The sequence below is a fragment of the Aythya marila genome (genome assembly GCF_965140915.1).
Source record: "Aythya marila genome assembly, chromosome: 1".
In the NCBI taxonomy this organism is placed as follows: Eukaryota; Metazoa; Chordata; class Aves; order Anseriformes; family Anatidae; genus Aythya; species Aythya marila.
The window spans coordinates 175,075,754-175,147,842 of NC_139042.1; the positions used below are offsets into that span (position 1 = coordinate 175,075,754).

The following is a 72,089-nucleotide window of genomic DNA, read 5'->3' on the forward strand; positions in this document are numbered from 1 at the left end:
CATGGTTGTTTACTGTTCAGAACTGTTTATGCATTTTAATCAGGCTTATTCAGCAGCCCTTAATAAATCACTACTAACTGAATGTACCAAAACAAGAACTATTACACAGGATTTGTTCTCCCTATGCAGCATTTGCTGCCCTCAGGTTCCACTGGATATAAAAATAAAGCGTAAATGGGTAATTGAGTCAAAAGAATAAGTATTAGACATATGATTTTAGTGCCTTTTGCTGAGCCGTTGCCTGCAGCAACTTCCGTTAGCTACAGGAGCCTGCCTTTAAATTCAGCCCAGGCCAGAATGACTTAACAATTGGAACCTGCCTTCAGCTCATGGCACTGAAAGTCTTTTTGATGGGATGAAGCTGACAGCCCAGTTCCTGCCTGGCAGAGGTTCACATGAGACAAGACTGAATTCATATATATAAGTGCTTGAACATTCAGGTATCTGAGGCTCTGGAAACAACGGAGGAGAGGAGCACTGTTGGTGAGAAGTTGGTATACACAAGTAAATACGTCTTTGCTGTTATTCCTACGAGTAACAACCAAAATCATTTTTTTTTTTCCGTATAGTCTGGTGAATAAAAAAATCCGGAGGAATTTTATGGTTTTCTGTGAAAGCTCTACTTCATTAAAAAAACTCCAGAAATAAAGCTACTTAATTTTAAATAAAGGAGTATTTAGTCCTGAAAGATTTTTCCAATCCCACTTTTACTGATTTTTACTGGATTACTCTTCATGTGAAAAGCAGGGGAATTTTGTAGATCCATGGATGATGTGCAGGAAAGATGAGATATATATGGCATGGTGCCCTATGTATATCATAGAGTTATGTCTGGGAAAAATAAAGTAAAACACAACAACAAAAAGAGTTCGTAACACATAAAGCAGCCTTTCCTGGAAACCACTACTGAAATGCAAAATATCTTTCTGGAAATTATTTAGCAAGATCCTTGTCTCACCCTGTCAGTTTGCCCCACGGAAGAAAAGGGGAGAAAATAGGTATATTGGAGCCATATTATCTTTGCCTGCAGAAATCCTGTTTTCTTTTGGGTCAGTGTGCTTGCTCAGGCTGCCTGGTCTCTACATCGCTCGCAGCAATAAAAGCTTTGTGCAGGCGTCAGCTGCTCTGCAAGACTCCCCACTTACTCTCCTGCTGGACCATAACCCACGCATGCAGCTTCGCAGTCCTTTTCTTCTCTCCCCACCCCCTAAATTGTTTGCGAAGCATTTATGCTTGTTTCCCAAGAAGCAGGATATTTGGGGGATTGCTTCAATCTGCTATTGTTTACCTGGATAATGAAAGGTTCCTTTGTGAAGAGAAAAATTGTCCCAACGCAGCAAAATGCTCATAGTTAAATAGTAAGATTTCCTTCAGAAATTATAAGGCCCAGTTCTCCAAAAGCCCAACGAATATGAACAGTCATCTTGACTTTAGTGGTGCTCAGCTACCATGATCAGTGTGGCACGCAACCTTTCAGCTAGCTGGGTCAGGTAGGCTCGAACCTTTCAAGAATCCGGTGCTGAAATACTGCTATTTTCTTCAGTGACACCTTGGTTAGACTTACACAAAAGATGGTCCCTGAATTGTGCCGGCAAACTGCTCAATTACTAATATCAAACTGGCAATTGCACCATTCTTCTTTTGAAAATGGATTGCAGTCATTCCGCTTGCAGAAAGAGAAAAGATGGATAAATGAATAGCTACATTCAACAACGAATGCTATTGTATTTAATTGTTTATTACTAAGCAAAATGCGGGCAAACCTCTGTTTCTTGTACACCATTTGCAAAGCGTGTCCAGCTCAGAGCATATTGTTCTCTTGGCTCTTTGCTCTGAGTTTAGGTATCTTTTCTCTTTTCTTATGCTGGTAACAAGCTTGCTTCAAACACTGAAAAAAATAATAAGATAAATCTCCTTAATGTTATGATGGTGAGTGGTAAAGAAAAACTGCCACAGGGAACCAGTCCAGTTATGCAACGGTACCTGAGTGAGCCATTTGCTTGACTAACGGACCACATAATTGTATTGTAAATGTCGGGTTGAGACCCGGCTGTCTGTCAAGATTTTATGTCTTTCACAACTGCAGAAGCTATTTGTGTTTTTCTTCACCTTGAAATTTCATTATGCTACCTAACACTTTACCTAGGAAGTGCCAGAGTCATCCACGCCAGCCATTTGGGACCTAACCAAATTGTGAACCTTCACCTCAGAGGTTAAAACACCTCTGAGTGCACTAACCAATGTCCATGTGCTCCCCTTCACTATGATACAAACCTAAAAAAAATTATATAATGTCAATGAAATTAAGTGGGTAAATGTTACACATTAATTCTCTGTCACTTTGGGGGTAATAATTATTTCTAAGGTTTAAGCAACAAAGTTAAAAACAAAACAAAACAAAACAAACAAACAAAAAAATCCAACACAAAACCAAACATCAAAACACTGCATTTGTTCTTTTCAAAGTAAGAATGAAGAGGATGCAGACCTCTTATGCTATCTTACATTATCAGAAACATCCTAATATGATCATATTTGATGTCTCTTTTAATGGCATTATCTGTCTGCATCTCGTTGTAGAGCCCTTTTAGGAACAGTAGAGAATCAAGTACATCAATTAAAACACAGGAAGAGAAGCCTGTCCATCTGTCCCAGTTACTTTGAAATATTCACCTGTGCTGAAGCAGTGGAGCAGCACACTGTATCTTTCTCTGACCTGAAGTTGTTCAAGCTTTGGAAACTGGAGCAGCAGCAGTAAAACAAGAAACTGGGGGAACACTGGCCATGGAGAGAATGGGCAGAGGAAGCCTCCTGGCAAGAGCTAAATAAAATGGTGACTTTCTTACCCTCTTTAAACTACTTAAACCCATACATTTTTAGAAGGGCATTTAAAAATTTTGTCTTTTGCTAACAATACAGCCTGAAACTATGATCTGTGAGAGGATGGCATTGGTCAGACAACAGAGATAGCTGGCACTTTTGAGCACTGTGTGGATTTCAGCTGGTTAAGCCAATACTGAAAAACATTCCCTAAAACAATTATGCAAGTCTCTAACAGCACCGCTTTCCCAAGATGACAAAGGTGCACAATAGAAGCTGTGTGAAATACTCAAGACATTCAGAAAACACCTTCCTCTGCTTTTCATATCATCAGATTTGTGAGGCATCAACACTGCTGTAAATCATACCAAGGTATAGAAGATGATGCTGGACAGACTATTGGATAAGCTCTGTATTTCACATCAGCAGAGTTGTAAATATGATTTATTCTTAGCAACATAAGTCATCTGCCAAAAACCCACTGTATGTTTTATATACTGTCTCCTGAATCCTTTGTATCAGACTGGGAGCAGGAGTGACTGCTAATGACTAATTAAACATTAATTACAATTTCTGTTGTATAAGCTCTCTTTCACATCCTCCGCTTTACTCCTGTTATGTCACAGAGGGAAAAAATAAATAAATATCCAAACCATGAAAATGAAATTTCCAAGTAAAATCCTTTAGGACCGAAGTTTTCCAAGTGTGGTTTCTGCAAAGAGAAGCAAGGCTTTAAAAAGTTTCAGCCACATCCACGGAGCTAGCTCTTAGCATGTGTTAAAATCATGCATGGAAGTCCGGGTGCATGCTGCAGGACGAATTTGTGCACATCTGCAACATAACTTGACAGCAATCAGTTCCTTTTCACACTTCAGCATTTCACTTCTGTGTATTTTTTTGCAGCTTGCTGAGATCTAATGCCAAGGCAGATTTGACGGAAATGACTTCAGTCATTTGAAACTGAGCTCTCGAAGCTTTTTATGGAACTGGATTGCAAGAATGCTAATTCCATCTGTGTTTGCTAAGGACGATGGTGATTCCTAAGCACAGCAGAGTTTCCTGGTGAACAGTTAAGTTCAGCTGGGAGTGCTGTGAAATGCTTTAGCTAAATCTAGGCTTCTCAAAAGCCTGACTAACCTGGCAAAGTTTATATTGCTTTCAGGATGTCGGGACTTTAAAAAAACAACAACAAAAAATCAACAAAGAACAGCAGGAGGTAGGAAGAGAAGTAAGTGTCAAGGAGAACTGCTTTCTTGGAAATGAAAATGGGCAACGCAGGGTGCCCCGAATCTTCTCATGTTGTGGGCTGGGTGCCAGTTTTGCTCCTCCCTCAAAAGGCAGCCGTCTCTTGAGAGCTTTGGGAGGCTTGCAAGTGGCTTGTGTGGGCAGCTAGAGCGGAAGCCTGTATCAAACACAAGCCCACCCAGGCTCTCTTCTAGGCTGCCCCTCATTGTTGCACTCAGAGCCAGACAGCAGCATGGTTTTTCTACTGTTTTCTGTCTCCCAGTGCAAATATTCTAAGACAGATGGAAAAAATAGTGACCTGTGACAGGACCAGAGCATGCAAATACAATTTTCCTCTCCCTCCAGACCCTGCCCTTTTCTGGGAAGAGATGCCAAAGGTTACCCTGGGCTGCATGTGGGAAAGCTCACCATAAAACAGTGCAGGTAACACTCATCCAGCAAAAGTCTGCACAGTGCAAGTCACTGCAAAATTTTTTTGGTCTAAGATGTGCTTAAGAAGTCAGCTTATACCAGGTTAATGCTTCACATCATGCACATGCTATACTTTGTGCTTGAATTTCATCCTAAATTTGATGGTACAAAGAGCAACAGGTGTAAGCCAGAACAGTTTAGTTTGCTTAGAAATAAACTTAGGGTCAAAACTTAAATCCCTCCTGCACAGCAGGACCTTTGCCCCTAGTTTGCTGAGTACCTGCACTACATCTCCCACTGCTGTTCTCAGCACTGTGGTTTCTTAGGGCTGGAGCTACCCAGAGCGATTTGCACCCAGGTTGGCATAACATGATAGTGAGTGGCTTTCCTAGGCCAGGACATCCAGCCTCACCATGTACCATTACTACTAAAATGTCAAGGGAGTGATTTTTGAGTATGGAGGGGAAATTCAGAGCATGAACTGGCTAAAAGCCTGTTGCAGCTCTGCATTGATGGCACTGCCTAGCCTGTGCATGGGAAGTTTGGTATTATTTTGCAGAATGCAAATAACAAAGTTTTAATTATATTTTGTTGGCTAACGTTGTATTAAAGAGTGCCTAACAGCACAACCTTTGCACAGTTGTCTACCATGCTCAGGTTAGACAAAACAATACAAGACACCTATTTCCAAGGGTATGGAAAACGCATCTCACTTAGAATAACTATGTAATTAGAAGCACATTTTGTTATTTAGAAGCACATGATGTTATTCAAAGCACAGCATGATGCCGAAGCCCTGGGCATTTAGTGAGAATTTGAGGATCAGTCCCAAGAAGCAAGTGTCATGCACTATCCTTCTGGCTTGAATATGCCACACCAAAGCTTAGGAGCAGGAAAGTGGAGAGGGTATGGCATTATTTTTGCTGGAAAAGCAAAGTTGGAAATCATCAATAACTGATTTAAAGTAGATGTCTCTAAAGTGTCATACACAGAATCCAGTAAAATTATGACTGTGTAGAGTTGCCTTTAGCACGGCAAAGCAAAGAGAGCATTAGAAAAGACCTGTATGAAATGACCTCATCTCTGTCTCCTGCAAGCACGCGTCTGTTTCTGTACCAAGATCCCCGTTCTTGGCTGTATGGCATAAAATGGCAGCCACACAGTACCTCAGGCTGCCCAAGAGGAACGTTGTTCGTAAGTGCGGAGGCAGACGGCTCACACCATGTGAGGTCTTCACGCCTAGAAGCGGCAGGTGTGCTAGAGCTTCTGTGTATCTGAACTGAATCGAATGTAAAGAGCATTTCAATGACTTATTTTACTTCTTAAATCAGTTTTTGATATTTTAACTACACTGACTGGAGATGCCTCATAGTCAGAAACAGCACAGTGTGAAATTACCCCAGTCTAGGTAGGACTTTTTCCCTTTTGTATGTTTCTTTTGAATTACAAACCTTTTCAGCTGCTGCTGTCATAGGGTCCTGGAAAGTACATCTGAGCCACCTATGCTACTGGTTTCCAACACAGCCTATGCAGTAAAATAAAAAGATCATCCCCGTGATCCTTTGAGTACCTTGGAGTAACTTACTGGCATGTGGACCTACACCTTGGCAGCTTAAGCCTTCAGCAGCTGTCTCAGCCAAGAAGGTTTTTCTTGTTAAAAATGGCTTGCAGGAAAATTAAATGTATGTAAATCTTGCAAATATTGTAGATGTTGATTGAATCTGGTAAAGCGTAAAATAAGTAAATGAATAAAGAATTGTTTCTTGTTTGGATTTTGTAGTTGACTGCTGCAGCTTATTGACTAGCCATATATTTGGCAGTTTTAGAAGTAAAAAAAGTAAGACAAATGTGAACAAGCTAGTAAGAAACTACTGGAAATTTTCAAAAGAAGCATGTGACAGCTAATATATATGCATCCAGTTAAGCAATGGGAAGGTTTATAAGAAAAGAATGAACTAAAGGCAGGACTCAATTTAACACGGCTTGCTACTGGGAAGGAGCTGCAAGGAAAAAATCCCCCAGTCCAAGGATGGAAATGCCATTTGAGAAGGGGCAGAGCTGATGTAGAAAAGGAATCATGGGGGAGACTTTGATTTGGTTGCACAGGTTTTATACGTGATATGTTAAATAAACTGTCTGCCTTGGCAGCAAGACTGTACCCTGGGCTGCCAGTTGGGAAGCCTAAAAGTGCAGGGCATTTAGTGTATGTTCATATACCCTTCTTTAAGCTCTGCAACCTAAGAAGTATATCGTAATGTTTTCCAAACACCCAAAAGCAAGTGAGGCTACCCAGTTAAGGCAAACTTCTTTTCTCCTTAAATCTGGATAAGACAAAAGTAAATTAATAGATTGGCAAAATTCAAGTAGTCTAAATAGCTTCCAAGTTTGCAGAACTGAATGAAAAGAAGTGGGAATACCATCTCTACTTGCTGTATGTATCCAGGTAACACAGATGCAATGACTTTCCAGCCCCCTGGCTCAGGCTCTCTTTGTCACAAATTTCCAGGCTGCATTCACTAGGGAAAATGATCTGGGTTTAGGGATGCTACTTGGTTTTGCACTCAAATTGTTTTGTTCTCCAGATCTGAATGAGAAATCTCTATTTTCTTGGACTGTTTTCTCCAGCTTTGGACAGGTAACAGGTCTTGGGCCTGACTGTATCTGGTTATCACACGCCCAGAGGATAAACAGAATTTCCTAACTGCTGTTCAGCAAAGCTACAGAACTCTGTCCCAGGGACAAAGTGCTTAGGGGCTACCCTGGTATGAGTTCATTTGGCCAGTTGTACACTACCATCCTTACTCAAGCTCTCTCAACTGGTTTTAGCCCTCCCCTGGGAATCTCTTGAAAAACAATCTTTTCTTACTGTCTTGTTTAAAACCTATGTGAGTTCCCTGATCCCATTCACAGCCATGACTGCAGAGCCAGAATACGAGTGAGAGGTCACTGATAGATGAAGATGGGAGAGACAGAAACTTTTAAACTCACTGCAATGGGTTGTGTGTGATGTGTTGAACCCTGGAACTACAGGCAAAACCTGACATGAATTGTTAACCCGTTGTGTGGCAATTTGTCACTCCCTTCCACAAAGCATAGCAGTTGCCAAAATGCTACATATGTTGGGCTTATATTTCACAGAAACGTGTGACTTGCTAATCATACTTTACTGAACTACACAGCTGAAATTAACACAACAGCACAATAGTAGCCACTTTGGCATGAGAAAGGGCTTTGGAGGAAACCAAACCCCAAGGCTGTCTTCAACAACCATCTTTGGCTTGGTGAATACCTTTTATTCGTGCAGCACAGCTGGGTGGACTAACTTCATTTTCCCGAGTATTGAATTATGGTTTTCAGTGTCTCAGGCCCTTGGGAACTCTGTGAGAATTTAGTCAGTGAAAGGAAAGACAGAAGAAATCCTCAAGTGTGAATAAATTTATGAGGGGTAAATTAGAGAGGCAGCTACTTGCAATGCTCAAAAGCAGGTGCTCTCCTGGGAGAGTTTGCTTCTTTCCCTTAGAAACACAGTAAATATAGAGTCCTGCATCTTCATATTACAATGATACATAGTAGCTTCTGGTACACTCTTGGCTCCACGGGGCTACATTCTGTCCTTTTCTATGGCAAGAGACAACCCCAGTCACAAAATGCAGACAGGTAAAATACTTGTGTTAATATCTTGAGTTTGAAAAGATGAAGATCTTCAGATGATCTGTACATACAACTGCTTATACATTGGGAAATCCATTGAGCTGAGAACATTTACAGAATGGGAGTACACGAGGGGGAAACTATTGGCGATGTTCATTTTTTTCTTATTCTTCCTCACGCTTACAGACACTGCTGAAGACAGAAGTTTGGACTATGAGAGTCCCCATTGTGAAGCAACCTTACCTTCTTTGGTTCCTGTGCACCACAGATGCACACCACCGTGGTGCCAGCGGAGAAAGTGCCCAAACTCTGGCAGGACCAAGCTCCCCAAGGATGCAAAGGAAAACTTGGGCTGAGTGATTAACTCACATCTCCCAAGATATTACCTAATACCAAAGAAGTTGAACCATTCATCCAACCTGCTGTCTCAAGACATGGGTGATTCCACTTCTCCAGCTGTTTGTAGCTATAACTACCTTGCTACAATGTCCAAGGCCACAGCTAGGGATTATCCCTACGGTAATAAGGGACACACCTGCTCCAGAGGATTTTGCAGGGAATACTCCTGAGACTGGTCAGCACCTGCTTGAAAGAAAAGGATTTCTCTGCAGAACAAGGAGACACTTCCAGGTGCTTGGGAAGAGCATCCAGTTTTAGCTTTCTGGGTATTTTAACGGGAAAATGATGCATTTCTGCCGTGTTATGTGGTTTTTAAGAAAATAAATAAAAAGAATATACACGAATAGAAACATAGCCACCGCTGCCAAGGAATGTTTATGCCTACAGAAAGCATCGCCCCACATCTTCTCGAAAACATGATTAACAGCACCACACTGATCTTAATCAGATTTATTGAGACAAACGTTAAAAATCCAGTGGGGGCTGGGAGGGGGAAAGGAGGGGGGGGGGGTTAAAAAAAAAAAAAAGGCAAGTAAAAATGCCCAGAGGGAGTGAGCTAATGACTATCTTCCTATTACCTCATGAGATCATTAGGTCGGCGTGACCTCGCCGGTCAGCACCGCGGCCACCTTCCCCCGCCGGAGGCCGGGGCCCCGCTCCCCTTCCCTCCCCTCCCCTCGGCGCAGGTGTAGCCCGCCCGGCCCTGAGGCGCGGGCCCGCCGCCATGTCGGGGCACCCTGAGGGGCGCCCCCGGGCTCCCGACATGGCGGCGGGCGGGTAGCAGGGGGCAGCCAGCGCTCCGCTCCCCGCCCAGCCCCCGTCCCCGGGGGGCTGCGGGGCGAGGCGGCATTGTTGGCCGCGTCCATCACTCACTCCCCAGCCCGGCTGACATAATGAATGCGCTTGGACACACCTTCCAGCCCGGCGGAGAGGCGCGGCGTGCCTCCAGCCGGCGCTCCGCTCCCCTCAGCCCGCAGCCCCGTCCCGGCCCGGTGTGGGGCCGCGGCGGCCGGGCTGGGCTGGGCTGGGGCGGGCAGCCCTCGCTATGCTGCCCAGCGCCCTGTACTGGGACCTGGTGGGCTCCTCGGCTCTCCTCAACCTGCCGGCGGCGCCGGGCTTCGGCAACCTGGGCAAAAGTTTCCTCATCGAGAACTTGCTGCGGGCCGGGGCGCCGCAGAGCCCTGCCCAGCTCCGTCCCCTCCCCGCCAGCCCCGTCCCCCTCAAGCTGTGCCCCGCGGCGGAACAAATCAGCCCCTCGGGGGGTCCCTTCCCGACACGGTGGGCTTTTCAAGTGCTTAACCCCTCGGCGGCAGACGGCGGCCGCCTGCCAGCGCGGGCTCCGGCGGCGGACAGAGGCGGCGTCTTCCCGCCGGCGGCCACAGGTGAGCGCCGGCCCCTGCCCGCGGGGCCCCGGGGAGCTGCGGGGAGAGCCCCGGGGGCGGCTCCGCGGCCGAAAACCTCTCGGGGGGGGAGCGGGGAGCGCTGCCCGCAGCCCGGCGGCGGCTCTCGCCTCGCCACGGGGCTGCCTCCGCCGACGGCGGCTTTAAACTTGGCGGGCCCGCGCACCTGCGGGCGTAGTAAGCGAGGCAGGGCGCTGGGCTGCTGAGGAGCGCTTTGAATCGCTGCTCATCGCGGTTCTTGCAGGTCTGGTGGCTGCCTGGGGGGCTGAGGCGATTCGGGAGCCCGCCCGCGAGCAGACGCGGTCTGAGAGGCTGCAGGGGCAGCGGAGCCGAGCGCTCCTCAGCGCGCCCCTCAGCCCCGGCTCGGGGGGAGCAGGGGAGGGGGCGCGAGGTTTTCCTCGGAAATTGGAAATTAAATCAAGAGAAGCAGGCAATTTTCTATAAGTTTTGACAAAACCAGAAGGGGCAGTATGCACTCTGCCCCCCGAAAATAACCAACCTCCCCCAAACCCCAACCAATCAACCCCCCTCCCGAAACCAAAAAAAATCTCAAAAAAATGCCTTTACAGCTACGTAAACGACCTGTAATTAGCGATTCGACTCGGTGTAAAAATAAAAGACAGTGCTTTTTATGAGGTGTCGGACCCACATGCAGGATTTGCCACTCCTGCCGGTTTCGCCCATTCTCTGTCAGCCCGCTCTGCCCACGGCTTGGCGCCTGGGGACCGCGCTCCGCCACCGGGCAGGCCTCCTGTCAGCCCAGCTAGTCGCTTCGAAACATTTTTTACAAAACTATTTTATCTCTTAACGTCCTACATATGTTTAGTTTGAATAAAAACAGTGTTTTGAAGCATTTTTAGGAACGAGCGTTTCTGTCAGTCACAGAACTATCTGAAGTTGAATTAACTTTTAATTCATAAAATTCAGCAGTAGACTCACCATGTGTATTTTGTCTTTCTGTTATCATATATCAGCCTTCTGTAGTGTTTTCAGAATTTTCCTATATGATCATTCAGTTTTAAAGGTTCTTAAAATGAAAATAAGGCAAACAGAAGCATAGTTATTGAGCTAAGGCTTTAAGATGTGAAACCAAAAGGCTCATTTTAGAACCACAATTATTATTTTTTTTCCAAGTGTAATTTTACTTTAATTAAATCCTACAAACTGTTCTGCAAAATCCCAAGCATTTTTTGGGGTATTTGTCATAATGTATTTTAAGGTAAGGCAGGAGAGACTCAAATCAACGTACGTTAACATTTCTAAATGTTCCAGACCTCACTGATGTAAGTGTATCTTAAGCACTTCAGTTATTTAAGTACATGATTATATTAGCCAAGTGTAGACCAGGTCAGGATCCAGGATAAATGTAATCTTTCTGGAATTAGGTGCATATATCTATTTTTTTTTTTTTTTTTTTTTTTTTAAGTTCTAGAGAAAATGCTGCTTTTCTATGCACAAAGCACGCATAAAAAGGGATACGGCAGATTTCCCAGCACTCATCACTACAGGTAAACTTTTTCCAAGTATTACAGGAGTGACTGAGTGCAGAGTTTTTCAAGCATTTGCTTTCAGAATTACTTTTCTTTCATCAGCCTATAGTGGTACCCATGAATTTAGCAAAGCATTGCAAGGTCAGGTCTTCCTAGTGATCTGGGTGGGGTCTGATCCTACATTTCTTGTGATCCCACAACTCCCAGGGAGTTCAGAGGGAACTCTGGGCTCAAGCACCAGGCCCTAACATTTGGGCAGTGGTTTCCATTTGGGCATAGGTTTCCTCATGCATTATGCACTCAGAAAAAGTCTCCTGTTAATGCAGAAGACGCACAACAAAGATGTATATATAGCAGGAATATATAGATGCTGATCTGACTTACGTGTCTGAAAGTGATGAGTGCTCTTAGGATTCTGAACTCTTACAAGTTAGATCAGAACTATTCTGCTGAGCCAGATTTTGTGCTTTCTAAGGAGTCTCTTTAGTGTAGGCATACTCTAGGGGAACTGTTCACATGCTGGACGCTGGCATTTCTGAGTAAGGCATGGTCAGGCTGCAGTTCCTGATTACGCTATGATAGGGCAAATGACTTTGTCAGATTAGGCGTTTTAAGTAAGGAATTTGTACCAGGCAAAATTTTCAAATTGATGGATTTTTGTGAATATGCACTGATATTTGTAGTTTTTTCTGAGGAATAAATGCATCCCTGTTTAGACTCCCTAAACTACGTGATTTTTTTGGAAAATCATGGTCCGAGTCTTTAGTAAGACTTCAGAACATAGTAAAGTAAATGTGTTTTTAATCTTTCTGAACTAGTAAGTCTTTACATATTGTGTAGGGACTAAAAATGCTCCAGCAAACTAGCTGTGCATAATACAAAGTTTTTAAAAGAAAAAAAAAAAATACCTGCAGAAAAGAAAACAGAAAAGCATCACAACTAGCAGGATAAGTAATCTGTATTGCTCATGTATTCCAAAATATTGGTGAGGCCACAAAAGTCTTCAGAAAGCAAAACACATGAAATCACAACAGGGACCGAACTGAATAAACGGAGCCGTTTCACAGTTCCAAAACCAACATGTATCCACAGCACTTATCAAGGAAAGACATGAACAAAGCACTCCATTTTCAAATGCCTTTCAACACTCTGTAAAAATGCTAAAGAATGAAAAATTGGTATTTTTTCTGTCAGCTGGAAAACTCTAGTCCATGTCTGAAGCAGAGACAGGCTGGGGTGGGGCTCGATCTGTGATGTCTGGTCATGCCAGCCTTTCCCTTTGTAACTCTTTAGCCCCAGAGTTTTATCAGCAATTTTCCATATGTATTATTTATAGGTTTAAACTGTTTTAGTTTTATCATCCAAGTGTTTATCTGGTTATGTATTTGGAGTACTCCTCCAAAAGTATCCTAAAGGAAAAACTGAACAAATACACACAAAGTATTACACCATAAGATACATCTTCTAATGAGTGAAGGAAATCTTGAAAAGAAATATCTTTATGTTCTTTGTCAATATTAAAATCACTTTCCAGCATTGTAATGATATTTACAGGTGAAATGTAATCAAATTATAGGTTTTTAAAATTTATGTTGTTTTGACTTAAAAGTACAACCACATGAACAAGCATCCAGAATTTAGAAATCAAAAGCAGAAGGAAGTGTTGTTAGATGTAAAACTCGCGTGTCTTCTGCGTGTCTTCTGCAATGGTGTGTTGGCTTATGCCACGTTCAAATTCCTGCAGGCTTTATTGCACCTTGCTCTGAAGCCCCAGTGTTGGTGATGGAAGGATGAACTGGGCCCACCAGCTTTAGCAGATATGTTAAGCACCCTGTTTCCATCCAGCTGAACTGAATTTCTCCTAACCCATGTGCTGTGGGCCTGCTTCTTCCCTTTCAGGATCTTTTTCTTTGATAAAATAGAGGTGAAATTGTGTCTCTGCTTTGAGCTTCTGTCTTGTCCCTCTGCTTTGTGCTTCTGCCTTCTGCACTGCGGACTTGCAGCCATGCCTATATAAACCAAACCAGAATCTGGTTCTGCTTTTTAAGCTCTGGACACCTGGAGCGTGTTCTTCCTGGGAAGAAACATTTAAAAATTGCACTGTTGTAAAGCAACACTTCCCAGTGCAATGTGTTACAGCTATGCAGTTTATACTTACTCTGACAGTGAAAGGGTGAGGGACGCCTAAAATAAAGCTTCTGAGCAAACTAATGGACTCTAGGTAGGGAAGAGGTCCTCATTTTCTGCTTGCTGATCTCAGATTTGGTCCTTCTCCTTGTACTCCAATGCTGTCATCACCATCTGAATAAATTAAAAGACTTGACAGTTTTCTCCAGCATTTTCTGACATAGGAAAATTACCTGGAGGACGATGAGATGCGGCCTGCCATAGCACAGACTTCAAAGAGGTCCATTCCACATCTTCCCTCATGACTCAGTTTCCCCAAGTACTGGTTGGCACCAGGTCACAGTGACCTCAGTGGGAAGTACCCAGTTACCTTGCTACCTGAAATTATTTTCTGAAAGTCTCTGCTCTTCTCAAGTAATTTGCCCTGGAGGGAAAATAACAGTAATTGCTTTATATCTTGAATATTCTTACTAGTACATACATGGCAAGAATCCATCTTTCTGCTTTAATGTTGGTGTTTTGATAGATTAGCAGAGAAAAGAAACTGAAAAGCACAATGAAACAAATAAAACAAACATAGCAGTGAGATACTTCCATTGCAAAACTTGCTGAAAAATTCATCTTACAGGATTTTTTTCCTAAAGCGTCAGAATACAGAATAGAATATGGTATGTTACATATAACACAAAAGAAAGGAATTGGAGCAAATATAAACGTAAACTGGAGGTATAGTAATAAAGATCCATTCTATGATATGGATATGGCTTCTGTTTCTCTAACTTCTCAGTACTTTACATTTTAATGCATTTAGCATCGCAACATGCTGGTGAGATAGGAGAGACCTCTGCTGCTTAGAGGAGGAGCTGGAGCAAAAGGAAACAGCTTGCCTAAGGTAAAACAGAAAACTGAGAGCATTGCAGGGAAGTGAAATCAAGTCTTCCTCTCCTGGCTGACTCTTTAGACCAGAGTCAATTTTCTCCCTCGGTGTGATGACAGTAATTGTTTCCTGCAATGCTTGTTTTAACCAACATACTTTACTTCCAGCTTTTAGTAGAATCTCCTGTGACAACCAGGAGATAATTAAATTACTGAAATTAAGTGATTTTTTCCTTTATGTTGGATGTCCCCAGTGAAAAAAATGCTTATTAATTACTGATGTAAAGCCCTCCAGCTGTCAGACTGTGTCCTTGAGCAGCACATAATGCTGTAACTTTCACTAAAAGTAAAGGCAGAACTCTGCTTCTTCGAAGTTTGCACTAGCTGCTGGAACTTGCCATCTTCACTTAGTCAACAAGTTGTTGACTAACAGGTCTCAAGATTTCTTTTTTGTTGGGGTTCCTGTGGGGTGGAGAGATCTATTTGGCATGTTCTTTTATGTCCAGACTGCCAGGAGCATTGAGATTCCTTCATTGTTTTAACAATCAAGTCTCCAACAGGACTGGAGATTGGAGACAGAGAAGTTTCTGTATCAGAAATCATAAACTGATTTCTCCCAATGTAGCATCTTTTCCTGCTTCCAGGCCAGCAGTGTCAGCACTGGGCAGTGCCATCTCCTCTGGTGGCACAGGGTGTGCTGCCTCTGAGAAAGGAAGAGGCTCCAGAATTTGGTCCTTAGTGAGGTTTAAGCACTGCCAAAAGATCTCAGAACAGCAGTAGGAAGAGCAATGGTGGAGGTCTGTAGAAAAGCAATTTACTGAGGGGAAACTGTGAAATTAATCATGCCTACAGTTAGCAAACTTCTTTCTGTAAAATGCACTTTATGCTGCAGCATGAAGTCTTCTGAAATCTCATAGCATATTCTCCATGCTTATAGAAAGCAGATGGAAGTGATAAAGATTAATCTCATCAGGCAAGTTCTCTGCATGAGTGCAGATTTCAGGCTTCATTGTGCTATGCTATTTTGCATTTGTAAGTTTCCCATCATTTTGGAAGGCAAATTCCCAGCCTCCATTGCCCAGCAAAGGTCTTCGACAGAAAATCTTGCTTAATTCAGCTGTGCAAACCAATCCCTACTCTATTTTTTCTAAGTGATACTTTTGTGTCAGTCATAACCCAACAGAATTCAGAATGTAATCTTTATAAAGTAAAAGCAAGTTCAGGTACATAAAGCAATAGGAGGCTCTTTCAAATATCAGATCTGTAGACCCAAAACCTTATAAAGTTAGGCACGTAAATATTTTCAGTAACCTAGTCTGTGTTTCACTGAGGTAAGTCATCATGTTGGAGAACAAGTGGCCTTTGCTTTGTGCTGAAAAGCTCACAAAAATTTCCTGTGGGAGGCTGCCTTTTTCTGAAGTTATATAGCCCGTAATTCTGTTAAGGTATTTTGTATGTCTGCTGATGAGTTTATCTCATCCACGTGGATCTTGGACAATTTGGTGGCCTTTGCTAAAGTCCCTGCTTCTGGAATCTTGTGACTATATGAATATCTTGGATTTCAACTTGAAGAAATATTTCCTTGTACAAATGTAAAAGGACTAAAAAGCCTCATGTGTTAAAAAAAATGCAGAATTCACCACTTGTTATTTTTTCATTCTATCAACATCTAGCCAATCTGGAGACTTTGGGCTGCTTGGAACTGGCAATAATGCAGCAAGTAAAGACTGGTTCAGGTAGGAATTTGTAGCTACTCAGTGCATACTGCTGGAAGAAATGGTGCATTTTGGCCAATGGCGAGATTTGGAAGTAGGGTTGCAACCGTAGTTTCTGAACTAAAGCAAATAAAATAATTTTAGTGTCTTTATGACTGAAAATTATCGTTTTTCCTGCCTCTTTATGGCTATGCAGAGAATTTGTGTTCTTTTGACGTTACCCATGAAGGATAATGAGAATACCATCTTACTTCAGCTGCTTAAAAAAAATAGGTGTCTTGTCTAATCTAGTTGTCTGAATACCTTGTCTAATCCATAGTCAATACAGAGACACCTCCAGAGGATGACACAACTTACCTTCTTAGGCAGCTATTTTAAGGTGATGAGTCATTATATAGAGCTGATTATCTCTTCTCATTGACTATTCAGGAGTCTATTCAGGAGACAAGGAGCTTAGACAGCACGCCAAACTTTTTGACAGAGAAGTGACAGTAATGCCCTTAAAATATTTAACTGAGAGTGAGAAAAGATTTTTTTTTTTTACAAGAACTGTTAAGCAAAAAGTGCTGGGGACATGCTAGCACATGGGTGTCTTGAAGCAGAAGGACAGAGTAGGAGGCAAAGCTGATAAACCCACAGCTTTCCAGGTCCCCATCCTTCTCAATAGGTACAAGGTGTGGTGGAGATGGAAGCAGCCTTTCTTGCTGACACAGGAGAGCCATGTAGTCTTTGGCAAGTGGTGTGGGGTTTGGATGCTGCTTTGGATTGTCGCAATGCTGAAGTGCACACCAGAGTGTGACCATGCATTGTCGCCAGCCTGAGGCACCCAAGTTTCCTCAGGCAGAGAAACAAACCAAGCATACACGTACAGCAAGGCATGCCCTGATAAAAGGGCGTGCAGATAGTGCCTCTGAAAACCAACAGTGATTCATGTGATCTGAGCGAATCTTCGGTGGGCTCCAGCATCCACAACGTTGCTGTAGATGTAGATAATCATGCTGTTAGCATATTTGAAGCCCTTTTTGATGACATAGCTTTTCTGGAGTAACTACTCTGATAATTTTTGAAAGCCCAGTTGAGACCCATTATAAAAATGCAAGCCTGCTTCTTGCATTGGCTGCTTGTACAGGATTTCAGAATATATTTTTGGAACTACAAAACCATTTCTGTGAAAGTTTGCTGTGGTTTTAAAACTGGTCTGTGTATGTCACTCTGGTGTGCCCTTTGGGCTGGACCAGAGCATTCATGCTGCTGTTTTACAAGAATGAATGCAAACAAATAGTGATGTTAGGAGTGCAGGAAAGCCAGCTCTGAGGGATGCTGTACCACAAGTTCTCGCAGTCAGTTTTGCCACATCCTTGTGGTGGTGACCGCTTTTGGTGGGAGATGGCAGCAGTTGTTGCTTCCTTCTCTTGGCCAGGGGCTCCCCACCAGCTGGGAAATGCTTGGGGGTGCACAACTGCTGCTGAAGCACCTTGCTGAACACAGTAACTGCAGGAGTCTGAGCTGTGGTTCACCCTGAGGCCCATGGCTTGTGGTTCAGAAGCAGAGATGGTGCCGTGTGGCTCAGCTGGACCACCAGCCTGGCACAGCTGCTGCTGGAGTGGTTGCAGGGAGCTCCTCAAGACATGCAGCTTTCCTGCAGCTGTGCTGGAGCCTGCTTTAGTCATTGCCAAGAATGGATGTATGTGGGAAATTGCAGTTGACTTGTACCTGCTTCATCCAGGTTTCTCAGATGAAATGAGATAATTTTAATGATATTTTTTATTTTCCTGCCAGGGCTGGAGCCTGGGCATCAATGGGGAGAGCAGTTCATGAGGGCTTAGCAATATGCTTAGGAGAACGCAAAGGCTGTGTTCACACAGCTTGAACTCTGTCTTTATTCCCGTGCTTGCTGTTGCATGTTAGCTGGCTTTCTGCTTCTCTGAGTAACTCTTCAGAGGTGTTTCTGCTCTTGTCACAAGACTATACAACATTTTTATCAGTGAGCTATAAAAAGCACACTACAACAAGCAATATGTGCAGTGAAGGAGACCTGTGTAGGTAATACCTGAGGTTTACTGTAGGTTTGCTTTTCCTCAATAACCATTTGTCATTTGCCTCCTGGCTACTGGCCTACGCTATTTCCCAAGTCATTTCACAATGGTAGGATTAGGAAAAGCAAACAATGTCTTTAATAATATGCTATTTTAAAATTACATATCCATTTCAACTGGATTAGACTTGGGAACCTTCCTGTCAAAATGCTGGGTAGTTAGAAGGAAAACCTCCAAGCCCATTACTGGCACGGCTTTTGGATGGCAAGGTTTTTCAATTTAGAATATCTTCAGAGTGGGCAGTATGTTTTAAAATGTCACTGTCTGAACTAATCTCTGAGTTTTAGCACCGGATGATCTCGAGTTTCATTTGCATGTTTAGTATCATTTTATTGTCTGTTGGGAAAAGGCTTTGAATTCACACAGCTGAATGTAAATGAGCATTATTACCAAAATTTTGCATGCAGCAACAGTGTCAAAAGAACTTATCTTGTGTGAAAATAGAAAAAGAAATTACTGATTTCATTTTAGGTATTTCATCCTTTTTAATTTATGATGCAATAAATTTTCTTTTAAAGCATATAGTACAATTTTTGGAGTGCCAAAAGGCATTTATGCCATACTCTGATGTTTCATTTTCATGCATCTGTGAAGCTAAACCTGTAAAGTCTCACTCTTGTGAAATGCTTAGTTCTCTACAGTGTCTGTTTTTATGAAATGGGAATGCCAAGAAGAAGAATTAGGTATCTTAGGTATCTATAGTTATTAGGATTTAGCCCATGTTTAGTCCACACGGCTTGAAGTGAAAGCTACTTTTTTGTCACTGTACACTTCATTCTGGTCAATAAATTCAGAACTAATATTCTGACGTATCCCCAATTTTCAGCCTTCTGTGAACAGCAAACAGTGTTTGCTTTAGATTGCTCAAACAACAAATAGTGGTAGAGTGGCCATGATATATGTGACCAGAAGGTGGAAACATAGACAATACTTTCCCTATGTGCTAGGGTGAAGCATTAACATTTTTCTCTACACAGGGCTTCCACGGTGGAGTTGAGTATCCCTGTGTTGTGCAGTTTCTTTACTGATGCAACTCTGCCTAACTCCTACGCTTTGCTTTGAGTGCAGCTGCCTCGGTAGACATGATCTGGAGATATGGGTTGATAGACCCGACCTAGAGTTCACTCACTCATCAGTGTAGTTGGAGCATATTAAAGAAGTTTATAAACTAGACATGCACGATGGGTTGTATGGTTTAGAGAGACATAGTGCTATTGGCTATTCCATAGGATCTAGAATAAATCTATCTTGAGAAACAGTCTCAGGAACCACTTGGTTCAGAGGTACCTTCATATAAGGTATCTGCATCTTATCACTTAAACAAATGTTCTCCCTTGGAGGGGTATGTGCCATGCAGGCAGAAAAAAAAAAAAACAGTTGAGTGAATTAAGCAAAATGGCCAAGAAGGATGATTTCCATTGACTTGAGTAGATCTTGGAGATCTCTCCTGTTTGCATCATTGTGCTGTGCTAGTGCAGTAAATCATTGTCAACAATATTCATGGAAGTGTGTGGCTAGTTTGAGGTTTTCTTAAGCAAAATGTGTGTTTTAAGTTTTGACACTGATCCATTTCTTGGCCTTTGTGCTTATTTGTCAAGAAATTTAATGAATGGAGAAAACCTATCCTTTCCTATTTCTCAGATATTATATATATCTCAGATAAGGGTATTTATATAAATATCTTTATTTGCAGGAGTATGCTATCTCTCTGAAGCAATAGCTTATTCAATTCTGATTTATCCAGATATCTCCTGGATGTATCTCACATCACGATGAGTACCATATTATCAAAAAAGAACATGGAACTGGAGAGAATTGAGAAACCATAAGAGGGAAAATCAGGGACAGGCCAACATAACAAAAATCATATTCCATGAATAAGATGCTCAATCTATGGTTAAGGGGAATAGGGCATTACAGCAGTCAAGGAATATTTGATACATGTGTAAGGAAAGCAAAGAAATTGAGTTTGGTACTTTTTGTATGGTAGGTTTTATTTTTAGAAGTGAAATTTCAGAAAGAATTCTACCTTACTGTAAGGGAAGCTTGATAATGGCACAAAGAATGTGGCTGCCAAGAAAGGGAGGAAAAGCCTCCTTTGGGAGTTTCCAAAGTGTAGTAGATAAAACATTAGCAGCAGATAAAAAGTGTTTTGAAGAACAAGCTCTCGTGTTCAGGAGGATGGTGGGGATTATCTGGTAGGTCTTTTCCTTCTCCATCTCTGTGCTTCTTCAGTTACAGTCAAACCCTTTCCAACTTCCGTACTGCTCCAGCTGCATTGAAGCCTCATGGATACATAAGACAGATAAAATTTAGCTGCACTTTCTTGACTCCTTAATGTTCCTTAGAACACAGTGCCGTATTTGCTGGTCTTGTGTGAAAGAGAAGCTTTAGAATACTAATGTCTGGCATAAATCATTCCTTTTCATAAATGTTTTGCAAGCATGCACTCAAATATAGGCAATTAGTTCCTCTTGGAGTATATTTATATTTCATTACAATCAGCAAAGTGTTGATGATAAGCTGCAGTAATAAAACACCTGTAAATTTAAAGACATTTTCACCTATCGTGTATGAATTCAGATAAAAAGAGGTGAATATTTTCAAAATATTCAGATTTAGGCTTCTACAGCAATATCTTATTGCTTTGGAAGGCAGCAGATCTGAACATCAGGAAACTTACTAAGATGCCCTAGTATGTATTCAGGAGCCTAATTTTGTGTCATCTTTCTTTTTAATTTCAGTTGGAAAAAAACTTTGAAAATTAACTCTGCTTATATACATTTATTTATGTTTCTTCCCGATTATTGATTTGTTGTAATTAATCTGATTAATTATGGAGACTTAGACAAACTGCAGTGCAGAGTGTAGAGCTGTTTATTTTCAGCCTAAACCAAGACAGGGAAGTGACAGATGCTGATCGCGTACAATTCTAGCAGGCATGATGTATCTATTTTCAAGAGAAAAAAAAATCCACGTTTCATAGTTGACTAATATGAGAGAAATGAAAAAATAATTAAGATTAATGAAAAAACCCACGAGCCTTATAGAAAAAAATGTAAGGAATTATTTGATAAGGAAGAATTTTTAAAGATTTATGATAACTTTTTTAACATAGAGAGACTTCGGATTTATTGGTTCAAAAAATCTATAGAAATGTTACCAGATATTACCTAATTTTATGGGGTCATTTAGCAATTTTATTGTATTAAGCAGCGCCTCCTTCAGCAAGTGGTTTATTTAAATTTAGAGCACTTTCCCAGTAAGGTTGAATTCAACATCGGGATAGCAGAATCATGTTCTGTAGTCAGTGCCTGGATCGTGTCATTGCATTTTAAATATTTTATTCATAAAGGTTCCTCAGTTATGGAAGTCATTATTGCTTTGAGTACTAATAACAGCACTTGAGTACAAGCAGAACAGTCAGGATTCATTTTTAGATTTTTTTTTTTTCAGGTATTATGCCAACTAGAGTTATTTGAAGTAACTTTCTCAAATATATCATACTAATTAATTTGACAATGCATTATTTAAACAACATGTTCAATCCTAATATTTAGAAAAAAACACATAATTATAGCAATTACAGAAGTAAATCTCACATCTTCAGTTTCATTCTTATAATAAATAAATTGTGTTTTCCATATTATATTTAAATGATACATATAAACTAGCCTTGTTAAAATTAAAGAGCAATTACTTGGCTTATCATTGTTTGCCTTAAAAATATCACCATCCCAAAAAGGAAAAAGAGCTTGTGGGGCAGGACTTTACACACTGACTTTTTGGAGGACTGTTGTTATGAATATCACCTAAGCTCAATGGATAATCAATTAGATCTATGCTTTCTCTGCAGCTCTTTCCAAACACTTTTTTCTCCGAGCCCCGCCATTCTACTCAGCATGCTGCGGTGGGTCCTGTCAGCACCCTGCATCCCCCACTGCTTTTCCAAGTAAGTTTTTATGCTTCATCAGTAATGCTTGAGTTATTCTGTAAACCAAAGCAGCAGGATTTAATGTGTTCTGGAAAACTAATTGGTGATGCAATGGCAGCAGCTAATTCCTTAGTAAAATCACAGCAATCCTATTCAGAAGGTTTCCAAAGATTTATCAAACTTAAGTACACTGAGCAATTGTGAGAGATTTCTAATGGCATTGAGACCCCCAGACAGCGCTAACCTAGGAAATCTCCTTGTTTTCAGTTTGGTAGAAAAGATTCTTTAAAAATCAGTAACTCTTTTAAAAATCTGTGTCAATAACGTTTGCAAATAAGAAAAGAAAAGAGCTGAAAGATCATTAAATGGATGCTGCATTTTGATGTCTGTTAGGGATAAATTATGATTCGGGAAGCTCTAGCATTATTTATATAAAACAGTCATTCTTGTTGTAGCATTCAAATGCATGCATGTTTAATTTTTTTTTTCTTTTAAAAATTATAATGTAAAAATATGAAGACACATTTTGAAGAGAATTTTGGACAGTATGCACTTTACACCCAGGATTGAGACCTGGAATGCCTTTCCATTTAATCCAAATCTAAATTTAACCTTGACTGTGAAGTCTGCATGCCATGGTGTAAGAATATATATTCTGATTTTACATGTTTATGCTCAGGAGCACAAACAGAAGAGGCATTTCCTCAGCCTTCAAAATGGAGAAAAAGCACAAATCCTTTGTCAAATCCAAATGGAAATTAGAGTTCATGAGTGCTCTAGTATATACTTTTTTATCACAGTTGCATTCAAACCCTTCCTGGCTACGTGCATGTGTTTTATGAACGTTTCAGAAGGGCAGTTGCTAAGTTGAATGATTCTTGACAAGTGAGGCAGCAAATGCTGGCAGTTTAATGAGCTGCAAGTTTCTGAGCACCTCTTTAGGGGGCTGACACTTTCCCACAGAGCGTTTTACATGGCCCCGGCTCTCCCACAATGGCTGACAGCACCATGACCAATCACCACTTTCACTTTACTCATCCACACGCGACCTCACCACAATTTTTCACTGTGCAGATGAACTTTAGGAACCATTTCACATTGAAAAGGCCTGGGCAAGGGTCAGTTGCCCTTTTGTATGGCCATAAAGCAATACTCTATGTGCCAGTCTTTTCTCCTGTCTCACATTCCAAGAGATTTTCTGGACACCATTTAAAGCACTTGACTGAAAAATAAAGCAGTGAATGAAACTGACTTTTATAGACTCATTCTAGCTCATCTTCCCATATAACCCTGTCTACCTGAAAAGGGATTTAGTGGATGAGCTGAGTGTATACAGGGACTTGCTGAATACATAGGGCCATTATCAACTGTGGGGATTGTTTATTAACCAGGAGTGATACACTACTATTTTGGAAGTGACCTATTAATTGTCCATTTAACTAGAATGTATTGAGTTCAAATGAAAAAATGGAAACCATGACTAAAGCTTTTACTTGCTCCTTCAAGGTGGTCTCTGCCATGAAGGCAAATGAAGATTGTTCCACAGATTAAGGGGACATTTATCACTATATATTAGGACACAAAGGAGAGATTTAAAAACACACACACACAAAACAAAAACAAAAATCAAACCAGCAACATAGGAAATAGTTGGTAACAGATTTGCATTTATGTCAAAAGAGCACTAAACCTTTTGATGTGTGTTCAGTACAACAGGTTGCAAACTGACTTGCTTCGTTCTAGAGAATTATTGCAATGAGTGAACAACTGCCTATCCCCACATACTAAAAATCTTTTAACCCACCAACTGAACTGTAATTTTTGAGAGCAGAGTCAGAACGCATTTTGGAACATGGGGCAATCTTACAAAATCATCTAGGCTAGACAATTGAAGATGAGTATTCATTATCCCAAACACGAGTGGGGATCACCATTTTTGACCCAGTGATGACCCAGTGGTTGTTTACTGCTGCTTATGAGTGTTGTGCTCATGATTTAATTTTGTTCAGATGGGCTTTTAAAATCAGTCGCATACTGTGCTTTAGTCTACATGGAATCTGCCGAATCACTCCTCACTGTTACATTAGCCTAATGCAGGTGTTAAGCTGTACCCTACATACTGCCTCTATAGGAATTAATTGGCGCCTCAGTGCTCTGGCAGGAGGTTGCTTCTTTGCTGATTGACTGTTAACAACCAGCCAGGCAAGACAAATTTTAAGGGGTCACATAATCTGGCATCCTGGGTCCCTGGCTGACAACTCCATTGTGGAACTCCGCCTGGGAGTCACGGACCAGCCCTGTTAAGCTTCTTCCCTCACTGGTGTCTCTCATCTCGTGGTAAGGATGAGAGAAAGTAGCAGCTCCTCCACCATCAGACTGTACCTCCCAGTAGACTCGGGAATTGCTGATGATTCATCAGAAACTACTGGGAGGCTCTCTGAAAAAAGGTACCTGAATTCTGCAAACTCCAGCAAGAAGGACAGAAATCACGACTGAGGAAGAAGGGCTTGTGTTTGCCCCCAGCTTCGTGAGCAGGATCAGATCTTGGTGGAGGGGCACGCGGGGCTATACGCTCCTCGGGGAAATACGAATCCAGCTTGCCCTTTACAGAAACCTCCACTGTGACATTTTGATGTTTGTGCTGCAGATAGTTTATTTTGGTTTGCAGGGAGTCTGACTGTGTCACTGGGTGATAAATATCAGGACAGTAACCAGTAGGGTATGATTTTTGTATCAGATCCCAAATATCATTTTGAAAATTGAAATACATTTGTATCCATTCTTTATACTGTAACATTTTAAATCAAAATAATTACTTTGACACAGCTCAAAATAGGGGACAAATATAAAGATGGGGTTTTAAGATGTAGAAGAATTCAAGCGAGGCATGTCTAGTAGAAAATACTAAATGCAGTGGTGCCTAAACAGTAGTGCTTGACAGTGGCAATGTATTTTGGGGAAAGAACATTGTATATTTGCTTAGCTTCTAATATTCTTCCTCTGCTGGCCACAGTGGGAGGCAAGATACAGGGGTAATGTGTGTAACGTAATATCAAACCAGTCAAACACACACCACAAAAGTACCTAGTCAACTTTACAAGACAAACATAGACACTCTAATTCCTCACTGTCATCCATACACAGTTGTACAATACTCTCGGTGTACATGTGTTTGTTTCTCCGAGAGTGTTTAAAGATACACATGCCCGTGTGTATTTATGTATAATAAACCCAAGTTGAAAGGTGGCTTAGCCCCAAGGAACAGCTTGTGAAAGCTGCATCTGGATTTGATCAGTATTTTCAAGAGCACTATATTTATTGAGCAAATGTATTCAGTTCTGCCCCACTGCCTGTACAGTTGACTAAAATAGAATTTTTTCGTGAAAGAAGGTTACAATGTTTTAGAAAATATACTTTAGATGAGAATTTTGCAATTGGCTTTTGACATGGAAATCCTTGTCAGAAATTGAACTGCAACACCCCTTTGCAGCTGCTGTAACCTTAAACTGGGACAGCAATCTTGGTGTGTATGTGGGGAGGTGTCATCAACAGGACAGCTTGTACCTTTAGAGTCCAAATTGCACGTAATATAAACCAAAGCCACCTTTATGTCTGCCCTCTCACAGAAAGATCGTAGGTGTCCTTGACTTTACAGCCACAGCATGGGTTTCTGAATCAAAGGGCAACTCTTTCCTGGACTGCTTGTAAGTGTCCCGTGCAATTATCACGTCTGATGCTTGGCCCTGTTCAGCTAGCCTCTGGTACTGCTCCCTGGGTTTGGGGGCATTTGGGGAAGCTGGGACTGCTGGAGGCATACCGAGCCTCACCAGGACCTCTCCCATTACTCCACATCCCTCTATAGGAGAGGGAGTATGGCAAAGCACAAGGGCTTTGGGCTTTACTGGGCATGAAGATTTATCCTATGGGATGTCAAAGGATTAGCAACCAGGCTGACAGGAATAAGTCCAAGTACTCCCCAGATCTGTAGTAAAGAAATTGCTGTGATTTCTAGAAAAGCAAGTGAATGGCCATAGATTTTCTGAGAAATACTTCACTCTGAAAGCCTTTCATTGGTAAACAAAACTTAAGAAAGCCTATTTAGTTTCTTTGAGTCAGTAATACAGACCACTTTTTATCTGGTTCTGCATCTCACATAAGGAGAAAATAAACTCCTAGGAAAACTTACTGCAGGTTACTCAGTAATGATAACGTGCAAAGGAAAGTGGAGAAGTTTCTCTGACTGTACTTGCTACTGTGCACGGGCCCTGTGTTAATATTCCTGTATGAACTCATCTGATTTACTTTTGACCATGTCAAAGGGAGACTTTTGACCACTGACAACACCTCTAGATCCAAGTAAGAATTTCACCCTTAATGAACACGACTGAAGCATTACGACACACTTATAACACCAACAAATCAAAAGTGGCACAGTAGTCTGCTAGCATTATAATGAACAGCACTTAATATTTTTCTAATCTGTGTTAGATACTGTGTGAAATTCACATCTATTTCCACTAGGAGAGGAAAGTGTCCTGCCTCTTCTGACCCAGGAGTCTAACTCCAAAGCCCGGAGAGGTATATTACGAAGAGCTGTCTTTTCTGAAGACCAGAGGAAAGCTTTGGAGAAAATGTTTCAGAAGCAGAAGTATATCAGTAAAACAGACAGGAAGAAACTGGCCATTAACCTGGGTCTAAAGGAGTCTCAGGTAAGGAATGACAGAACACCCATAACTTTTTGTCCTTTGAAGAAAAATCTTTAAAATGGCTTTGAAAGAGGAAAATTGAACAGCATAGGGCCAGCCCTGAGCTCCTTCCCAGAGCAAAGACCTCTGTAAATCAATGGCACTTTTAACCAAAGAATGCTTGACCAAGTTCCTGTTTTTTTTCCTGAAGGAGTACAATCAAAAGTTGATCGCTCTGTTTTCACACAAATGAGAGAAATGTTTTGAGAGAAATGAGAGAAATTTTGCTGTTTGATGCAGCTTTGGTGTAAGGAACTGTGCTGCATCTTGCTGCCTGATAAAAAAAAACACAGCATGGAGCCTTCCTGTATTCCTCTGAGCACTCTTTACACCCACAGATATACAGCTAGTAACAATGCAATCAACAGCACTTGCTCAGAAACCATTCTGTCCCAAGAGACAGGGGAAACCACCCTGCAGAACAAACTTAGCTGCACAAGGAAAGAACTCTTCAGAGTTCAGAGAAACTCTAGAAGAAAAACTCTGCATAGTGGACTTACAAAAGGGTCCAGTTTTACTTACTAATTCACATTTCATGTTTTGTTTTGTTTTCACACATGACTCTGCATATCCTACTGTAGGACTTCAGAGTTTACCTGAACATTTTAAAAAAATAATAAAAAAAAATGTGCCTGGCATGAAGAGCACAAAACCTGAAAGAAACTGGAGAATGATGTTTGTGAGGGTTTTAGAGCAGAAAATCAGCATTGTAGCCACTGGCAGGTGGGATTCTGAAGATAATAGAGTAGACACAGGTCTCCAGAGTACACCTGAAAGAGAGTGAGAGTGACAGTACAATTTTATTTCTTTGCATCCAGCAGTAGTGAAAGTGCATAAGATACATATGGCAGAAGCTGTCTGGTGAGCAGAAAAGCCTGGGAATGGTGATGGCTCTCATCATTTTTATCATGGAGGTTTTCAGAACTTGACAAGGCCCCGAACAATTTAATCTAACTTTGCAGTTGGCTTTACTTTGCGTGGTAGGTTAGATCTTGTGGTTCCTTGCAACCTGAATGACCGACTCCATCTCAAGCACACCAACTATGAACAAAAAAGAAGCAGAGCATGAATGAAGCTGCAATCTCTGCAGGATAAACAATTTCATTTTGATGAAAATGTGCAATTGCACTCACCAGTGAGCTGCCTAGAAATTTCTTAGAACATAATCAAATTCCTAATATTACAACTATTTTTGTTGATCTTTTCTTCCATGTTCTTGATATTCAAAAGAGCAATGGGGAATAAAAAATAATGGAGTTAGACACAGATAACAGCTATCATTACAGGAAAATAATTTTATGATAATAATAGACCAGATGATACCCATGTCTTTTTTCTCATAAAAGGAAGAGTAGTTCCCATGAATGTTAGTTCTTCTGGTTCTGACTGGTTGTGCTGGAGTAACAATACTTGCCAGCTAAGGTGATGATTCTCAGACCTTTGGAAGTATATTTCCTTCTGTATCCTAGAAGAAAGTTCATGCAAATATTTAAGAAAGAATATAACCTGAATAATCTGCTTGGTCCCCCCTGCACACACCCAGTTCTTCTCTTAATGTAACAGTTCCCAGGTGTGTATTTTCCTAAACTCTTCCCAGTATTTCACGAGTGCATTTTGAATGCCCAAGCTTTGTGAATCAAAGTTTTTGAAATTCTGTCTCGAAAGCACATGATTCTAGGTAACTCCTGGAAAACTGTAGTTAGACAGACAAAATGTCTTTAATCCTAACTTCTGTGTCATATAACACACATTTTGAAGCTATATGACCAAGCTATGGTTGTGAATGGGACAGTCTTAGCTCTTGGGGTCTCTTTTGAAAAGGAAGTTTCACCTTGCCAGTACTATCACTTAGTTGTTAATGACAATGCTAATTTACTTTGAGAATCCTTATGAGTCTAGAAAGATGGTGCTATAAGAAATTGCAGTGTCCCTAGCACTGAGCTGTCATCTTTTCAGTACAAGCTAAATAATCACCTGCTTGAGGTGAGGAAATTCACAGAGAGTATTTGGCCAAGCTGTAATAAATAAGAATGGGAAAAATCCTCAATTAATGTCAGTCAGTCAGCTTGACTGGATGTACTATAACATTAAATAGGGAGGTAACATGAAACTAAGGGGATGGAAGGAAAAAAACTTATAAGGGCAATGTTGTTTAATGAAAAGAATGCTAATAAACTCTCATTAACTTGCCAACAGGTGAAAATTTGGTTTCAGAATCGAAGGATGAAGTGGCGAAACTCCAAAGAAAAAGAAGTGCTTTCAAACAGGTGCCTCCAAGAAGGTCTTCAGGAGAACTACCTCTCACAATCCACCATGAATTTTGCCTCCCCATGCCCCTCTGTGTGGGAAGTGTCTCAGGAGCAGGCAAGTCCAAGGTGGAAGGAGAAGTCTCCAGGGAATTCTGAAAGACTGGCTAGTACGCAACCACCTCCAAGAGCAAATTCATCGCAGAGCCCACTGTATTTGTATCCTGACCAAGACACTGCAAATAAGGCAGTTACATCATCAGCTTAAAATATAGGGGCAGTTTGTAAATCGAGTGGAGAATACAGGCTTCAAATAAGAGGTCTTCTAAGACTAACAATATTTGGACACTGTAAAGCTAACTAGTTTATGCCTCATAAGTTTGCTAAAGTCTAACACCATTAAAATGACAAACAACTAATGATTTAAGAAATACTTTTCAATACTCAACCTTTTCTTGTGTCTTTTCCAGTCTTTTACTGACCTTAAAAGTGGAATAGGAACTGATGGCAAATAAGACGAAGTGAAGAGCATGACGCTGAAGTTTGGCTCTGATTTATACATCTGCACTGTATATAGATATTCATTAAAACACACTGATAGATGATCTCTTCTATCTCTCACTGCATTCAGATCAAGTAATTTTGTTTGTGCATAAGAATAATTCTGGTTCCCTGAAGATAGTAAGTTGCTTTGGGTTCTTTTTGAAATTGATTAAATGACACAATAGGTTCATATCAGACAAATGTCTAGTATGTAATTTTTAGTATGTTTCCTCCATCTGTCCTCACCTATATCAGTATCCAGCTAGTTCCAACTAGCACAGGCACACATCAGCTGGTAGCCATAGTAAAGTATGCAATACTAAAAGACAACCAACCAACCCACACAATAAATGGACCGTGTTTAAAATGATTTGATTTGAATGCATACTGGGAAAAGCAATTCACTAACTCCTTTATTTTATCCCATGGATGAAACTTACAGCATTTTCAATTCAATTTCAGTGGCTTTTGTCAGACTGTAAGTGCAATCTCTTGTAATCTGTTCTGTATTTCAAAACTGCGATGGCAATATGCAGAATTACAGCCCAAACGGACTAAGCAGCAGTGCTATAACTGGAAAAACTGCCACTAGAGCCTCCCTCAGTGAAGTACCTAAAGAGATGGCATGCTGTAGTAATCTCATTCCTGACTTACTCCTCTTTAAACTGGTGCCAACAAGTACACATAAGCATACATATGTATCAAAGACAGGACAGCATTCTGTGTAATACAAGAAGCCTGAAAAAATATCATTAAAACTGCTTTACTTGAAATGATTTGTTTGCTTCATCCACATTAAGGTAATCACCCTATGAATTGAAGGATTGATTTTTGTTCACTTGCAAGGCTTTATAGCTCAAAATGAGGGCAGATTTTTTTTTTTTTAATCATACGTTTATGAATGTATTTGTCGAGAATAAAAACTAAAGGTATTATATCCTACAGGCAGAACATTTTGGAGAACGTTTTGACTTTATAAGGACTATTTCATTTCTGTCAGATTGATACATTTTATAGCCAAAGGAGATGATTATGATAATCTAGGCTGGCTTTTCTCATCATGCACACCATGAACGTCTGTAATTATTCTTGCCTTTGAGCTCCAAAGGTTTAGAACTGTAATGTGTATCTTCCAGAAAAAAACACAAAAACATACAATTGATATTTAATGTTTTACCTGGGGAGGGTGATCTAGGAGTTCTGTTGTTACGTTGGAGTATCTGAGAGGTGAAGTTTAGTTACATTTACAGCTAAAAACCTTAAGACTGCCATGACAAAGCTTGTATCATTAAACCACGTGTATGATCAGGTGAGTTTTGTATCCCACTTTTGGGCATGGCGTGCCCTCCAAGTGCTCAGCTATGCAGTCCTGGTTAAAGAAAAAACAAAACTCCAAAAAAATTAGAAGTCATCTCACCCTCTACTTCCAAATGCTCATTAACATAAGCTGCCTAGATACTTGCCCTCGGAGGGCACTTGGACCCATTTAGTATGCCATGGGATAGGCCATTCAGTAATGCCAGAAGTTTATTCCTCTCTTGCAATAGAAATCCTAGAAACTCACACACGCTCCACCTGAAACCTTTAGGAATGGATGGACCAATTGCCTACTCATGGGGATGAATCTGCCTTCCAGTTCTCCTGTGGAAATCATAGTGTCCTGCCCTGTTTGAGTAGTTCACGACAAGTGTTAGTGGGTGAGAGTCTTATGAATGGCACTGACTAGTGATATTTCCAAATTGACATCAAATGATCAAGTGGAGGTAGCTGTGCTCCCCATAGTGGGGGAAATTGGTGTGTGGCGGGGGAAATTTCAGGTTTTCCCATCTCACCTTTCAGGGGAATGGAGTCTTCACAGCTGCTCGTATTCTCTTCCCAAGAGTCAATCGAGTGTCAGTGTTAGAAGTGACTGCCTTATGGACAGGGGAGACAGGATCCAGAGCGCTCCCTGTGAAATTCTTTCAGCTGATGATGTTGCAAGCACTGGCTGGGAAGTACTGTCACAGCTCCAAGGTGATGTGCTAAGCAGATCGCATGTGAAGAACATCTCACTGAGGCAAAGATCAAGCGCGGCTCATGCAGAATTGGTTTCACAGTTGGAACGTCATATGTGTTTTCAATTGAGCAAGTTCTGGTTTCACCATAGTTACTAAAACTTACACCACTTTATGGCCTTCCAGATCTCTAACACCTCCTCATAGAATTCTTATTCCGCAGCTAGAATAAAGTTTCTATATGCCAGATAAACTATTCTTTACTTGTAAATGCTTATCAAGCTGACCTTGAAACCCAAGAAATATACCCGTGAATTTTGAATTGTATGTAAGAGTCTGGTTCAGTTAGTTGAAGTGGATTTAGCCCGTAACATATAGGACCTTGATTCCTCTTTTTAAGCCATTTAAGGAAGTTTCCCTTCAGTCCATCCCACAAAATCCTGGTAAATGAGGAATAGCACTCCCTGTGAACACAGGGAATCTGAGAGACTTACAGCGCCAGTCTTGTTGCGTGAAGGACTGAGTAATATGCATATGTTTTCTTCAGATAAACACTATTTCTAAAAGAACAAAGAGAACACCAATTCCACATAAAATCCCCAGTGGGTGTTAGAAGTACTTCATGAAAGGCACATTGCAGGCGTGCATGGCACAGAACGCATCTGGCTTGGTATTATAGTGATGTAACAGATACTGATGGCATCTCACTGCCAAACCCAGGAACATACCACTTTGACTTCAAAGATAAGACCTGGTGGGTGGGTTTGTGGCATGGTTTTGGGATATCGGGTATTTCCTGTGATGTGAGTGTTGTGAAGGATGTTTGTTGGGATCCTAGGGCTTGGCAGAGTTTAGGTACCTCAAATTCTCAACTGCAGTAAAACCCAGCTCTTCAGAGGCTCTAAACAACACAGATACTTAGGCTGGGCACCTCACTGTTTGTTCAGGCAACTTCTCAATGCTCGTGTATTATAGAATGCAACAGGAAAAGGGGGAAGGGGCTGAGACTCATTGCTCCCTTGGTTAGCAGAGCACCAGACTCAGGCGACCATAGGCCATGCTGCTGCTGTAGGGCTCCTGCTGTACCATGGAGCATGCTGAGGAACAGGAGGGGCTTTTCTCACCCACCTGTTGGAGATTCTGCATGTGGGTCTGAATGCAGCTCTTGAAAATCTGCTCTTGGGGTCAGGCACTCAGAGGAACTTCTCTGGTACCTCCCAAGGAGGTGCCAATTTCCACTTACGGCTCTTGGTCTCTTTTTATAAGAGAAATCACAAATGAGTGGTGGATGATGCCAGTCTACCTCAGGCACAGCTGCAATCCCATTTGATTGCATTTGAACTGCTGCTGGATTTTGTAATTGAGAGGCAAGCCCTCCGTGGGCTTCAGGTAACTCCACTAAAAGCTGGATTTGCTGGCCACACCTGTGCCAGCACTTAGTCTGGGGTTGTACACATTTACTGTAGAAAATAGTTTTTGAAAAATTGTCTTGTTTTTATTGGTTCCCTGCCAAATGGGAATTGTGTCGGTCTGCTTAGCAGAGCAGGTCTGCTTTAAGGCACAAAACTGCATTACTACCTTCAGTGTCAGAACAACAATACAGTGGTCAAGTGTCACTCCTCAGCTGCCCTAATACATCACATTTGTTTTATCCACTGTGATTTACTAGTACTGGGTTTTAAATACCAGTTGCCATCACTGTAGCCACACAGCTCCCCCGATGAATATATGTCCCACAGTCAAAAGCCTGACATAAATTAAGTGCCTTCCCTTGCTTCAGCACCCTCTACCAACAAGACCATTATGATCTTCACAGACTAGAAAGGAAGACAAACCAATTGAAAGAAATTTAGCTGTAAAGCCACAGCCCAAAGAAAGGCCCAGAGAGAAATTAGCGCCCAATTAACTTCAGAGTTCATTGTGAGCCATGAGAGTCCAAAAGGCCATGAGAGACCAAAAGAGACCTGCAGAGACAGGTTCACAGCCTAAGTGGACCAAGTTGCCATTGACTACGGAAGTCTTCAATGAACTTGTTTCCACATTATGTGCTTGGAGACTGTCACTGGGTAAGACAAGCTGAGGTAGGTCAACCTGGTGCTGAGATGCTCCCAATGTGGGCTTGCACCTCAGTTAGCTGCAGCTCCCACAGCAGCTTGGTTTCCTGGTGGTACTGGCTGCAATTGTAAATGATGAAGCTGGGCGTAGTGGATGGGGACATCATCACAAGGCTGTTGCCTTGTTGCTCCCTCCATAGTGAGCCTCCAGTGCTCACCCAAGCACACAAACATCCAGCTTTAGATCAACACCCAACATTTAATGAATTCTTCAGATTCTCCAAGTCCTTTTTTTATTTGCATGTCAATATTTGAGTGAGGTGTGAGGTAGCTGAAAGTTAATGTGTATCATCCAGAGAAGATTGATTCTATTTTTTTTTTTTTTCCCGATGTCTTATCGTCATTTTTAAGCTCTGCTTCATTTGTAAAATGTTTTCCACCTGGCAATAAACTGTAGCCACTGGCATAACTCCCAGCTATGGAAGTACCTAGTAGCATGTGCAGTTAATTTTCCTGGTCCTCACCAAATCACCTCACAGCTCACACTGGAAACCAAGAAGCCTCCTCTTTTTAAAGGCTGCAGTGTGCACAGCCCTGGGGCTTGGGAATGACACCACTGCACCCCCCTCTACAGAAGTACCCCAAATCCAGAGACCACACTGCATCTAGGCTCCAGGGCATGGACATTCTCTGTGGAGGAAGCAATGCCAGGTGCCAGGCACCACACCGCCACCCCCAGCCTCACCCTGCCCTTTTTGCCTCCTTTCCATGCCCTCCCTCAGGCTCCTCCAAGGCCTGGGGCCTGCTGCTGGTCCTGTGGGCCTCCTAAAGGTCTGTCAGGAGGACAAATGATGCCCAGGGAACAGGACAGGACACTTGGGTACTGGGGCCTTCAGCCTGGGCAATGGCTCAGAGGGCAGGGAAAGGAGGCCTCGACCTGTGGCAGCTGGAGGGGTGTTGCCATCGTCCCTCTGGCCTGTCACTTCTGCTCCTTTGGTGGTGTTGCTTCCTTGCAGAACCCTTTCTTTATTCTGACTATTTGGATATGTGTTTTGTTTCCAGAACTTCAAGTGCTGCTCTTTTGCTATGTGTTTGTGGCACCTTCCTGCCTAAGGAATCGCAGCTAGTAACTTCTTTGCAGCAGGCACCTTGTAAACCACTGCACTTCTGGTGTCTGTGGCACAACAGGGACCAGAAACAAATTGTGAGCGCTCACAGCATCTAGCTGAGAAAGTACATTGGTATCTGAGTATCAACAGCGAGTGAAATGCACCTGAAAAGGTTCTATCTCTGCTCTGCATAAATGTTCCTTTGAAATGTTTTCCTGTTCTCTGAGTGTCTCAAGACCAAATCCAGCATCAGTATGAAACAATCATCAGCATTTTAATCTCCATTCTTGGCAGCCTGAGCTCCAGCAGCTGTCAACAACCATCAAGATCAGAGGAGGCTAGAAAAGAGCATTCAGGGATGAAGTAGTCAGGAATGTTAAAGATAAGTCCACAGTGATTATAAATGCCTATTCAAATGCCTCATTTAGGATCCAAATGCTGAGAAGTTTTGTTCTAGGAACAGCAGTAAGCAACTTCCCCACTGATAGGAAATTGTGATGACTGCAAAATTTCTAATGGCTTTCAGATTTTTACTCGCTGTGGAGTTTGTCATTATTACAGTAAAACCCATGCACTGGGTCAGGACATGCAATGGGAAACAGGTTCACTGCTCCATCAGCCATACCAAGCCCTCACGCTGAAATGGAATTTAGACCAGACTTGAGCATTACTGTCTGTATGGAAACTTGGAATATTTAGATGTCTTTGTACCAAGGCCTAACAAACTGACTTTCACTTGTGACCATGCATATGTCTAAACTGTGTCAAAGACATGGCTTCAGCTACTGCTGGAGTACTCCGTTTTAGCTGGTGTGTTTACCGACATCACACACGATGCTTTATTTAATATTCCAGCTGCATAGGTTAACAGACTCAAGTAGCTGCCAAAGAATTTCCAAACCACTTCCCTCGTGAAATTACTGTAAATAAATTATATTTTCCCATCCTTGTAAACAACATGCTGAAAACTCCTTGCCAAGAGATCACAACTCAACAACTGTTTTCTGGCATAATCCTACACTTCAGAATTTTTAAGTAGCATTGTACTTTGTTGGAGTCTCTCTTGAAACAGTGAATAAAGTCAGAGTCGCTCATCATGTTTGCTTCATTAGTACTGGAGAAGCCAGCAGCTTCAGATGATGCCATTCCATGTAAGGAATTGCTGATGATGCCCATTGACTGCATCTGTTTTGGAAACAGGAAAAGAAGTACAAGAAGCAGCTGCATATAAACAAATCTTTAAAATACTAGTGCACAAGTTAAGCCAAGTATCAAGTATGTTAGGGTGTTCTACTCTTGCCTTTTCTGGTATATATTGAAGATAGGTGTAAAGCTCCTAACAGAGAAATAACACTGCCTGTTTATTCCTAAGTGCCCACACCAAAAGACTAGCCTGAAATGATCTGATACACCAGTAACACAAGGTCTAGAATTACAGAATCTGAATTGAAATAGAAACCACTGCTTGGTTGTTTCCTCTTGAAGGAATGCAGCAAATCAGCCTCCAGACTTGTAGGCATTAATTTTAGTTAGTTTGTCAGGGGAAGCTTCTGATGTGAACATTTGACAGTGCTGTTTAAGTTGGTGAAATATGGTGACTGTTATCACCTCTCAGAGGTAGTACCTTCCTTCACAATAAGAACCAAGGTTAGAATTAGTGTCTTAAAAAAAAAAAAAAAAAAGTAAATCAAAGAATTGCAAAATATTGGGGTGCATTTGTGTCAGTTGCTTGATTTGTTTAAATTCTGCCTACAGTGTGGTGTGTCCATGGTCCATAAGAGGTCAAAAAGGGCATACTCCACCAAACTTCAGAGCCTTCCCTTTCAGTAATTTGCCCAAAGTTGTTCTAGGAAATTAAAATCAGGCAAGTATACCAGAAGTGTGTACCTAGCTCCGAATTTGTTGGCTTGCTTAGTCAACTTAATCAAGGCTGCATTATAGAGTGGGGTGCAATTCCTCCTAGTATACTGATGAGCTCTTTATCATTTTAAAACTTATACTCCCCACCTGTGCTCATAAAGACAAGAGATGACTTATGAATGTAAGATGCTAGTTTATTATTTGCTTTTTAGTTTAAATAGGCACCTTGACAAGTGTAGCCATTTCAGAGATTGGACACATAACCTTTATTTGTCTACCCTAAATGACTCCAAATGACTTTAGATATGAATGCAAAGATTTTAATACAAAGATTTTGACTTCTCGCTAGTCCGGAGAAGACTGAAATGGAACTAATGAAAAATTACATGCAATAATTCACATCCTAGTCACCAGAATTTGGAATAGAAGTTTAAAATGGTTTTGTGACTGGCATCTGAGTTAACCTATGTCATTGTTGTCTTGAAGAACTTGTCTTGTTGTCTTGCAGAACCTGCCTTAGCAATTGTTCCCTTGGGAAGGAGCTCTTTGCAGCAGACTGCAGTGACAGTTGAATTAGTTAGAATGTGAATCAGAATAAACCTGAAAACAATAATCTAACTATTTGTGGCGGTCCGCCCACACCTCCTTTACTCTCCTAGAAAAGTAAAGGCATTACTAGCTCATATTTGAAGCTGTCAGTAGTTCTATTCTTTTCTACATATTTGAATGTTTATTATGTCATCTACGTACCTGTCACTGCATGAACGAAGTCACATCCTTTGGCTGAAAAATTGCAGGATCTATATAACAAAGTCCACCTGTTTCATTAGTATGGCATTTTGTGATCACTCAGGGAACATGAGGCAATGAAGAGGGCTCATGCAATTTGAACAGAAGCCCCTTAAATCACTTGTGCAACATACCTGGTATGAAAAAAAGTTCCATTGGAAACCTTACCTTTTCTGTAACTTTCTCAATCCCAGTCTCCAGCTCATGAACCATCTTGCTGATCTGCTTAGCTTTGCTAAGGCTGTCATCAGGTAACTCTTGATGGTGCTCCATGTGCTGGTTAAAGTGGGAAAGTGGTTCTTTCCAGGCGTGCAAAAGTTTCAGTATCACATAAGTTAGTTCTTCTCTCTTGCAAGGTGAAACAATAAAGAATTTCTCTTAGTTTGCAGCAGCTGATCTGAATGCAGACAGGCTCACAGTGAAATCTCTGCAGGGTTAAGAGTTATGTGCTTAACTCTGTAGTTTGGAAATATTCTGCACGTAAGGGGCTACTCTGTCTCTGGTTATTTGCATAGATATAAGAAACATAAAAGTTCTGTTTGTCTTCTTTCCAGCTTTTTTAGACCCATGTGCTCTGGAGCACAGCATTAGCAAAATGGTGGCGCACCGCCCAAGTTACCTGGGACTGAGAACGTTTCAGGAACTCCTGGATGTCTCAAGACCCCAAGAGGCCTCATCCAGACATTTCGGGTGGCTGGTATGGGAGTGCAGCTGTTGCCTCACACTTCACATGGGTCACTTCAAGGTTCACTGCTGACATGCTTCCAAGAAAAGGGCCTGGTGCTTAGGACAGTTGCCTGTCTAACAGGAGCTAGATGGCCGTCCGACCCTTGCAGCCTCACCTCAGAAGCGAGGTTGAATGCTTCAGGCTTCCTAAACCAGGCAGCACCTCATTTCCCATTGCCCTTCAGGGTGAGCTGCTGAACGTCTGGGGTTAGCTCCTCACCTCAGCACAGAGCCAGACGCTGACATTCCTCTCCCTCTGTCTCCTCCTAGAGGCAAAAGTCCCTCCTGCTGTTGTATCCCTGACTTTCCAGACTTTCTGTCTAAGGAAACTTCCTGACTTTCTCTGAACTAAGAATGATGCCTAGAACAGTTTGCTGCTTTCTCCATACCTACCGATTCAGAGATAGTGACTGTGGCATCTTTCTCCTGATCGCTTTTTACAGTTTGATTAATCCAATACATATCACTCTCATAGTTTCCTAAGTTTCTATTTCACAGAGCCACAATTAAGACATATATGTCAAAGGGGTGTCTGCCTGTCAGTCGCTTGTCTCAAGTCCCTCTCTTCTGACCCACAAAGATGCGCTCCCGCAGGCAGCCATGCGGATACACCACACGGCTCACAGCCCAACGAGGCAGGGACCGCGGTGACAGGCACCTGCTTGGGGTCAGACCCCTCAAGACGAGGTGTCGGGGAAGCACCAGGGGCTGCAAACTTCGTTGCCAGTTCCCCGCCGGCCCCGGGGGGGCGAGCACCCAGCCGCATGGTGACAGGGGCTCCGACGGGATGAGAGGGGGACACGGACACAAGGGACCGGGGGGACACGGGACAGGGGAACCGGGGCTGGGAACGGACACAGGGGACCGAGGGACCCCCCTCGGGGCCGCCCCCTCCCGCCCCGCCGCCGCAGCCCGTCCTTACCGGGATTTTTTGGGCGTACTCTTTGCCGTTGGGGGTCAGCATCCCAGCCGTGGGGCACCTCCGTGCGGGCTTCCCCAGCTCGTTGTCACGGGCAGGAAAGCGGTTTTCCTGCGGGGGGGAGGAAACCCTGAAGAGAGCCCTATACCCTTCCTTCCCACCCTCCCAAAAGCAGTCCCGGCACCCACCAGCTCGGCGCAGAGAGCCGTGGAGAGGCTGTGGATCCTGCCCGAGTGCCGGATCACCCTGTCGAAGAGATCTGCCACGGAGAGCCGGAGGTAGCCGCTGTCCCCCGGGGCGCACACGGCCGGCGGGGCCGCCGCACGGACCAGCAGCCACAGCAGCGCCAGCGCCGCGCCGGGACCTGCGGAGAGCGGGGGGCGTCGAGGTCCCCTCGGGTCCCGTCCCTGTCCCTATTCCCTGTCCCTATTCCCTGTCCCCGTCCTCACCTGCCTGCCCCGCCGCCCTGGCGAGGGCCATACCGCTGCGGATCCCCGTGTCCGGCGCCTTTCGGCGCGGCGCTGCCCCCCGTCCCCTATATAGGGCGAGTGGGGTGTGCGCGGCGGGGGCGGGGGGCTGCTGGGGGGCTCCTCCCCTCGCACCGAGCGGCCCCGGCTGCCCACCGAGGGCTGGCACCGACGGCTGCCCGCCCCCACGGGCTGCCCCCGGCCCTGCAGCACACGGGTGCCGTCGGAAATGGGGGGTCCCGGGCTCCTCACGGCTGAGCGGGGGCAGGGGGGGACGGGGTCCTGCTGGTGGGGTTGGGATCCGCACCGTCAGGGCACCGAGGGGGTGAGGTGAGGGCTGAGACAGGGGAAAACCGGCTCTTGTCAGGGGTAACGGGGGGTTCATGCTGGTGCAAGCGTGCCTGCTGCAGCGAGCATGCCTGAGGACAGCCGGTAGTGCCTCATAAGGCTGAGAGGATGAGGGATAAACACAGCAAACCGCTCGGGTCAAGCTCCCCAAAGATGTGCAAAACCTATGGACCCGTTTGGTGTCTTTTAATTTCTGGCAGTGAGATCCTGAGCAACCCTGTGAGACATGATGAGAAGCAGGATGCTCATCACCAGGCTACTGACTTGTCAAATTAAGAGCTGCTTTGAGCTGACGAAGAGGGGAACCCAGGTTTTGACATCCCACCCCTTGGGAATCCACAGGGATTGGGTTTGGGTCTGGCAGAGCTGGAATCAGGCAATTCCTCTGCCTGCAGGTGAGGGTGGCCAGGGAACAGCCGTGATTGCCGGCTGTTAGAGTCTGCTCTGCCCTCCCTGCTGAAGTTTGTACACATCAAAGAGAGTGGTCTGCTTAGAAATGAGAATATACTTGACATGTAATTAATTTTTTACATTTGACATGCAATTTTAGTGCTGAGAAATAAAATGTCAGCAAAGTCACTCTGAGTAGGGACCCCCCTTTGCCTTCTTGTGTTCTGCTTGGGTTCTGTTTCCCATGTTTCCATCTGATTAAGGGTTTGGCTCTTTGTTAACAAGAAAAAATTTTAAGTAGAGTAAAAAGATACTGCCATTTGACCGATGGAAGGTTGAAAAGAAGACACATGAGAAATAATATTCAAACACTTAGACAGTCTACATCACATTTATTCATACAGACATCTCAAAGGAACGTTATTTCTCTCTGAGAGGCACCCACAAATTATACGTCCTTCCAGGGGCATATCTTGCCATGATGTGCATTGAGTTAGCATTAGTTGAAAACAATTTGCTTTCTTCTTAACTGAATATAAGCAAATATCAGAAATCTCACCATTGGGCTAGTCCACATTCTCATCAGATCAGGATCCATAATACACATTTTATCCCCCCCCTTTTTTTTTTTTTTTTTTTTTTTTGTGATTTTCTTAAATTAGTTTTTAAAGCAGTTCATTAAAATGTACTTAACAATCAGTTGAGATTGTTCTCATTCTCTTACCTCTGCTTTATCTCTAATGATTAAAACAATGCTGTTAATTTTAGTAGTTAAAGCTGCTGGGCTGATTCTTAATGGAAATCATTCAAAATGCATTGGCAATAGCTCTGAGCTATTTGATAGCTGATAAAATACTTCTGGCTTGTGGTCCAGATGAAAGCTTGCAATGTTAGGATTGGGTAACTATCAAAAAATGAGTAATCATGCAAAAAGCAGGGTCTGAAGAACATTGGTAGCATACTCGTGGTAAGCACTTGTATCAATGGCTTGTTTTTATTGGCCATTAGACATTTTATTTTGTTTTTTCTTGCCTTGGAGAAATCCTGGCATATGCATATTTTATCCTAGGCAAGATTTCTTAAAGTGTTAAGAAAATTTTGGACTTTAGCATACAGGTAGGGTACAGCTCAGGAAAGAAAAACCCAGTTACTCTACTTAGAAAAGAACAAGTGAGTGCCCAAACAGAAAGACTTATAAGAAATAACAAGCTGAACCTAAGTGTGTAGTATCTTACTGTTGCTTTGTGTTGTTTATTTATTCATTTGTTTTGCAGTCTGGAGCATGTGCTTTGAAATGCTGTCTGTGAGACATGCAAAATAATTCTTCTGCCATACCTTACATTTGTGGGGCCTCAGCTAGAATACTGTGTTCAGTGTCGGACATCACATTTCAAGAAAGATATGAGCCAGTTGGAAGGAGCTCAGAGGAGAAAAACAAGAATGATCAAAGGTTGAAAAAACAAAAAACATAGCCTACAAAGAAAGACTGAAGGAACTGGGGTTGTTAGCTCTCTAGCAGGGAAAGATGAAGTGAGATACAGTTTTCAGATATACAGAAAGCAGCAGCAAAGAGGAAGGCAATCGATTATTCACCACGCTCATTATGGCTACAACATATAATGGGATTAAACTGCAATAGGGGAGATTTAAATTAGAGATTATAAAGAAATGTTTAATGGTTAGGAGAGTTAAGGAGTGGAACAGATTGCTTAGGAACACTGTGGAGTCTCCATCACTATTTAACCTTTCTCACAGACTTTCCAATGATTTTCAGAAAGTCAGCAGTAAGCTCCATGCTGCTGTAGACAGGAGGGTCAGTGGGCAACATCTGACCTCTCCCCATTTCCAGTCTGCTGCAGTTTTATAGTGCAAGATCAGCTGGAGCTCATTAGATACTCAAAATCACTCCCAACTTTAAGTCAGGAATGAGTAAAATATGAACTAAAAATGTTTCAACCAGATACTGTCCTCTTTTGCTTTTCCCTTTTCCTATACCATAGCAACAAGCACATCTCACAGAATAAGAAGGGGTAAGTCATACTCTTTCACTCTGAAAGTTAATAATTTGAGCTTTTGAACAAAACAATATGGAAATGATATAACCTAGATCTTAGAAGTGAAATGCAAAAAAGTGTTCACTGCCTACTAACTACCTACAGAAGCAGTCATCCATTTTCTGAAAGCTGGATCACATATCTATGATTTTACTAGTTCTGTAAAGAAAAAGATATATTTCTTCTGCAAGTATAGCTAGAGTCATGGGAAAGATTTCTAAACATACCCAATGTTTTGTGTTTCCAGAAACATTTCCAGAAGATGTGCAATTTGCTTAGGTGGTTGTAAAAATATGCTGAAGACTATACAAATATGTATCAAAAGTGTTGTGTCCATTTCATATGTAGCACTGCCCTGCTGATCTTTGTCATTAACACTTGTGCTTCCCAGTCCAGGTTGTAAAAGGTCACTGGCTTGTTGGTTAACAGTCTGTGGAACAGGCTTTGGCATATATAATAAGTGAAGGAGAAACAGTTAACTGTTACTACTGATAAAGGATGACCAGTGTTTGGGTTAGAAATAGAGGAATCTTCTCATTGTATAGGGTCTACAAGGGAATACTGTCTTTTTAAGGTACTGCAACTCCATTTCCCCGGCTAACCTTTACACAGACTCCTGCCAGTTACCCTATTCTTTGCTGGAATGGGTGCTCTGCAGAAGTCTTGCCTAGGAGACATGTGCAACTGATTGAGCATATATACATACACTTGCATAGTGTTGACAAGCTGGATGAAACCGGTTGTTTTCCTTAAACTCCTCAGAGAAAGTCCACAAAGGTTTCTGTATATTCTGCTACTGCTCTTCAGGATGGGAAAATGGAAGCCTGGAGTCAATGCCATCACTTTTGTCATTAGTGTCCCAAGGCCAAAAGGTGGTACTACAAAATTGAGTGGTTGCTACAATATTGGAGTTTGTCTTTTGGAGAACAGAGTTGATTTACTATCCAGTTTTCCTCACTGTCTGCTTTTACCAATTCATGCAGAGGTGTTTGGCTTTTCTATTCCCACTTTTAACATCTCTTTTATTATCTCTTCACTCACTGAGAAATTTTTCCTTTCATAAACTAGATTTCTTTCTCTTTTTTTTTTTTTTTCTTTTTCTTTTTCTCTTTTATGTCCTATTTCTCAATTTTGATAGTCACTGAGCCTGCTTTTATTTATCTCTTTGTCTTTCTAAAGAGTCAAATCTCGGAACCAGCTCACCATTGTCATCTTCCTCAAACTGTCACCCTCCTGTCTTGTCTTCTCTTGAATTTCACAATATCCTTTACTGGTTCTCCTGCTGAGAGAGCCTTTATGGAACAGACTTCTTGATGATCTTGTCATCATTCATTTACAAAATAGTAAAGAGACAATAATAAATCCTGTATGTTCAGAACATGTAATGAAATTCTCTTCCTTTCATTCAGGATAGGATAGGGTTTCTCTCCTCTGATTTCAGGCATTTTTCATTTAGAAGTGAGCAATTTCTGATGTTCATAGGGAAGTAAGTGCACAGCACCAATCTCTGGTGGTGCTTGTTTTTGCCTGTTGATTGTCAGGGGAGCTTAGGGTGGTGAGCGTAGACTAAGTCAGGGCAGAGGAATCTCATTCTGTGTTTGCAAATGCAGACCAGGAGCTGATGGAGCATGTGCTTGACACATCAGGTGGAGCAGGAGTGCTGCACAGTAAAGAGATATACTGCATTTTCAAAGAGATGGACTTATATTTGGAGCAATCTTTTTTGAACATAAAGATAAAAGTATACACAAAATTTGTATGTGCATCAAAAAAATGCATTATCTGGGTCATGATCAGGAATTATTTAGAGAAAAAAATCAGGCAAGTCATTATCCTGGGGTGAAGAATTTGAAGGAAATAGAGATATCTTCATCATACATTAGAGACAATCTCAAGGAGATGTCCTAGCACCCAACAAAATCTGTAGTTGGCTTAGGCTGAATTCTTTGACCACTGCGTTAGACCACCATACTGGTATAGCTCCATTAACTTTGATGATTTCATTTACTTTTGTTTCATACTGGTGTCACAGAGACTGGGTTCAGGTCCTGAGACTGTATTATTTATAATCATGCACTGTTCAAAATGAACTGTAGCTGACAGGTTAGTTGTAGAATACCCATCCAGAAAAAATATATGCTATATCCTTTGTTTTATGAAATCAAATAATTTAGAGAGTTTACTGAAGCAGGAAAAAAAGAGAACAGCGTTATTTCATGCACATTTTTTTTTTTTGCAAGACTGTCCACTGATTTGAAGTGATGTTTCATTTAAATTGTGACTTCCCATCTGCCACCGTATTGAAAATATCATTGCAGAAGAGAAGCATGTCAGAGATACCAAAGTTCCATTTTTTTGGTGAGTATAGTATGGATATAAGTTAACTGCAGTTCATTTAACATCTGGCTACAATCTTACAGCATTGGTGAATGAGGAAAGAGCCACCTGGTCTAGTGGAAGGTGTCTCTGCCCATGTCAGGGGGGTTGGAACTGGGTGGTCTTTAAGGTCCCTTCCAACCCAAACCATTCTATGAGTCTATGATCCTAGTGTTGATGTTGCCAGGCTGTGTCTTTCCCAATGGCATAATAATATTTTACAGTATAAAGTACGTGGCAAGATCTCAAGTTTTGTTTTGTTATAGTAGTACTCATGAGGAAAATGATATAAATATATGAGTCAAAATTTGTCAATTTGTAATTGTAATTGTAAATTGTAATTCCTGCTACTTTCTTTTCATGGCATCAAATATTATAAATTTGTTATTATAAAATGCACCTCACTGTGTTTGAAGATACCAAATATGCTATGGGATCTTCCTTCATATTCCTAGTAAATACAAGAATAATAGCCTTTGATGATACTACTGAATGATATATATATATATATATATATATTTTTTTTTTTTCACAGTGTTTCTGCTTGGTTCAGTATACTGTATTCAGCTGAATAAGCAGCTATTCAGTTTTGGTTTTCTTTGTTGTTCTTTGTGTGCTCCCATGCCTTATTTACTGCACACTTTTCAAACCCGTTCTGAATACATAATCCTTTTCCTACTGGATTCTCTCTATCACTGTTGATTTTTTTGTCTGGTCACAAACATTCACTCATTTATTATCACAGTTTATTCCTGTGGTGAGGGTGTGCTGTCATACCCATTTGACAGATAATTGAAGAGGCACAGTGAAATTATTTACCCATTTGGATAGTCAGTTTGAAATGCAAAAGGCATAATTAGTTCTTGAGGAATAGCCTCACATCAGATTATGATAAACTTCTTATATAAGTACCACCTTTACTGAATTCAGATATAAAAATATTTTGTTCAGGTTCCAGCTGTGCTAATCCCAAGATTCATTTTCCTACTGTAGGAGAAGAAATCCTGAGCTGGAATCAAATCTTCTTGGAAGCCTGTAATCAGTTATCAGACTTTTTAAGCTAAGAATGTGATGGCAGTGGTAAGTTGTCACGCATTTTTGTTATAGTAGTGTATATATATATATACTTTTATATATATATATATATAATATATATATTATATATACAAATATCCTTATACAAATATCCTTATAAAAGGATAAAGATATTTGATGACTCCAAGAGAACATTTAAGGGTAGGACCTGGGAACATTTTGTCCCATCTCAAGTTGTGAAGGTGTCTGTGCTGTAGCTGGATACACCTGAACTCCATTTCAGCCTTGTCTTTTTGGTACTGAGACACAGACACATGGGAAATGTTCCCTTCACCAGGTTGTACTGGGTCTGGCTGGAATGTTAACTTTCCCGGCAGCAGCCTACTATCTGGATATGTTCACCAGTTCTCCCCTGCCTTTTTCATCTAAGATACCTGATTTGAGCTGTTGCATCCTTTCTTCCTACCTCTTCCAGCAGCCTTTTACATCAAACATAGCTTTAAATTCTCCTATTTGTCCCATAACCTGTTTTCATTAACCTCTAATCATCATTCCCCTTCTTGCACCAGACTTCTGCCTTATTCCTATGTCTTATAGTCAGATTCCCCCAGACTGACTGGCTTCTAACTCCAAAATAGTCAGTTTTTCCCTAGTCAGTCCCAGTCAATGGGCAGTGGCAAGCCCTCCTCACCTGCTCAGGTTTAAGCCAATTCTCTACTGCCTGTAACATGAGAACATCTACAGTGAAGTCCTAGGCACCTCAGACCTGAAGCCTCATAGGATGTACCTGAAGTTTGGAAGGACAAATTCAAGGCTCCTGTATGGACAAATTCCTCCATCTCACAGACTGTGCTTCCCAAGCTGCTCTGTACAGGACTGGTACATATTCTCGCAGTATCTGAATCAGGCAAATCCCTCTTCCAGGGTTTCAGAGCACAACAGGAAAACAGAGGCACAGCAGATGAGATATTTGTCATGGCCAAGATCTACATGGCCCATAGTAGCTTTGAGTTGCATCATCTTTGCAATGGAAGATACAGAATACAGGTGAAATCTGTTGGAAAGTTTGCAGATAACATCAATAAGATACATTGCATTAAAAAAAAAAAAAAAAAAAAAAAGTGTTTTCCTTTTTCCAAAGGGTTACAGTTTGGCCATGTGAGGGGGGGCAAAAAAAAATACCTATCCCAGATATGAAAACATTTGCCAAATTTCTACTTCAAAAGAGGAATGTGGAAGGAGAGTACTGGAATTCTGCTAGGCAAATGTCAGATATTTCTGGAACATAAACAAAATGACTTCCCCCCCAGCCCCCACACTTTTCCTTTATTTGGAATCAGACACAACAATTCAGGCTAAAGTCCTTCAGAAAATCAACAAAACTTCACTAGATCCCAAATATTAATAATTTCAATGTATAAATGAACAAACCAAACCAAACCAAAATCAGAAAACAACAAACAAGGATTTACAAATAATAAGGAATAAAGAAAGAGGAAAGTATGCAGCCTCCCTGTGATAAGCAGTGACTAGATTACTATAAAAATGAACAGAAAAAACAGAGGAAAAGATATTTTTAATATGCAGTTGATCTTTGAAAGCTGTCTATCCAAGATGTTCTTCAGTCATGACAACTTCCCCGCTTTTCCTTTGTATAACGGAGGGTGGCTGAGGATTTTCTCAGTTGCTTCCATGAGAGATATTTTGTTATTTGACACCACTGTGATGCTAGCATGTGAGTGTGGGCAGAACAGAAACATGGTATGGAAACTATTTCTTCTCCAGTTTTCCAGTTCATTAATTCCAAGGAGGGATGCAAGTTAGTTAGCAGGGCACTAGCCCCATTATGCCTGCAGAATTATAGCTAAGTAGAAAACAGGTTGCCCAGAGAAGCTGTGGATGCCCCATCCCTGGAGGTGCTCAAGGCCAGGCTGGATGGGGCTTTGGGCAACCTGGTCTGGTGGGAGGTGTCCCTGCCCATGGCAGGGGGTTGGAGCTGGGTGATCTTTAAGGTCCCTTCCAGCCCAAACCATTCTATGATTCTATGATTCTATGATTCTATGATTCTATGAACATTTACTTTTTTTTTTTTTTTTTTAAAAAAAAAAACAACAACTATTTCTCAGTGTGGGTAGACTACCCAGGAGTTTTTACTTGCATACATGACTGGACAGTCTTTCCCATTTTCCCCAATATGTGTCTTTCCTGGACTGGCGATACCCCTAGTATTCCCTGTCATGAAACATACAGGACACCTGTGCTGGACGGCTTATTACTTCCAGCTGTCCTATTCATGATCTCTGCTGAAGAATTTCTGTTCTCTTTCCTCAAAGGCTTTTCTCCTCCCTGCTCACCACATCAGCAGAACACAGGGGCCAGGAGAAGGCAGAGAATTGGACCTTTTTTTTGCAGAACATAATCACAGTATTCAATATCCCACATAAGTGTTGGGAGACATTTTTCAATTATTTGCTAATGGAAGAAACACTGGATGAAAAAGTGACTTATCCAAGGTTGAGCAAAGAGTCTTCCTGGCTAGGAACAAAATCTCTGCCTCTTGGTTCCTGTGCCCTAACCTTAGGAATCCTCCCCTGAACAGACTGGTGCTCCTTACTGAAGCATTGCTGGTGCTCATCCTTCTGACGTTTCTGTTCTGTGATTTGTAAAAATTCCAAATTATACTCTTGTAGCTTTTTAATAAATATTGTATAAAGCAACAAATTATTCAGGAAAAAAATTGCTCCCTCTTGTTCTCCTAATGTTGTTTTTCTAGAGTTGTTTTTTTGTTTGTTTGTTTTCTTTCCAAATCACTGACTTGTATTCCATTTATATTCACATGCTTATGGGCTTCAGTTATTCCCTGACTGCAGCCACATGACAGCATAACGATCGTGAGAAAGCCTGCAGGTTTTCCTACCAATGTGCTGCAAACCATTTAATAGATTGGAAGAAGTGGCTAACCTTCCACTTTCTTATGTAAGATGATGAACATAGATTATTTATAGAGGCTGCTCTCTCTAAATTTGTTTACTGTCACATGGAATGTGTGTTTGTCTTTCACGTGTCTCTGTGAAATCTCCTTGGAAAATATCAGCCTACCACCAAATTCTAAGAATTCACTGGTCCTGTTGTGTGTTTCAGTTGACAAGGATGAGATATGACATACTTATAAGAGAGCAAATTGGAATGAGTAATTGTATACTTATATTATATTATCATGTTCATATGTTTACATCAAACACATGCCAAAGGAAATCATTAAATACCAGGTTGCTGTAACGTAAGTTAATGCTTCATTTCAGTGTTTCCCAGTTGTCCTTTGTATTCCCAGAAAAGGAGTTGTTTAATGTAGGTGGTCAGAATATGCTTCCAAAGAGGAGAAGCAGTCACAGAAGGTAAAAACTGCTTTCCTCTGCATGCCTGATGTAAATGACCTTTGTGTGAAGAAGTACAAATTATTGGGTATGTGGCCCCTTTTCTTTCTTTCCATCAGGACATGCAGCAACTGCCTGAGGAAGAGATGGAGGAGAGAAGAGCTGACGGGTGGCTGTGGCTTGGTGGGGACAGGGTGCAGAGGCCAACCTGATTCTGCTAGGTTGCCCTGGACCGTGCCATGGTGCTGCTGTGCCCAGTGTATCACTTGCCAAGACCTCTACAGCCCTTGAGAGTTGCCTTTGATGCTCGTTTCTTGCTGCTGCTGAATTTAATGGGAGCTGGAAGCCAACCACTGCTTTTTCTTTAGTACTGGTCACCCTCTGGTGCGTGTCATGCTCCAACAGTGCCACAGCCTTCTGCATATCGGTGTGCATGGTCCTGTCAGGAGCCAGTGCTAATTCAAGTGACAAGAGTGTAAATCACAGCTGGTGGGAAGAGTTCTCACCTAGAAAAAGCCTGCTGATGTCCCTGACTTGTATAACACATGTCCTATTGCCTCTTAGCCTATTTCAGCTGCCAAGCACAAGTTGTTCCACCTGCAAGCAGGCGCCTTAGAGACTGCCATAAGAAATTGCAGCTCCCAGCATCCCACAGCCAAATGCAACACTAGCACAAAGGAGAACTTTTCCTCTCCTGACTTGTGCTTCTGTTCAGGCTGATGTGCCCAACTGCAATACCCAAGTAAGGAGGACATGAGCAGAGGCAACGTGACCAGTGAAATACCTGCTATGGAGTATAATAATTTGTATTTATGATTAATGTCATGTTGTTATAAGACTCCAACCCTAACCAATCTTCTGTCATTGTGTGTTATAGGGTCTGACAACTCGGTTCAGCTGCATCCCTTTCTGAGGGGTTCATAAGTTTGTCAAAGCTATATAGGTGGCTGGCTCTTCTATAGCATTTATCCAAGTAACATACAGCTCTTTTCTTATTGGGTGTCTGACAAGGTAGAAAATATGGTACTGAAAGAGGAAAAAAGTGGAAAAATGGTCTAGAATAAATTGACATGGGCTAAGAGAAAATCTGAGAAGGTGAAAGTAAACTATTTTAAAAAACTTAAGGCCAGCTGGGAGGAACTAATGGACTTTTCTGTAAAAGTGTTCTAATTGCTTTTCCCTGCAATGTCAAAGGAAAATCTGAAGCCTGAAAGGAGCGTGACAAATAAAAAGGAAAAGAATTTTAGGGCTAGATAACCTAGTGAAAGGAGAAGGATCCCCAGCGTGGGGAGCAAAACTTTCATCATTTCAAGCTCACTGTACAGGGTGGTGTGTCACTCAGCAAGTGAGAAGAGTGAGCAGAGTTTTCCTGAGCTCTGAGATAGGCCACAGAAAGCTTTGTGTTCCCATTCCTTCTGATTTACATTTTCTTGACAAGTAGACCATTAATAGTATTGATAGATTTTTTTTTTTTTTTTTTTAATGTCAGTTGGAGAATATATACAAAGAAAAAAGAGGAAAAAAACCCCAAGACTATGCTTTTCTCATACTTGTCCAGTGGATGTGTTGTCAAAGTTGCGTAGGTATTCTTAAGTGTGCAGGTATTTCAATTCATGTTTGTACAAAAATGAGCAATCCATCACAAGATCAGATGGAAAAGTGTATGTGCCATTGAGAAATAAGTTATAATTGTGTGTCACCAGCTGTCAATGGTTTTTAAGAACTGACAGTTCCTATCAGTGAAATGTTGTCCTAGACTTTGTAGTGAATGAACATGTGAACCCTGAAGGAAATGTTACAGGCAGACTCATTAGCAACTGCTCATTTCTTTAAGCTACAGTCAGAACATGTTGACAGTGAAACTTAATTGCCAAGAATGTGTTTGGTTTAGAATTGCTGAACCAAATACCAAGAGACTTCTACAGTGAAGTACATTGTCACACCACCTCTGATTTAAACAGAGCCATTAATCATCTTGCTACAAATCCAAAGCTTAGCAAGAACAGCCCTGTTATTTTAAATGTGTATAGATATTGAACTATAGCTATTTCATCATTCTTCTCTCTTAATACTCTTCTCTCTATCTCCCACTGTCAGGTCTATTGTGGAAATGTATATAAGCAGTGTGCAAGGCACGGTGCAAGACTAAAGAGCCGTACGGAGCTGAACTATGTGCTTGAGTAGTAGTATAGGCAAGTCTGAAATAATGCAACTAAAATATTATGGTTGCCTGTTTCTTTGTCAGTGGCAGAGTATGTCTTTAGGAGAGAAAAATTGTCAAAGAAGAAAAAAAAAAGGATATAAAGACATCAGCTCTGCAGAATATGAAAGCATATGTGTGACTTATAAATGTATGCTAGTTGGACTGATCAGTCTGACAGCTGTAGGATTACTCAAAGTTACACATGAATACCTTTTAAAATAGAAGCCTGAAATCTTAAAGGTTAGATCGAGATAAGTCCTTCTGCAACTGGGGAGAATCCAGGCCCAGTGTGGTATTGTGAAGGACCAGCATGAGCAAGGAGGCTCTGCAGAACCAGCTCTGATATTTTAGGAGATGGCAGCTGAAATTAAATACTGATAGTTGAGATTTTACTTTGTACTTGGGATTCTTATTCCCATCCAGATCTAATATAAAGCTAAGAGCTCCAGGCAAGATTTTAAAGTTCTTCATTTGAAGTAATGACTATTTCTGATACCAGAGATGTGAAGTAATATTAACCTGAATGAGTATTAGTGAGGTCTATCCTACCAGTGAATATGTTGATTTACTATTTTGTCTGTACTGTGTATTGCATATCCTTTAATGGGAAAGAGCTGTGTTTTGGAATCCCATTGTCAAGCACAAGTAGTCTGACATTTATTGGACTGAGATAGGGGAGTCAATGAGAGCTGGAGCTGGGATCTTTGAAAACGATCTCTTTGGTTTTTAGGTAAAGTGCAAATATTGTCTGAGAAGCTCAGACTATTGTTTAACAAGTTAATATTTTGTCTTTGCCCATTAGCAAATATTTGACTCATACAATTCAAGTCATTAAAGTATGCTTCAAGCATGAACACATGTGGAACTAATTTTTGACTTGTGTCCTTATAATGATTTTTAGTGATTAGGAGGCCTCGAATGAGTCACTTCATAATGCAAGGTTAAATAAAGATGACCTTTACTTGGGTTTAATCTATCTTGAGGAGAAGGAGGTCATAGCGTGGGGGTTTCTCCAATGCTCTGTAAATTCACCTTAATTTTGACTTGCAGCAGTAGCCCCTAGTTATGCAACAGGGAATTTTAGTTTTACACTTAATTAATTTTTAGTCATCCTTTGACGTTGGATGCTGGCCTTACTGTTTTTGTTGTAATCTGTCATATTTGTCAGTTGCTTGACAAAGTGAAGTTGATTTGAATTAAAGGCTAACAAAGGCCAACAAACTCATGCCAGTTATACACAATAAATCTGAAGATGGTATAGAATTAGTGGCTTATCTTGTTGCAGCTAGATTTTTTCCCCAAAGAAGATACGCTTCATATCTGTTGCCCATGATGTGTGTTGCCTTTACCGTTCAGTTTTTTATTGTTTATTTGATGCACTCCAGCATTCTGTATACCATACTGATTCCCCAGTAAAAACTAAGTTAGCAAAGACATGGAGAGTGCCTGCATTCAGTATTTTCAAATGTCATTCTGGGGAATATCCTTGTTCCAAATGAAAAACAATCCTCTGATGAAAATTTAGCTTTCAACACTTCCACTCCTTGGTAGAACATGCTCTGTTTGCTCTCAAAACAGTATTGTCAGCACAAGGCTCAAAAGACGCATTTTTCCCTTTGGAGCTGGTATAGGCTGTTGTGCAGTTGGACCAGGCAGCACTTTTAATTGGTGGCAATCAGCACCACCAACCTCTGGGGGGCTGTGATTCCTTAGAGCTGCTGGTCTTCCAACAACTCCACTTACCCCCCCAAAGTTGGATAATTCTGTCTTGCAGATTAGAATTACTTTCTCTGTTTTGAAGATAAATACTCTATAACACTTCTAAAGAGAGAAAATTAAGGCGGAGATCAGTCATCTGAGCAGAGGTGGTTACAGCAGCAGTACTTCTTCCACAGAGTAATAGCTAGATGCTACATAGCAGCTAAGTAGCAGCCTCCTATTATCCATGCCACAGTCAGTTCTTACTTCTGGGACAAAAAGTGGTGGCATACCATTTTACACTTAATTTGAAGATCAGAAGGACAAGGACGGCAAGATTGAAGGTGATGACAAGGTATTGTTGGTGAATCTGGTGTTAGTACTGAGCACCTTCATGGATACGGTGGTGCTGAAGTTGATTAAAGGCAGTGTCAGGAAGAACAATAACAGGGATACAGAAAACTGTAGTGGGAGTGAGAAGGGGGGATAAGAAAGTATGACCAGCCTTCGGGAATGGTGTGTTTGTCTGTCCTGTGGCACCATTTAGCAAAGGAGGATGCCCTGACATGGGACTGGAGCACAGTCAGTTTCCCTCAGCATGTTCTCTGGGAAGGGAACAGAGGGCACATTAATCAATGGAAGCCCAAGGCAGGAAAATGGAGCCATTCCATCAATTTGTGAGGATATTTCTGGTCTGGGCTGGAGAAAAGAGTGCTATTAAGAGAGAGCAAATGGAGAAGAAAAGTGCAGGGCTGGTTCACTTACGAACAGAGTGGGTCACAGAGGGCGGTACAAGTATTAGAGATGGATAGATAATGATTTTTTTTATTATTATTATTTTTTGGCTTGCTGAAGCCAGTAGGCCATCCGTGTTGATGAAATTTATACATAATACAAGTGTAAAATTAACTGAACTTACACGGAATTCAACAAATAAAAGAAAGATATTTTTTTCATTCCTTCTGGGAGGAATAAATCAAAACCAAACAAATATGGCAGCTTCCTGGTAGAAAGAAAAGAATAAAATCATAGAATCATAGAATGGTTTGGTTTGTAAGGGACCTTGAAGATAATCTAATTTCAACAACCCTGACATGGGCAGGGATATCTCCCATTAGACCAGGTTGCCAAAGCCCCATCCAGCCTGGCCTTGAACACTTCCAGGGATGGAATATTCAGTTTCTCTGTGAAACCTCTTCCAGTACCTCACTGCTCTCATAGTGAAGATTTTTTTTTTTTCCTAATATCTGATCTAAAGCTACTCTCTTTTAGTTTAAAACCATTACTCCTTGTTCTATGAAACTACCTGACAAAGAGCCCCCCTCCAACTTTCTTGTAGGCCTTCTTTAGGTACCAGAAGGCCACTATAAGGTCTCCCCAGAGCCTTTTATTTTTTCAGGCTGAATAACCCCAACTCTCTCAGCCTGTCCTCATAGCAGAGGTGCTCTAGCCCCTTGATCATCTTTGAGGACCTCCTCTGGACTTGTTCTAATACTTCCATGTCCTTATGCTGGGGACCCCAGAACTGAACTCAGCACTCCAGGTAGGGTATCACGAAAGAAGAGTACAGGGAGACAATCACTTCCCTCGCCCTGCTGGCCATGCTGCTTTTGATGCAGCCCAGGACACTGTTGGCTTTCTGGGCTGCAAGCTCACATTGCCAGTTCATGTTGAGCTTCTCATCCCCTAGCACCCCCAGGTCCTTCTCATAAGGGCTGCTTTCAATTCATTCTCCACCCAGCCTGTATTTGTACTTAGGATTGTCCTGACCCAGGTGCAGGAACTTGCTCTTGGCCCTGTTGAGCCTCATGAGGTTTGCACAGGCCCACCTCTCAAGCCTGTCATGGTCCCTCCAGATGGCATCCCTTCCCTCCAGTGTGTCAACTGCACCACACAGCTTAGCATCATCGTCAAGCTTGCTGAGGGTGCACTTAGTTCCACTGTCCATGTTACCGACAAATATATTAAACAACTTAAAAAGCCTCAGTATTAAAAGTGTTAAAAGCCCCAGTGTTGACCCCTGAGGAACACCACCCTGGACACTGAGACATTGTCCGCAACTCTTTGAGTGACCATCCAGCCAGTTCCTTACCCACCAAGTGATCCATCCACCAAATCCACGTCTCTTCAACTTAGAGACAAGGATATCATGGGGAACAGTGTCAGATGCATTGCACAAGTCCAGTTAGATGATGTCAATTGTTTTTTCCTTATCTACCAGTGCTGTAACCCCATCATAGACAGCCTCCAAATTTCTCAGGCACAATCTGCCCTTAGTGAAGCCATGTGGCCTGTTACCAATTACCTCCTTATTTTTTCTGTGCCTTAGTATTGGAGGAGGATCTGCTCCATGATTTTGCCAGGCACAGAAGTGAGACTGATTGGCCTGCAGTTCCCTGGGTCTTCCTTTTTTCCCTTTTTAAAAATGAGGGTTATGTTTCCCTTCTTCCAGTCAGTAGTAACATCACCAGACTGCCATGACTTTTCAAATATGATGGACAGTGGTTTGGCAATGACATCTACCAGTTCCCTCAGGACCCACGGATGTATCTCATCAGATCACATGGACTTGTACATGTTTGGGTTCCTTAGCTGGTCTCAAACCTGATCTTCTCCTACAGTGGGCAGTTCGTCGTTCTCACAGTCCCTGCTTTTGTGTTCTGGGGCCTGGGCAATGTGGCTGGAGCTCTTGCAGGTAAAGACTGAGGTACAAAAGTCATTGAGTACCTCAACCTTCTCCATATCCTGTCTGACCAGGTCTTCCATTTCCTTCCACGGAGGGCCCACAATTTCCCAAGTCTTCCTTTTATCATCAGTGTACCTATAGAAGCCTATCTTGTTTCCCTTGACGTCCCTGGCCAAATTTAATTCTCATAGGGCTTTAGCTTTCCTAACCTGATTGCTGGGCACTTGGACAATTTCTCTGTATTTCTCCCAGGCTATCTGTACTTGCTTCTATGTGGATTCTAGACATGGATCTGAAGATTCATCTGGACAAATCCAAAAACCTTTCAGACAATGGGCCCTCAACTGAGTTTAAATATCCAAGCCTTCGTGATATCTGGAGAAGACACTATAGTTTAATATTTGTATATATTTATTTTCACAGAAATCGAAAAGTACATCTGTGAAGAATTACGTCAAAATAAACAATTTATTGACAAAAGAGTTTAGTGCTTATTCAATTAGGAAAAATATTTAAGATTAGATTTGTATTCATAACTCAATTACTAAATAAAATATTTTCCAGCATCTTAAAAACTTCACAAAACTGTATCTTTTCGTGACACATCAATCCTATGATATGTCATTCACTGTTGAATGGTAGGCTTCGGGGTCTATCTTTTCTAGCAGTATGTAATAAGGAATATAACCTATATTATTAACCTATATGCCTTAAAATGTTTGTAGACAATATTAGTATAAGCTGTAAATTGTGTGAAACATTTTTAGAGGAAAAAATTTGTAAACAGGTCAGTGTTCATATTTCACTTCAGCAAAATGGCAGAAGAAATAACATTTTGATATCTAACTCTGCATTGTGGTCACAGGCAACATTTGTGTTTGCAATCAAGGAGCAAAATGTCAGCACTCTGCTTTTTATTCAGATATCAATGCAGGGTCCTGGTTAGGGCTCTTAGGAAATGTGACCTACATGTCTAGGATGTTAGTGATAATACATTTTTAAAGACAGAAAGGTAAAGAGGAAATTGAGATTCAGGCATAGCTATAGCAGTTAAACAAAATGGCTATTGGGAAAGGGTCATGGTTTTATGCACTGCTTCATTGCAAATTTATGCTTCCTGCCTGGAAAGACATATGTGGATAGTTAACTGAGGATTAGTAAAAGTACAGTATAACCCAGAATGAAAAAAATACTCAGCCTCCCAAGAAAACCCTTCTTTCATTAATGTTGAGACTTCTTTGTTTGCTGAGGTGAAGACTGAAGAGCATTGCATTTCATTCCTCATGTTGCTTCTTCTTCAAATGGAAAAGGAAAAGGGGACGGAAGAGGAGGGTATGGGAGAGGAAGGGAGAGGAAGGGAGAGGAAGGGAAAGGGGCTTTTTTTTATTATTCAAAAAATAAATAAATAAAAAAAAGAGCAGAACTCTTTCACCTCTAAGCACTTGGGAACACTTGGGAAACCCTTCATGGAAATATAATGAAAAGTGATAGAATTATTACCTTGTGCCGCTTTTTATAAATCCTGCAGTAAAAGATAGTTACATCTTAAATCAGCTTATCTGTGTAATTCTTAGGACATTTTATTTCAATTCCCTAATAGTTACAAGCGGTAGCCTGTTGGCAATTTTAAGTGGACTTTCTGCCACACGATGGCACTACAAGCCTTTAGATATTAGCAAGGGATGCTGGCAAACTTTTTTTCAAGTTAGAACCTTTTGGAACATCCGCACAAAACCAGGGTTTGAAGAGACTGTTTCCAACAGCTGTTGGAGTCAGGAGAAAAGAGCATAAGAGCTGCTTTAACTGCTGTTCTTCACAGCTGTAGTGAAAATAATTCCCTATATACCTGAAAAAGTACAATTACTTTTTAATTATTGGGCACATTAAGCCAGTTCCATTTAATAGATTTGCAAAGTAAAGAGGGATTTTGAGTTGAGACACTATGTATGCATCCCAGAATGCTACAATATTTAAAAGTCTTATTATAGCAGATTTCTTTTGGGTGTACCTAAATACAGTGTTCTGCTGCCAGGAAGAAGGCTGGGTCTTATAGTGTGCCTAAGAGTTTTGTGGAAACAAGAACCACTTTCTAGCTTGAAGTCTGGCACTTCACTAGCTTCCCCAGCCTCCCTTCCTCAGTGTAAAATTAACTGCAAGAGAAAAAATAAATGCAAGAAAATTAACTGGCTATTATTTTTCTTTTCTCAGTGGTCGAGAAGTTTCCATCTAGTTACCACCTGGGGAAAATTCTGTGAAGAAACAAAGAATCCCAGCTCCAAGAAATCCCAGTTGAGAGGATGAATCAAAGATGGCAAGGTAAGAACGTAAATTGAGCCAAGGATCACAGTTCATTCCTCCAAGTGCTTCTTTTATCATGTTGTGGTAACCTGTATGATTTGGAAAGCTCCATGGATGAGTTTTCTATTCTTTTTTTTACACATTCAGAGGGACTCAAAGATGGTTTGAAAAGGTTAACAAAAAAATGGCTATGTTGTTAAGGATTTCAAATATAATACCTGCCATCAGTATATAATCAGCACATAATAAAGGCAATTAGGGAGACACAAATGTGTCTAATTAAGTATAATAGGATATGCCAAAATGTCTCATTTTCATATTTTGCATTGACTTGCAAAAGCTGCTTTAGGTAGGATGTGGTTAAAGCCTGGGCTTGGCACTCAGGAGGAGCGGAGTGCAGTTGTGCTCACTGCCGTGCTTCTGCGTGACCTTGGAGTCAAGGAGATGCAGAGATGAACAGGGAGAACAGATTTTCCCTCAGTGTCTCTGTCCTCATCTCTGAAAGCAGAATTATAATTCACTCCTACTTTCTCATATGGATATCTCACCTGTTTTGAACATAAATTCTTTAAATGAGGGACTGCTTCTACTTCTGTACTATTACAAAATTTACTTGATAAAAATATTTCTTCCAGCTACTCTTATGATACTGCTAACACTGCAATCAAATGCACTATCATTGTAACAATAAACTTGTGTGTGAGTTGGCAATCTTGTGCTAGACAAAGGATTTTTTTAATGGATTTATTTAACTAGTTTAGTATTATACACTATCCTTGTTTAGGTGCTTGCTAATTTGGACATTTTTCCCTCTTAGGAAACTTCAACTAACCATTTTGGTCTAACAACACCACACTTCTCTGGCAATAAAAAGTGTTATAAACAGATATATATATATTTTAATATAGCTGAATTACTATCAATAGTTAAAACAGGTGTAAGTGAGGTTAATAGGAGCTACTATGACATGCACAGCAAAGACCGCAGTCTAGCACAGCCTCTGTAATTGATAAAGCAGTTCAGAATCCAATGAGGGTCTGGAAGGATGAGAGTTATGGAAGGGAGACAAGCTGAGTTGGTCAGTTAGTCGTTGGCTCACCACTGCTGCCTTAAAGAAACTGCCAGTTTTGTGAGGGTATATTTGTAAGTAGAAACTAAAAATTCTGACTTCTTCTTTCTGAATAGTCACCTTATCTTCCTGGTTTGTACTGTATGAGGAAGGCCATGAATGCATGAGACCAAGTTGGGAAGAGATGAGTTAGTATCAAAAACACCTACACTTGTTAATGAAGCATGAAATAAAACTACATGTTGTAGCAAAAGAAAATTAATGCTTGACCATGAAAGTTTCTGTTGCATAACTTGGAATTACAGTTTTAGTTATTATGAATCCAATATAGTATATCACTTTTATAATTACATTGCTTCACTAATCTGACTTTTTAGTATATCTGGTGTCGTATACAGGGCCTGTAGCACTACATACCACTAAGCCTGCCCAATTTTAAAAAGAACACTTTAACTAATTTTTATGATTAAACCAAAGTCTGTTTTGTTTGAAATCCCACATACTGAAATTATAGCCTCAAAGTAAAATAATTCTAACAGTTTCGGCTAAAATAGTCCAGCCATTCATTAAGAAAGAGAACTGCTTTGCCTAGCAGTGTAGAGAAGGAGACCAGAGACTGAAGAGAAAGCTGGAAGTTGCTGGGTGAGGACATGGTGAAACTTTTAGATGACTCTAATGTGACGACTGAGACTTGCAGGAAGAGACAGACTGGAACAGAATTGAAGCGAGGAATGGACTCTTCTGGAAAGAGAATTTGAAATGAGATGTGGAAAAACAATTCCTTCTGAAAAAAAACTCACAAACTAAAATGAATACAGCAAATAGGTATTAATAGACTGTGACAAAGAATCTTGGGAGCAAATTAGGAAGTGCTACAGAAAGAGCAAAAACTTTTACATTTGGTAGTGATGGGCTGGAGAAGAAATCAAACTAGGATAAGGATAGGAAAGCAACCACTCAGAAGCAAATCTGGAGAAAATGGTCAATGAAGGTCACATACCCCTAACCCATACCACATACCTCTATATTTTAAAGGGAACCTTAATATTAACAGCAAACACCTGTGCAAACATCTGAAGTCTACTTGGACACGTCTCCTGAAACTTGTAACTAGTATTCTAATGTACAGACTTTTGTTGCATAATATTGACATATTATTGTCAATATACACTCTCTTCCCCCCCCCCGCCCCCCATTTATTTTTTAATGCAAGAACATAAATATTGGACTCCAAAGAAGAGGTTTCTCAGGTTAGAGAGGGAATTCTTAGAGGAGGAAGAAATCTTTACACACAGATGATGTCTAATGCCTGATTTCCTGCACACTCTAGACCTTTCTTGAACAGCAATTATTAATTTCCATATATGCTTTAATTATCATATGAGAATTCATGCAAACTGATCTTCACATATATCCTGCGAGATGGGAGGGGGAGGAGGGGAAGGAGGCGCAGTAGAGTCCTCACAGCATAGACAAAGTTGATAAGCATAAAAGCTTAAAGATGAAAATACCCACTGGATCTGAGATGTTTAAGAACTGGCTTTCAGAGCAGAAGCTCTTTTTATAGCACTCCTACTTACAATAATCTCCACTCCACAATCTGCCTTATGTTTTGGCTGGGGCATCAAAAGTCCCCCATGGCCCCATTTTTTGTCTATCTCACTGCACAAAACACAGTGCAGCCCCTACCAGAACTGGAAACATGAGTGCACATGTCCTCCATGACAGAAAAGGGAAAAATTGTTCCCAAGCCCCTGGAGTCTGACCCAAAAGTCACACATATCATTTCCTTCCCTCATCTTCATAGCTCTCTCTGCAGCTTCTTCACTCTCTACAAGTTCTCTGACTTCTCTGTTCCTGAAATATTAGCAGCTACAGGTCACTCCAAGACAGTGTTACCTGTGTGTTCTCCCCACCTCCTGACTTTTCCTTCCAAAGGGTTTGTAAGATGCACAGAGCAATGCGTGTGAAGTGTGAACATGCTCACTATGCTTGGCAGAACCTCACGCCCCCCAGCCAATGCCAAGTTCCTTGTCAAACACTTGAATCAACATCTAGGCATCCAAAAGACACCACTCCTAAGATTATTCCACAATTTTCTCAGCAATACACAGTTATATATATTATGTGCAGAGGATTGAGTCTGAGCAGGTATAAAGAACTGTCATATCCAGAAAACTTACAGAACTTTGAAAATATCTGAAAAACTTCTGAAAACGTTTCTGAAAAACTTACTGAGCTTTGAAAATATCTGCTTACTGTGCATGAAAACACCCACAGAGAAGAGCATTTGATTTAAATTATGTGCATTTGTTTTCCCTAATGACTTTTCTTCTCTTATTCTTCTAATAAATATTCACCAAGCAATAATGGTAAGTGCACCAGGGCCCAGACCACCCCCATGCATGTGATGTTATTACCCTTGAAAATCAGGGGTCTTTTGTCTTCTCCTTTACCAGCCAGACCATGCTGTAAACCAGTATGAACCCACGAAGCACAAACCCAATCTGGGCTCTGTGTCATGCACATTAGGGGGTGCCTGAAAACTCTTGTTCCATTTTGTTTCTTGTCAATCTCTGTTTTCAAAATGATAACTCCTATAGCCCTAAACCTGCATTAAACAAGATTATTATGACTGGAGGCTGAAAATTCACGCTCAGTGACCTGAGTCAGGTTGTTATTGCTTCTTTCAACTGTGAGTGCCTTCTGTGCTAGCAGAACTTTTTACCAGGGGTACAATGATATAAACATGCAGAGACAGTGAGTAAATGTTTCTGAAATTACAAGAATGTTTTATTGTGTTCCCAGTCATAAAATGGCTCCAGCAATTAATGACTGTGTTTGCATTATTTGGACAGATTTTGCAGGAAATGGATAATTCTTGCTTTAATATTTCTTTGCATTGTTTTTGATTAGGTCCAGGAAGGTCATTAATTCAGTTTAGCCAATTAAATTCAGAGGAATGGCATCTTTACTCCCCGAATGAGAGTAATTACATTGCTGCAGCACTGGCTGTGGGCTCCCCTGTTAATAAAACCCCAGAAAATGCAGTCACAAAGTCCTTGCTGATTATACAATACTTGGGAATCCAGTGATTTATACACACAGCTTTTTTTAAAGGAGGGGGAGTTGTAAAGAGCAGGGTGTTCACCAGCATAAAGATAACGGAGAAACACATATTGACTCTGTTTTGCTTTGGCTGATGTTAGGGAAGAAAGAAAGGAAGAAAGGAAGGAAGAAAGAAATGAAGAAAGAAAGGAAGGAAGAAAGAAAGAGCAAAAAAAATGCAACATCAACAACAACAACAACAAAAAAACACACTAGAAATAACAAAATCTACAGACTTGCCCCTTGCATCAGTGCAGCATGAGCAAAACTAGGCTCAGGGTTAGCCATCGGAATGACTTCAGGCAAAAGCTGAAAGCCAGAGAAAACACAAGTGACCATTTCATTTATTATTTCTGCACAACTTCACTGTTTCTTTTGTTTGACTGCTGTCTTTCCCCTTCTTTGCTCAGGATAAATTGGGAAATCCACCAAAAACAAACAAACAAACAAAAAATAGAAATGATCACAGAAGGAAAAGGCAGCTGCAAGAATACAATTCAACCAATGTAAATACACCAGAAGGAAAAGAATTCAAAGAGTGTATTAGAAATTATGACATGGATTCAGTGACAATGTGATTTATCATTTGGAGCATTTCACCACTGCAGCTGAGAGTCCTTAACTGAATGAATTGCAAGTGTTTGGGTTCAGTATCTATTACCATTTCTGTGGGAAAGGAGATCATCTGAAAATGGGCTTAGTTAGTTCACAGCTGATATTTTCAGTGGTATAAAAATAGCCAGTGTGGAGGAAGAGAGCAAGGAGAGTGGTGAAAAGCAGGGACTCGTGGGTGTGAGCCTGAAGGGCTGGTGGAGAAGCGGCTCTCTCTGCTGCAGCAACCTCTTTCCAAGGTGAGCATATGCTATGCAGCCTCCAGAAAAGCAAACAGTTTGTGGGAGGCGGTTTTTAAGTCAGATTAAAAGAAACTTTAACCAGCTTCCCCCGTCAGCAGTATGGTGCACAACCTTCCCATTGCATTGGTCTATGTACTTAAAGGACCCTCAATGAATCACTGCCTAGGGCTAAGAGAAGGTGCAGGCTCTGCATGAGGCTTTAGCAGGTTGGGTTAGATGGAAGTGAAGTCTCTAGATGACCTGTCTTTAAAGTGTAACGTGGATATACCAGAGTTATACTCAGGATTCATCTTTTTCAAATTCTTTACTGGGCTACATGTATGTAGCTACTGATGCTCTGTGTAGCCAGGTTAGTGTTGCCTTGAGTTCATCTAAATGTCCTACCATCTCATCTCTCTCACAGTGTGGATACATTCTTTGTCAGTTACGATTTCTGTTTTGTTTCTAAGAGGATTTATTTGGGAAAGTAGAGCTTTTGGAAATCATCACTATCTAGTAAGAGAAATCTCGTTTCACTTTATCTTCTCTCACGCTTCAAGGGACTTTAATCCTTCAGCTTGCCTTGAAAGCTTTGGAGATTTCATGGTAAGACAGAGAGAATGGTTTCAAAAAAGTAACTGGGTTGCAGAAGTGACCGTCCAGATTATGGGGCTAAACCAGAACTCAAGAGACAGAAGAGAAGTTGATACTTTGAAATGAAATGGTATTATACTGCTTACTGATCTTAGTTTAAGGAAATAACACTTCCTGAGACAATAACGTACTTGATAAAAGCTGCATTTAAGTCCTTTAAAATGACTAAGTCTTTGAGAATAGACCCATGTATCTCTGGCGAGTGCAGATATCACTGCATAAGGCAAAGCTGGTGGTAGAGCTTGGATCAAATTTCTAACATTTTTAATGTTGTGAAATACGTGCTCTGCCTGGTGATGAATTGGTCCCCATCCACATCTGAGCTGGTGGTCTAGACTTCCTTTTGAGAGAAAAATAATATTAATATCATATTCTGTCATATTATTAGTCTCACCCCAAAGATGACATCTGAAGTGGGTCAGCTGAATCAACCCCTAGAAGTGGAAGCAAGCATTTGTATTACAGGTGTCTCAAGTGAGGTGAAATGAATCTGTCTGTCTTTCCTGGGCTGTATGGTAGAAGACTGAGGAGATATTTTTTCAAGAGGAACTCAATTCCTACTTTATTTCTAATTTCTGTAGTTCTGCTGAACAATAGTACAGTTTCCTGTACCGTCTCTTTGAGATTATTGTCTGTCTAAGCAGTAGGATCTTAATTCTCTAGAGTGTTCAGATCTCAGATGTTCTTGAAATATTTTCTTCAAGAAGCATGAAACAGTTTATCTTGAACAATTTCTCATTGAATTCTTAATGGTGGTCCATATTAACAAGTCTATTCACACTATCAGCTTTTCTGTGACAAGAGAAAACTGAAGAAAATTAGATGCCCTCTTCCAAAGGAAGATAAAGTGCAGACAATCAATCCAATCAAGTGCAGACAGAGGGGCTATGTCTTGTCACCAGATCTTGAGCCCTGGGATGAAGGATATATATACTGTAATAGGTCATGCTGAGGGTGAAGTAGGGTGGTTACAGCCCCTCCGAACTTTCCCTTCTCCCCATCCAATAAATCCATACCTGCTTTACTCTTATCAATAGGAATTCAAGCTGTATGAGAACTGATATCAACATACAATATGCTATTTATCAATTGCAGTGGGAGAAATATTCCTTCCTTCTGGGGAAGAATAACTTCTGTCACCCACTTGTCTTTATATGCAACCTATTCACCCCATATTCATACAAATGAAGTACCAGCCAACCTATTTAAAGTTCCAAGATGTGTCGTTGCAGCACTCTCCTACCTATCACCCAACTGAATGCAGTGATTACAATCTGATATGAAACATTATAAATTTACACAGGATAAGCTTGCACAAAAATACTAACATTACACACAGATTTTTAATCAGTTCGGGGTCATTTTCCAATGCACGTACTTTCTTTTCTCACATGCCGCATTTGTATGACTTAGAAACCTAAGCAGGTAGAAAGTGGACACAAACAGTGGATAATTGTATAGACACTTAGCTGTCAGACAGAAGATCTAAGATGCAAAACTCTGGACATTTGGGAGATACTGTGATGTGGTTTTCTCAGTATTTTTAGAAACAAGTGTACAGCGTGTAGAATATATAGTTGAAGATGAAACAAAACTCTGCTTTCCTGAAGAAAATAGAAATCATGTAGAATGTTAACTAAATTGTTCTTGCTGCTTTTTTTTTTTTTTTTTTTTTTTTTTTTTTTTTTTTTTTTTTTTTTTTTGTGAAGGAAAAAAGAGCTTTTTTCCTGCTCTCCTAAAAATAAAAGATTGATGAAAATGATGCATGACATGCACATCAGGAAAATGCACCCTGACATTTTTGCACAGAATATGCATTGCATGTTGACAGATTTTTGCTATAAAACTGACAGTTTTGGTGCAAGCTGTTCTTACCGTGACTATAGGGAATAGATAGCAAAAGGAAAAAGTGTAATTTACACTGTGCACACATGAAATGAACCTGACAGACTACAAGGTGGCTCAGTTGTTCCATGTAAAGGTGCCATAAGGTATCTAAAACTTGTTTCCTTGCCCTTTGTGACACAACATCCCTAAATGTGGTGCTTGTAATCTGGTGTACTGATTACAGAACAATCATGGGTCTCCTTATAGATTTTCACAGGTATTTAAAAAGTACTGGTGTGAATCAGTGAGTTGAAGTCCTTGTGAGATTACATCTCTTCCCCCCAAACATTTATAGTGCAAGACCAAATTTCCTTTAAAAATGTACATGAAACAAGACTGTTTATGTATGAAAGGATTAACAAAGGTGACCATGGTATGTCTGCACAGTTCTAAAGACTTTTTACAAGAAATAAAAATGGTAGCAGTCCTTGTAGCAAATTAAACATTTAGCTGCGCAGAATGTATGTATATTAATTTTAAATGAGTACACCCCCAAAAATCTTTCTTGTTGTGTAAGGGTTATCATCAAAGCTATAATGTATTCAAACTCAATACAAAATGTCATTTTACTAATAAATTCCTTATGCATTGAAATTTGAAAAAAAAAAAAAAAAGGAAAGATCTTTAATAAGCAATGATTAAATATGCAAATGAAATCCTTACAGACTTTTTTTTTTTTTTTTTGAGAAATATACCTTTTAGAAACTTCTCTGCAGAGAAATCTCACTTCTTTCTCATCTTATTTTTCTTCTCCGCCTCTTCTATTTTTAATGATGGATTGCTGTACAGTAGGCTGAACACTACACAGTTTCAGTCTTCCCTATTTAGATTAATCTAGGGAGAACATTAGATTTCTAATCTTGGGCAGTATCACTGCCACTCTCCCGTTGCTTGAGGGCTTACCTCCTGTCACCTCAAGCTAAATCTTTCTCATTTATTCACATGAACCATTAACTTTCCTGAGACTCCCAAAATAAATAAGACTAGCAGGATACGGCTCCATATTTATTTCAGTGACACCTTTCTTCACTGTAAGTGCTATGCAGAATGACACTAGGGTTCTGCTCTTCACACCCACTATTTTCTAGGAGAGCAACTTGATTTTTGTCTTACAGTGTGAGCTGTTTAGTAAAGTTGTAAGAAATGAGTGAGTTAGGCATAGCCTCTAAACCTGATTCAGTTTTGAGGTATTCTTGTTCTCCTTGGCCCTGGATTACCAGTTTTGCTCAGTACCCACTGAGGCTCACTTTCTTGACTTCTACGTGCCTGTTCTAGAGGTTTGGCTCTTCTCTAGATGTCTCTCAATGGTCCATGTTTGGAAAGGCAATACTTGTAGAGCTAGTCTGATGAAATACTGAGATCAAGGCTACAGTTTTAAAGCTCACCTTGGAGGTGAATGAATATGATCATTCCATTGGGAAATGGCTGCACACCAGCTAGTGTCAGAAACCAAACCAACAACTGGAGTTCACCTACATCCTTTGCTTGCTCATCGTCCTGAGTGCAGGAAATGGGTCCTGGAACTACATAGGAGAAAGTTGGGATTAGAATAAACAAATAAATAAATAAATAAATGCAGCCGTCGCAGCCTGTGATAATCAAGACCTCAATATTTTGGGTATTTATATTATAAATTAACATTTATCTGGACCCTGAGCTGTATGTGTCTTTTTCTAATACAGCGGTCTTCTTGCACTTAGGTAGCCCAGCAGGCCCCTGGCCCAACATGCTGTCTTGAACAGCAGTGCAGAAAGAAGTGATGTGCCTGTCATTACATCTGGCCACCTTTCACTTTCCACCTTTAAAGACCCTAAGTCCAAATAGGAAAGGTAGCTACTGCATGATGGAAGGCAAAAATGGGGGAGAAAGAAACTCTGGGCCAAGGACTGGTGGAGAGTCCTGGCATCTCATCAGGTTGCTTTGTGTAATACCAAAGCAGTGGTTGTCCACTTTCTTTAAACAGCCCATATGGTGTCTGCCTTCCTCTCCTTGATAAAAGGGGCACAGTGCACGTTGAATCTCCTCATGCTCTCTCTCCCTCTCTGTCTCACCCTGCTGGAGCCACAGCGCCAGGTCTTCCACATTGCTGCCACCTCTGCACCTCCCTTGCCATCAGAAACAGCTTGGGCAGAGGAGGGAGGAGGTGGGGAGGTCAGCAGCTGGCCCAGCGTGTACAAGAAGAGATTTACACTGGCCAAATGCATCCCCCGACTTTTGCCTTTCCTTTACACATCTAGTCACTGTGCAGTGCTGCCTCTAGTTAAAGAGGCAGAAGCAGTGCCAGAAAAGCTGCTGCTGCCTGTCCCCATCTCCACATTCAGTGTCAGGATGTCTCACTGCCAGGGAGCCCCTCTGCCAGGGAGGCTGCTGCTAGCTTCCTACAAGCAACAGCAGTGGGAATGAAAATCCTCTCTATCTCCATCTATTCTCTCAGTCTATCCCTCTCCCACAGGACATGGTACAATTTGGGGCAGCTGAATCTTCAGATCTGCCATCTGCTTCCCATAGAGCTGCAAGAAATGTATGAAAGAGACTACTGCTGGTCAAAACCACAGATGACAGATGAGTACAAGACAGAAATATGCTGAGCCATCCAAAAGACAAGTTTCTCGCCTAAAAACAGAATGCAATAATGATCCCGAAGGAAGCAAGGCCATATAGTAAGCTGTTCAAAAATGATATTCGGAATGATATTGAATTGTGGGTAATTCTGAGGGGAGAGCTAGACCATTCCACACTATTCTGAGCTCACCCATTACAGTAATTTCACCTTGGCTACCTTCTCTCCGTGGTTGCTTTCCCATATCATGACACACAGAGAGCAGAGCTATCATGTCACATGGGCTAGTATCCAAAAGCATCTTCAATGTGCTACTGATTTTTTGCAGAGCAATCTATCATGAATGTAAGCCAGAAGGAGGGAGGAAGAAGTAGGAGTGGAAGGGAGGGAAAGAAGTGATGCTCATTGTCATGGAAACACTTCCCCACTGTATCGTGGGCCAGCACTTATAGACTTGGATTACAAAACAGCATGAAAGACCCAAAGAATCCATCAGCAGTGGTACATGTGACCCAGTGTGTAGTGGACAGGATATTTGCAGTTTAGCTACCATTGTGCAGCTACTTGTACATCGCAATCAATAAACTTCTTCAGCCCAGTACTCCAAGACACTTGCAGTAACCTGGATACTCCACTACTGATGAAGACATATGTAGGATATCTGCAGACAGCAAAATCTGCTGTGGGGTTGTTCTGCATTCTAACAGTTGATTCTAAGTAATACATTTTCTGACCTTGAGCTCTGCATTTATTTTTGAAGAAGCTTGAGAATCAGTTTCAAATTATTGGAGGAATAGTTGTAATCTCCATTTTCTTCCAAGTGCATTGCTTTCAATTCCCATCTGTCCTTTCAGACACCTCCTCTATTAAATGGTCACAGAAGATGAATAACAGTGGTGTGAATTCTTCAAAATTGCATTACATATTATTCTGCTCCTTGTTAATGTTCTGTGTTGTTTTATTTACGATAACCTTGTGAACAGTAAGATGAAATGGCATCCATGTGGTCTCCACATCTAGCTAAAAAAACTACACAAATGTATTAACATCCAAGGATGGGAAAAAAAAAAACCAACACATAAGAAAGCAAGGAAGAAAGGAGAGAAAGTACTTTCCAAAATTCAGTCAGAAATTAAATGAGGGCTGTTACTGCTATGTGTTTGGATAAGCTCCTTCTTAGTTGCCAAGGTTTTAAAGATCTAATTGTGTAGTTCATTTAATTGTCAGAAGTTCACATGTGCCTCTTGTAACACCTACCGTATGCTAATGTGTCTTTTTCTAATGGATTTTACACAGAGTTACTTAATATACTCAAAAATGAACACTGTGGTTTTTCATTGCCTTTACTGGCTCCGAATATAGCGTATCACAGAGAGTTTTGAGATCAAGGGAGGAAAGGTTTTTTTCTTCTACTATGTAGTAGAAAGTTGCTTTGTGGATTGGACCATTGCAGCAGGATGACATGGTTCTCGTCACTTATCCAAAGTATCTTAACAGTATGGTAAACATTCCCTACTTACGGACCACATAGTAGGTGATTAAACAGTTTTCTACATCACTGCATCTGTAATAAGTCCATTGCAGATGAAACTATGTTCTGTACCTTTTTTCTAGCTGCCTGAGAAGGTAACTTTCAGGTTATGAAATCTGCTTCACCTTATGGTTCCCGGGGGCCCTGGCAGCAGGACATGTGCAGTTTTAATGTAAGAACTGTAACTCTTCAAGTCTGTTTTGTGCGTGGGTTCCCCCTTCCTTTCCCAGAGCACACAGGCATCAGGCTGGCGCAGCCTCCACTTCTCTCTGTATTTAGCACAGTGTTACCACCAGACTCAGAGCTCAAAAACCATGTCTCAGACTCCAAAACTCTTGACATCCCTTACATCGTGATTAAAAAAAAAAGTAAATTCATTTCAGGTATCTCATTTTCTTTTAAGCTTCAGAGTGTTTAGGTGCATCTGAGTCGTATTTTTTGGCTTTTATCTATGAACATGAATGACGAACATGTTTCTCTTTTTCCTTTTAATTTTTCCTTAATGAAAGCCAATAGTCTCACGCAGTTGCTTTCTGCTTTCTGTGTCCTTCAGAAAAACAGCAAACGTCCCAAGATTCAAAGTAAAATATGAGTGCTGCTGAGATAGTCGTGAAAATTTCTCCATTTTAGGCTTTTATGGGGAAATTGCTTAATCATGAAGGGCAAGAAAAGGTGTTAGCAAGTCATGCAGGGCTTTATGGTGGGAATAAAAGGTACAGGAACAGAAGCATTCTGATGAACAGAAGGCACAAAGTAGAAAATATGTTTCTGTCAGAGCCATCTGTTGTGGATCTCCCCAGGCTCAGCTGTGGATACGGGTGGAGATCTTTGTGAGATGATGGAAGAATTATGTGTTGGTAGAGTTCACAGGAGTTTTTAACTTGTATAGATCAGAAAGTTATGCTACCAGCAAGTGCAAAATCCTGGTATTCGTGGATGTGGAGATCTGCATTTTCTGCTTTAGGGTCACTACATCATCCAGAGATGATCCTGCTTTCCACACAGATCCTTACAGAGTTACAGAGGAAACTGGCTGACAAAGATCATCTTAGATCAGCGGATTAAAATCAATTAAAATTGGTCTGTAACTGAGGTTTTAGATTCACTATGGCCATTTGGGTATGTGCATGAAGCAAGGCTCGATGGAGGGAGGAGCTCAAGAATTTTAAGGTGAAGGAGGCTTGGATGTAATTTAAGTCAGAATGTGTTACTTCATGGTTTGTCTATGTATTCCAGGTGCAAGGGGAAAATGGTAGGAAAGGTATCTTGACCCACCTGGCAAAAAGTAAACACTCCACAGAAAGTGTTTAAGAGTGAGAAGAAACCTGCTACTAATGGGAAAGGAACTGACCATTAAGAGATCTGTGTCTTTAAGGTCATAAAAGGCAGAGATAAACAGAGTATGTTCAAAAGCCCCACTGAGCTGCACCACTGGAAGAAAGCCAAAATAAATAGCAGGAGATACTGTATCTTCTAAAATAAAATGAGAACATGGAGACAACTGCTGACTGACAGATGGAAATAGGAGGTTAACCCAGGTTTGGCTACACCAGTCCAGTTCCCAGCATCTTAGGACTATAGGGCAGTGAATGTAGCTCTCATACAGCCCTTCCACCCAGCACTGCTTGGCAGCTCAAAAGGCCTCATCCAGTTTCTTGCTGTTTTTAGTGAAAAACTGAAGCTTCATTGCCCACTCGGAAATCTGTGAAAGTGGGTCCTGGTCTGGGCAGCCAGCGAGTCACACTTCCCCGCTCCCAGACCGTGAGCTAGGACTTAAGCAAACAGAAATTTCATCATAGGGCTTAAACATGTTGAGAGGGGAGACCTGAGCAACCTTCCATGAGGGGGGCAGATGCTTCAGGTGATTTACTGGCTGTGACCCCGACCACATTTCCCCCACTGCTGGGTGTCCATGAGGTGAGTAGTGCTTGCTGGCTGCAGGCTGGTGCACGAAATGGGGCAATGAGGGAGCTGCTGGGGAGCTGCACTTTCCTGCTCCATAGAGAACAGTGCAGCTGCAGTGGGTGCAGGAGACGGGCCCTGTGCATTGCTCCTGCTCTTTATTTTAGAGATGAGACTCTCCTCTCTGCTCTCTGTACTCACCCTGCTCCTGGCACAGGCTGGCCTTCACTCCTGCCTTTCACGGGCACCCTCCTCCAGTAAGCCAGCACTGAGTTGTTTTGGAAGAGCTGCAAGGACAGCCAGGACCTGCATGGATCCCTTTCCAGTGCAGGGAGATTTTCTGAATGCTCATTTCCCTTCATTAAGAGTCTCTCAAGGTCTTTAAAAGAAATACCTCCAACACTACTGAACATGCGTGCTTGTTAAATCTATTTAAGATTTAGTGGAAAAAAAGTAGGACTTGGCCC

General features: G+C 41.3%; 2 protein-coding genes across 2 annotated transcripts; one reads left to right on the plus strand and one right to left on the minus strand.

The window, feature by feature from the left end:
• The first annotated feature begins 9,528 nt into the window (after window positions 1-9,528).
• Window positions 9,529-30,605, plus strand: DBX2 (developing brain homeobox 2). The gene is made up of 4 exons (XM_082751583.1): window positions 9,529-9,908; window positions 22,087-22,182; window positions 26,686-26,873; window positions 29,106-30,605. The coding sequence occupies exons 1-4, from the start codon at window positions 9,572-9,574 to the stop codon at window positions 29,421-29,423; spliced, it is 939 nt and encodes a 312-aa protein (XP_082607709.1). The 5' UTR covers window positions 9,529-9,571; the 3' UTR covers window positions 29,424-30,605.
• Window positions 30,606-35,845: 5,240 nt separating this feature from the next.
• On the minus strand, window positions 35,846-39,637 carry LOC309885973 (prolactin-like; the record flags this gene model as incomplete). Its single annotated transcript, XM_082776434.1, has 5 exons — window positions 39,599-39,637; window positions 39,338-39,513; window positions 39,153-39,260; window positions 37,673-37,852; window positions 35,846-36,040 (listed from the first exon to the last, which is right to left on the minus strand). The coding sequence occupies exons 1-5, from the start codon at window positions 39,627-39,629 to the stop codon at window positions 35,846-35,848; spliced, it is 690 nt and encodes a 229-aa protein (XP_082632560.1). The 5' UTR covers window positions 39,630-39,637.
• Between the last annotated feature and the right edge of the window lie 32,452 nt (window positions 39,638-72,089).

Excerpts from the sequence above, each read along its gene's own strand:
- DBX2 (XM_082751583.1), top strand. The coding sequence starts at position 9,572 with ATGCTGCCCAGCGCCCTGTACTGGGACCTGGTGGGCTCCTCGGCTCTC. Across the intron at positions 22,183-26,685 it reads ATCCCCCACTGCTTTTCCAA|GAGAGGAAAGTGTCCTGCCT; the intron begins GTAAGTTTTTAT and ends TATTTCCACTAG. Across the intron at positions 26,874-29,105 it reads TGGGTCTAAAGGAGTCTCAG|GTGAAAATTTGGTTTCAGAA; the intron begins GTAAGGAATGAC and ends ACTTGCCAACAG.